The following is a 71,171-nucleotide window of genomic DNA, read 5'->3' as shown; positions in this document are numbered from 1 at the left end:
CTCATTATACCTTCCCACTTGCTGAAGAGGTCAAGGCCTTCTAGGCTGATCCATCTGCTTTTGTGGCTGCTGCCCATATGGCCACTGGCACCACTGCTGCTCCTGCTGCTGCCACAGCCCCAGCCAAGGCTGAAGTGAAGGAAGAGTCAGAGGAGTTGGACGAGGATATGGGATTTGGTCTCTGACTAATCACCAAAAAACAACCAGCTCAGCCAGCTTTATTTGTGAAACAAGAAAATTTTTAAAAAGTGAAAACATATGGTATAAAAAGTATAAACATATTAGTCTAATTGTGATTATTTCTGTGATTACAGGGTGGAAAAAGTTCAGGATGCTAAAAAAGGTATCATCTGTCTACATGAAAAAAAAACAAGAAAAGAAAAAGGATAATTGAGTGCTTTATACATGTCTTATCTTCCCAAAGTTATTCATAGTTTTAATGCAATAACAGATAAAATCGCTAATAAATATACCACTTAGTAATTTTAAAAGCAAATAATAGTTCACATGGTTCAACATTCATAACGTACAAAGGGTATGGGATGAAATCTCTCTCAATCTTCACGCAGAGGAATTGAGTGGTCCTTCAGCCACCCAAGTCCTCTGCCAGGAAGCAATTTCCCTAGAATTTGGTAACTCCTTCTAGTCACATTCTATGCATATACAAGCAAATATGTTTAGACGTATCGGTTTGGATTTCCTTCGACTGATCATTTAAAAACTTTTCACTTGTATGGATCCCCCAGGGAAGGGGCTACTTGGACAGAGGAATTGGCTTGATGGGAACAGCTGGTAAGGTGTTGGGAGGAAGGGAGGCTGTTGCAACATGAAGTTCCTTCCTATCATACAGGCTGGAGACCCAAGTCAAGGACCCCCAGGGAGTCCTTCCCCATCACTATCCCCACAGGCCTGTCAAAGCGACAGCTCCCATCAGCGCACCAGTCAGACACCGATACTTAGGTCTTCCGGTCACAACCAGGTCATGCGGCCCACTCGGTGGTTCACGGAACTCTGTTCAATGGCCCGCCCCGCAAACAGTCATAAATATTGATCCCCACACCCACCAGTGACTTCTCCAAGCTCCTATAATCCCCACACCCTAGTATTCCTCATCCTTGATTCCCACAACCTCCACGTTATAAATACCCCACAGAGTCTCTCGTGGCTGACCTTAAGGCTTCCGGTCAGTAACCCCACAGCCCTACCAGTGACCACACAGCCTTCCCGACCAGTGATTGCACGAGCCCTCAGCACTGATCCCCAGGCCTCTAGTTTTGAACCCACAAAGTCACCATGCCAGGGCTGACCCCACATGCCCTCCTCCATCGTTGACCTGATTCCAAATTAAATGTGAAATGTGAACCAGAAACTCCCATCTATTAACAACCCCGCCCTCCGACTTCCAGTAAATCCCGATTCCGGCCAAGACATCACGTTCGCTGACTCACACCCACCGCCCCAGTTCCTAATCACTGAGCCCCACAGCATCACCCACCCGACAGCAAACCCCGACAGCTGGAACCTCGGTCGTTACTGTCTTCATATTCTTCATCCACGAGGCGGATCACCAAAGCCAAACTCCGCATTAGCCAAACTGAGAGTCCCCAGAACGGCCCTTCTCTCACCTCACAGGCCCCCAGGCCACAGACCCGCGCAGGCGCCGACCCACCTGCTGCTGGGCTTCTCAAGACTCTGGGCAGCTGCCAAAGGCCCGTCTTCCAAACTGATCCTGCCCGCGGTGCCCTAACCCTCAAGTCCCCTCGCAGGCTGTCGCTAAGGACGCTTCAGAACGTTTGACGTTCTGGGCGTGGGCGTGGCTCTAGGACGTAACGTGACCACGCCCACTTCCCCAACGGAGTCCCAGATGGCCTACAGGGCCTGGGCCTTTCAGGGCAGCCAACAGAAATCGAAATCACCTTTGGGACACGTGGCAGTCTCCTCCTTGGTCAACAATATTATGCTAAGTTTTCAGAGGCCGGAGCCTATCCAAGGCCAAGGTGGAGCAGCTCGTGTTCTTTTTAGGCTCTGGGGAAACGGAAAGATGGCGGCGCCTGAGGGCTCTGTCTGCAGGAGCCCCAATGGAAGCAGCCATCTTACCGGAAGTGAGTCATGGCAACTGAGAAACCCAGGGAGCTGAGGTCTTGAGGAGCCTGTGAACAAACAGTGGAGTTATTTGGGGGGAACTGCGATGTAAGAGGCAGCGGTGAGACTGAAGAGAAAATACTAGACGACTTGAAGCCCTGTTGAGTTTGGGAATGGAGTGCAGCGGGGTTGGGATTGAGAAAGGCAGATCTGGATGAGATTTATCAGACGCCTGTTTGGAGGGGCGCAGATCAAATGGTAAGTGCAGGTCTTTGAAAATCGAGGCCCTCTGGCTTCACGGGACAAGTGATAACTTAAGATGATGAAGATGACCCAGAAGATGGGAGGGAAGAGGGATGCCGCCCTCGTTAGGACCAATAATGATAGTTTAATTAATTGCCTGTTTGGCAGGCACTGTTTCAACTACATCTACTTTTCCCTACAAACCTGAGACAAATGTTTTAAAGAACCAATGAGACATAGGCAAGTTGAATAACTCACTCAGAGACACACAGCTTAGGGTTCAAATCAAGCAGTGTGATTTCAGAGCACACTCCTAAGCACTATTCAAGGTGAACGGTGGACTTTATTGGTCCCATAAGGATCCTGGGTGTGGTAGCAGGTTTAGGTGTGCACTAGGCTGCTTTCACCTGGGGGTCATTGAAAAGTGAGCTCAGCATGGGGAAACTCAGCATTCAGGTCAGTCAGGCGGGTTCTGGGGCCCTGACTGTACAGTTCCATGAGTGAACCGACCTGACTTTCCCATGGCTGAATCTGGAGACTGACAGGACCAGAATTGGTGGTCAGGTTGGTGGAGCACTCATGAGAGGTCTTTGCTGGAGAGACCACCCTGAATCCATCCCATTACAAGGTATACTGTGATGCCACCCTCACAGTAAAGTCATGGGGATGGTAATACACAATTTAGGTCAAAGATGTTAACAATAATGTGTGTACGCAGACTCTTGCCTAGACTCCCGCCTCAGAGGTTCTCATTTAAGTGTAAAGTAAAACTCAAGAATTTGCTCCTTTTTTTTTTTTTAGGTTTCTCAGAGAATCTGTGGCCTATGATAGATTATTCTAACACTCCTGAAATGTTCTCTGATCACAAATATTATGATGGGTGCTGACTCCCCTTTGTACTTTAGTAGTGTCCCAAATTATACCCTGAAAAGCCTTCCCTTCGGGAAGGGGGAGTCTTCCCCATGATAATCTATTACTAGACTTAATTTTTCTTCACATGAGTTATTACTTCCCAACATTATAGAATTCACTTACTGTCTCTCTTTTTCAGTACATTGTAAAGTCCACAGGGGCTGAGGTAGAAATTGTTGTTTCTCAGACCCTCATTCTGGAGAATTGTGTTAGAGCAGGCTGAGCAGACTGTGATACGCTCAGGCTATGTCCCCAGGTCAGTCTGCTCCTGCTAAGTGATACAAGCTATTTGTGTAGGGCTGTCATCATCCATCCTCACTGCCAAGATGTCAAAAATGAAAAGGGTATAAATTTTACCCTTGTTGATAACCAAATGTTGACACTATATTAAATTTAATAGAATAAGTCCTTTAAAAATGAAACATTTAAAACTTAAATACATTGACTGTGTTTTTAAGGGGTATGCCAAGAAGTAAAATTAAATACATTTAATGTAATTTTAACAATTAGGCAGAGGGAAGGGAGGGTGAGGACTGGGTGGAGGTGGGCAGAGCCGCAGGGTGTGGGGGGGAATGGGGATATTTATAATAGTGCCAACAATAAAAAATAAAGAAAATAAAAGAGGAAAAAGACTAAAATAAATACAGATATCTGTATTCATAATTTCTTTTAACGATTTTATTTATTTTTAGAGAGAAGGGAAGGGAGGGACAAAGAGAGGGAGAGAAACATCATCAATGTGTAAGAGAAATATCAATTGCCTTTCACACAACCCCAACTGGGAACCTGGTCCACAACCCTGGCATGTGCCCTGACCAGGAATTGAACTAGCAACCTCTTGGTACCCAGGCTGGCACTCAATCCACTGAGCCACACTAGCCAGGGCTGTATTCATAATTTTTAAAAAAACCTACAATAGCAATAAACACATCAGGTAACAAACACTTTAATATTTGTTATAATTAGTACAATTCTAAATTATTCTTAGTATAAACTTTCCAATATATTGACTGACTTGAAATGTATATATACATAAATACAGACATACATACAGTCCAAATGCAGATATACCCACACACAGACCATAGGCCAACACACACACACACACACACACACATATATATATATATACACTAACCACACAAACATAAGTATGTGTACATACAATTGTACATATATATGTCTATATATCTTTTTTCCTCTTATTCCATTGTGATGTAATTTGGAATAAATATTGAAGGGTCTCCTATCAGCTGAAAATATACTTTGCCCACAAAATGTCCCCCCCCCCAGTCTGCCACGTATGAAAGTGAAACTACCAAGACAGGATCTGCTTGGGGAGGAGAGGTGGCCAATCTCTCAGAGGAGAAAGGCCAAGAGCCCCTTCCTCTATGGGCTTTTATTGGGTTCATTTTGCACAAGAATACAGGTAAGGATCAAACAATAGATAGCATTCAAAGAACTATCCTCATAGTTCTTATTCTCAGTCAGGGTCAGATAGCTAAAGAGCCATAAAACTTTGAGGAACAAACTTCTTGCTTGGACCCATATCATTTAAATGAGAGCATTTTAAACAAAGCAGGTTTCACAGGATTTTACGTATTCTTTCTTAGGCCTGATCACCCCGGATCCTGCTCTAGCCAGTAAAGGGCTGCACCACCTTCCCCATCATAGGTTTTTAGGCTTAAGTGGATTAGAGCCAGGAAGCGCTTCTTCCAGATGGGACTCGGACTGTGTCAGAATAGTGTGTGTGGGGGGGTGTCCATCACTCCCTCTTTGTTGCAGCCCCTGGCCCCAGTCCTTCCATGATGGCCTCCCAAGTGATCGTGTCTGGCTTAGGTTGCCCCCACTCAGAGGGGTCTTACCCGTCTCTCACTAGCCAACCAAGCATTGGGGGCAGGGGAAGCAGCAGAAGCAGTGAGAGACAAACTTTGTCTCCTTGGTGGCTCGCATTCCAGAGGTCGCACACTCAGCCTTAGCCATGGGGGGAAGTTACAACTCCTGAAACCAGGCAGAGCAGTTCCTAACAAATATGGATTTTTATTGTGGTCCAAGGTTCAATATATTAGGTCAAAATAATTCCTTTCTTTTTCAAATTGCTGATCAATACTTTGTGTCAGCTCTGTGTTTGAATGTAAATACAGAGAAAACTATACAAAAACATCTAAAACTAAGGGAACACTCACTTGGCTCTTTGCCATTTGTTCTGGCTCTTTGCAGAACAATGGAACACAAACTCCACATACACAGAAGCATTTCTGCCTGCCTTTCAAATGCCCCTCACTGCACTGCGCAGATTTAATGGAATTTCCCATCATGAATTAATATCATCACGTTAGAGACAAGAGACAATTGCACCTTCTTACCAACATGCCAAATCCTTTTCACAAAAGGGAAATATCTGTCTCCTGTAAGTCCCAATTCAGTGCAATTCACGTCTTTTCAAAATTGTCACATTCCCATGATGTAGCTTAAACATGAGCTAAAATGTAACTTAACTTTATGCTCCCCTATGCCCCACTCCAGCTAAATCTGGCCATTTTTACTTGAAAATGTGTCGAACATGCTCATCTCCTTCAAAATAGCATTATTTGAAATAAACCGACCACTGCCTCTCCAGGGTGTCGTGTACAAAATCGTAACAGGCTGCCACGAGCTCTCCTTATGGACTGAATTTCCCTCCAGCACTGCTGTCTTCATCTTCAGCAGGGACCAGCCAAGAGTAATCCTCATTCATTTAACTTTTCTTAGACTTCCATGTCTTGCTCATTTCTGCAGAATTTAGTGTGATACACTAAATTTGCATACTGCTTAATGGACTAACAGTTTAAGGTACATTAAATTAAAATACATACACTTTACATATGTCTCATAAGATTAGGAGATTTTACATTCCTTATCCAGGCAAAGGAGAAACTTGAGACAGTGGAGTCCTGGGTCATGATCAAGAAGGGAATGAAAGTTGGGAAACACAGAACAATTAATACATTGATGTCAGGGAAAAACAAGCTGGTATTGTTAAAAATACCCACAGTAATAAGAAAGATGGAGGGAAGTGTGTTTAAAAAGACAAAGGTGCTCACCAGGAGAAGGATGTTTTTGGTAGCTCTGGACTCGGGGGAGGATCGGGAGGAGATAGGACTTATGTGAATGTGTTGGACCCTCTGCTTGTGTCTGTGCAGGATGAAGACCATGGAGCCACTGGCCCAGACCATGAGCACGAAACACACAACATCAGGGGATGTTAACAACAGTATATATAATGGGTCTGTGGTTTTATCACCATAAAGACTGGAACAGAATCCCCAACTTTTCCTCTTTGTTATGTTTTTGTTGCTCAAATTGCCAGACATAAATAAAGGAATAATCACATTTACCAGCATCTGCAGGATCCACCACAATAAAATCAAAGGGACAATGTACTTGGGAGCTTTTCGTTTAAGCCCTGCCAACCTGGAGTTTGTGGGGCTGATGATGATGGCCTGGAAGACACTCAGGAGACAGGTGGTGCCAATGGACACACCCCTGCCAACGCCACGTAGATAGGGGAAAAATCTACATCCCAAATCACTGACATGGTGGTACCACCCAAAATATATCATTGTAAAGTGAATCCCGCTAGAGAACAGAACCAAGATATTGGCCACAAGCAGGTTGTTGACAATCAAATCTGTGGGCCTCAGCCTGTACCCAGTGAAGTAAATGAAGAGATTATGGTAAAGCAGAGAGAAATTCCCCAGGACTCCAATAGTCTGTATGGAAAAGGTCATTCCTATGGCCAAATATCTGGTGGCCATGCCTTGTGTTGTCAGGGACTGGTCTTTGTCTTCTGAACTAGAGGACCCTGCATGGGAACATGAGGCATAAGCCATATGTATGATGTCAGCTGAATCCCAATATTTTCCACTTATAAACAGTTCCCAATGAGATATCAAGTTTGTTTTTCTGCCATTTAGAAGCTTCCGAGAGTTAAATATGTAAGCATTAAAGCACACTGTCAAAAGATTAATCACTGCTACTGAGACCACACGTGAAATAACACTTCATCCCTCACAATTCAAGACAAAGACCCTATTGCATTTCTCATAAAGGTGAGGACCCCATCAACACACAGAAGATAAGAGTTTCATCTAAATTCACACACTAGTGAGAAGAAGATTGAGGACTTGATCCTGGCTGTGCTGCTAACGAAGTGCATTTAATCCATTATATACTAACATACTAGTTACTCGTGTTCTTCAAAAAAACCAATTGTTTTCCAGTTGTGTCCTTTCGATGTCTATTGGTGGTATTTTATTTTTAAAGTTTTGTAACATCAAATGTTGACTATTTTTATTATGCAGACTTACCCTGTAGGTAAATAAAAACTTTGAATAAAGCTTTAGAGAGCTTCATATAATGTAGATGCACTGGCCGCAGAATAAACTGTAGGTCCCTGCCCCTGACAGGTTGGGCGTAATGAATGCAAGTATGGTGCAATATTAAGAGGGCAACAGAAGATTCATTTTCTTTATTGCAGGAAAAAAAAAACTCAGTTACATGAGTCAAGGAAACTGTGGAAGAAGAAACACTGATATCTGACAAACAAATGATTAATAATTTCAGGTCATATACATACTTATTAATAACTGAGTGAAATAAGATTCTTAGCAGTAAGGCAAGATTTCTGTGAACTATATTAACATACAAGGCACATATGCAAAATGTAATGTTAAGGCAAAACACTTGTGTATTGTGTAAATGACATACATGTGTTGGATTGGTATTATAATATTTAAGAGCAACAGAATTATCAAAATGTATATTTGAACCTGAAAATACTGTTTCCAAATTTTAGAGTTATATTTTAAACGCTGCTTATTTAAGTAGTGAAAGTGTCTCCACGGGAAAAATATACACAATTATTGAATATGGTTTCCAAATTATATACCCAGAGTCAGAAGAAACATTTCTATTTCAGTAACTGCCCTGAAACACACTTTCTGCACTGGGTCTGATGATTCCTACAGATTAAAAAGCATCCAGATATTACAAGTGCACCTCTAGAAACCTAAACATTAGGTCTATGATTCCTGTAAAGTAGGCTGAATGGAGACTAACTCCAGAACTCCAGCCCGTAAGCACATTAAAAATCAGATTCATGATCGCTGGATTAAACAATCATGACTGTGAGTGAGGACCACACTGTATCACATCAGGAGCCATTGAGAACTGGTGCAGCTCTAGAACCCATCTCTCTTTACCAGCTCAGCTCAAGAGTCAGGAATTTTTTCCCTGTCTTTGTGCCTTTGGAGCAGGACCGGTTTCATTCACACAAGATCCCTTTGTCCAGTATGTCCACTTACCTGGACTCCTGATACAGTGCCTTCCCTTACAGTCTCTACCTCTCGGATTGATAAAGAGAAATCCCACCGACTTCTTCCTGATGCCTGCACGCTAGCTGATGGTGAAGTCAGCACTGTCGGTACATGTAACAGGGAGGCAGCCAGACTCTTGAGATATAAGTTGTGAATCGGTGACCTCACCTCCCCTCAGTTCTGCAATTATCACTTCACCTGTAGCAGCATTGACATTGACAGGCTTGGGAGCTGAGAATATTTTTGAAAAACTTCACTCCAATTACCAGTTATGGGAAACAATTACAAGTATTTACTGAGTATCTACCAAGAGGCTGACGACATTAGGAGACGCACTTTGTTTTCCATGATGGCTGGAGGCAAAAAGAGTCTTGGATGACAGAGCAGGAAATGCTGGTGTTCTGCCCATGAGGGACTGGCAGTGTAGCATGTTTGCCTTGCTGACTAGTTCCCTGAGATGTTTTTCTACCCAAAATCTAATTCTTTATTAATCTTCAGACTCCTGAGCTGCCCCATATTTCATGTTATATGCAGAGAAATGGACTCACTCAAAGGGACTCAGTGGGATTTTCAATTTAGTAACAGTAACGGAAAGAACATGATGTCAATCACTGATTATTGAAATCACCGGAAAAATTTGCATAAACCCAAAGCAAACTTAGAAAATCCTGACAGTATGAAAGTTTTCCAGGAAAATATACTTTACTAATATTGACCCCAATGGAGATAGGAAGTCTAAACAGAAAAATATCTACAGAAGGAAGAGAGAAGTTTATATAAATGTCCTATACAATTCAAAGCACCAATATGGAGCTGGCTTAACAGAAAAATTCTATCACTATTTTAAATATTGGATAAAGCCCTGGCTGGTATAGCTCAGTGGATTGAGCGTGGGCCTGAGAACCAAAGGATCGCGGTTCGATTCCCAGTCAGGGCACATGCCTGGGTTGCAGGCCAGTTCCCCGCAGGGGACACATGAGAGGCAACCATACATTGATATTTCCCTCCTTCCCTCCCCCCTAAAGATAAATAAATAAAATCTTTATAAATAAATAAATAAATATTGGAGAAAGCCATGCTACCTGCCCTACTGAAAAAAATTGAAAAGTAAGTAAAACCTCCAAATGACATTAAATTGAACACAGACACTGAAATCTTCAGAACTGTACCGAATAGAATACAAGAGAAAACCTCACCTCTCCCTATAGATGCAAAGATATAAAATGAATACTAGCAAGTATATTGCAACAGCCCATTAAAAAATTTAAAAATGATGACCAAGGGCAGTTTATTTTTAGAACTCAAGACTGACTGTAGTGATGTAGTTCATCATATTTCTCAATATGAGAATCTTATGACAATGTTCATAAAAGTGAAGACCTCTATTTGGCAGAATTCAACATGTACTCATGTTAAATGGAAACCTGTAAAAATTAGAAGCTTATGGATCCTTTGTAACCTAAGAAAACAGAGTCTTCATCCTGCTCATGGGGAGGCACTAGAGAAAGTTCTACTAAGGTCAGAAACAACACCAAGTAGCACATGATTGCCTGTTACATTTAATTAACATTGTACTGGAAGTATAGCCAAGGCAATTTCAAATGCCATAAGAATTGGAAACAGGTGTTAAGACTCTGTGTATAGATGACAAAATTATGTACCTGGAAACACAGAAGAATTGAGGGAAACAGATACTACCACAAAATTAATAGACTATGACATTAGCATAGAGATGACAGCTCTTCATAAGGACAATCAACATATGCTGGTTATGATGGAACATAGGCTACAACTGCCAAGAGATAAAACAAAAATGAAAAATCTACAAATATGTTGTGGACCACTCTGCCTGGTTTCAGGAATTGTAACCCTAACCCCCTGCCCCACCCCCCAACCCCCGTGGCTGTGACCTCAGAATTCAAGCCACAGGAGACAAAGCTTGTCTCTGGTAGCAAATGCTGCCTCAGTTTCCTCCCTGCCCCCAAAGCATGGTCAGAAGTCCATGACAGGTAAGTCTCCTCACAGTGGGGAGCAACCTAAGCAAGACCCAACCACTTGGGAGGCCTTCATGGAAGGACTGGGCTGCAACAAAGAGGGAGCAATGGATTCATGCCTGCAGGCTATGTGACATAGCCCGAGTCCCCATGTCCTCTGGGAGAAGTGCTTCCTGGCTCTGATCCCCTTAAGCCTGCATTACCTGATGGGGAGAGGTGCAGCTCCTTGCCTGGCTAGAGCATGTCCTGGGAAAAATCTGGCATCACAAAGACTTCCTGATAAACCTGTGAAATCTGCTCTGATAAGAGTGCTTTCATTCATATGATAAGGGTCTGAGCAGAAAATGAGTATGTCTCCCAAAGTTTCTGCAAAAGTCTTTTCCTGACAGACACTGACTCAAACTAAGCCCTCAGATTTCTTTAAAATGTTATCGACTGTTTGATCCTTGCTGCCCTGTATTCCTGTGTATTACAACCCAATAAAAGCCCCTGGAGGAGGGGGCTGGACGCCTTTTTTCCCCTGAGAAACTGGCCACTGCTCAAGGCCTTTTTCCTATGGGAAACTGGCCACCTATCCTCCCCAAGCAGATCATGTCTCAGTCTTGTTTAACTTTCATCTGTGGGGGACGAAGGGACTTGAGGGAAAAGTCATCCCCACACAAATAAATTCAACAAGATTGACCAGGGGGTGGTTCTCCTGGGGTACTGAAGGGGATGCATAAACATACCCTTTATAGTCTCTGTTAGGAGACAATACTGGAGCTGAGACAAGACAAATGAACCAGAGTCAGCCACTGGCAAGAGAAGTAGCTGGTCATTCCAAACATAAGTCAGAGCTATGCAAAGCCCCTGCCAGGAAGAAGGACAAAGGTGTGATAGAACAGAAATATATTGTGTGAGCCAGGAGTATATATGCATAGAAAGGAAATGTATGGGGAGAAAACTGGCAGGTGGTCATGGACCAGATTACAGAAAGCTGCTTCAGTAACACACCTGGATTTCAAACTAAGAGCGATCAGAGACCATGGGTTGGGGTGGGGGGAACTAAGCAGGAAGGTGGCAATATGAAGTTTGTGTTTGTAAAAGGCTCTCTATGACTGCCAAGTGAAGTGAAGCTTGCAGAAGAAAGAGATCCATTAGGAAGCTACTGGAATAAATTAGAAAAAAAATATTAGGAAGTTTTGACAAGATACATAAAAGGATATCCAAAGTGTTTTCTGTGACTTGGATAAATGGCTGAGAGAAATAAAAGTGCCGAAAATGATGAGTTCTATTTTTATTGATTTTAGAGAGAGGACGGGAGAGAAAGAGAGAGATAAGGAGAGAGAAACATTAACTTGTTCCACTCACTTACAGATCCATTGGTTCCTGTATGTGCCCTGACCACAGATCACACTTGCAACCTTGGTGTATGGCAACAATGCTCTAACCCACTGAGCTACCCAGAGTCATGAGTTTTGGATTAAATGAGCAGCTATCAAGTTGTCTGAAAGATGGCATCTGAAAGGAAGAAAAAACACCAAATCACCAAGCCTGCAGCTTTTGGAAAGAATCTAGCTTCCTTCTTCCTAAGTTTTTTTGGGAATACTAAATGGTCACTCTTGGGTGTGAAGGACAAAGTCATGAGAAACTAAATTTGGACAGGCCTCAAACTGCCCCCCCCCACACACACAGAGAAACCTCTCCTCTGTCCCCACGCCCTCTCCCTCAGAAGGGGTTAACCCACACCATAGAAGGAGGTAATCCCTGCATTTTTTAAAGATTTTATCTATTTATCTTTAGAGGGGAAGGGAAGGAGAGAGGGAGAGAAACATCAATATGGTTGCCTTTCATGTGTCCCCTGCTGGGAACTGGCCTGCAGGAAATCGGCCTGCAACCCAGACACGTGCCCTGACTGGGAATTGAACCGTGATCGTGTGGTTCGCAGGCCCATGCTCAATCTACTGAGCTACACCAGCCAGGGCTTGCAGATGCCCTCTTATATGGAAGCAGGAAGATAGGCACTCTCACCCTAGCACTCAGGAGTTCCCCATTTTCTGGATTATCTAGAGCTCCTGATGTAGGCATACACAACCTGATAGAACAGGCTTTCACATTTCTCTGTGGACAATATATGGTCTCAGACTGAGAGGGGTGTCCTGTGTCTTCCTGTGCACCACCAGTTACACTTAAGTGATTTCCACAAGAAACAAGCTTAGTCCTTAACTGAATCTTCTTTAAGGCAGCCTAAGTGCTATTTCTCAAATAGGAGTTTAAAAAATGACCAGAGATTCTGATGGAATCACTCTATGTGGTCGGCATCAGCATTTTTGAAATGCACCACCCCAGATGACCACACCAAAAGTCCTACTGACTTCCAGATGAAAAAGGACAAGAACCATATAATTTCACTCATATGTGGGATATGAAAGAGAAAGCAATGAGAACGAACAAAACAAAGGCACAGACACAGACAACAGTATAGTGGTTACCAGAGAAAGTGAGGTGGGGGGAAGCACGAACAGGGTTAAGGGGTCAAATATATGGTGACAGAAAAAGACTAAACTCTGGGTGGTGAACATACAGTGGAGTATACAGAAATGTATGCTTGAGGGACTTCCGCCAAGATGGAGGCATAGGTGGAGACGCTATGCCATCTCACGCAACCAAGTTTAGAGACAATAAAATTTGAGCAACAGAAAACACAGCCAAAACACAGAAAATTGAACTTTTCGGAAGTCTGATAACGAATTCTTCAGCTAGACCAGTAAGGGGGGCGAAGCCAGCAGCTGGCGGAGCGGGTTGCACAGGAAAACTTGGTTGAACAGACGCAGGCGCGTGGGTCCCAGGCGCGGGGTTGCAAAGGGCCAACCCAATGAGCAATGGGTGGACACAGTGAGCAACAGGCGGACCCAGCGAGGGAGCAGGGTGGCAGGCTGACCGCGGTCACACATTCATGAGCAGATAGACCTGCGAAGGAGTGAGCAGTGAGATGGGCCGAGCAGGCCCCAGTGGTGGGAAGCAGCAGAGGGGGCCCCTATTGCCCCGCTCTGGCCCTGCCCCCACGTACAGCCTCACAACCTAGCGACTTGGGTGGCCCTGCACTGGTGAATACCTAAGGTTCTGCTCCTCATACTTAATGGGCAAGAACAGACTAAAAATGGCTCAAGAAGATCTCAAAGCCCCAGAGCCCATAACTCTAAGCGACGAAGAAATAGCCAAACTTTCATATGCACAGTTCAAAACACTGGTGATCAGGATGCTCACAGAACTGGTTGATTTTAGTCACAAATTAGAGGAACAAATGAAGGCTAAACTAAGTGAAATGAAGGGAAATGCACAGGAAACCAATAGTGATGGAAAGTAAACTGGGACTCAAATCAAGGGAGTGGACCAGAAGGAAGAAAAAAATGACCAAACAGAAAAGAAAGAAGAAACAAGAATTCAAAAAAATGAAGAGAGGCTTAGGAACCTCCAGGACATCTTTAAACGTTCCAACATCCGAATTATAGGGGTACCAGAAGGGGAAGAGGAACAGCCACCAGTGGAAAACTTATTTGAACAAATAATAAAGGAGAACTTCCCCAATCTGGTAAAGGAAATAGACTTCCAGGAAGTCCAGGAACCTCGGACAATCCTAAAGAAGTTGGACCCAAGAAGGAACACACCAAGGCACATCATAATTACATTAGCCAAGATTAAAATGAAGAAGAGGATCCTAGAAGCAGCAAGAGCTAAGGGGACAGTCACCTACAAAGGAGTTCCCATCAGAGTGTCAGCTGATTTCTCAAAAGAGACCTTACAGGCAAGAAAGGGCTGGAAAGTATTCCAAGTCATGAAATCCAAAGACCTACATCCAAGATTGATCTATCCAGCAAAGCTTTCATTTAGAATGGAAGGGCAGATAAAGTGCTTCTCTCAGATAAAGTCAAATTCAAGGAGTTCATCATCACCAAGTCCTTATTACATGAAATGTTAAAGGGACTTATCTAAGAAAAAGAAGATAAAAAAGATGAACAGTGAAAGGACAGCAAACTCACAGTTATTAACAACCACACTTAAAACAAAAGCAAACTAAGAGGACAGCTAGATCAGGAGCAGAACCATAGAAATGGAGATCACATGGAGGGTTAGCAACAGGGGAGTGGGAGGAGGAGGAGAAGGGGAAAGAAGGTACAGAGAATAAGTAGCATAAACAGTAGGTAGAAAATAGATAGGGGAAAGGGCAAGAATAGTATGGGAAACATAGAATCTAAAGAACGTGTGACACATGGACATAAACTAAAGGGGAAGAATGGTGGGGGAGGAGGGTGCAGGGTGGAGGAGAATGAAGGGGGAGAATGGGACAACTGTAATGGCATAATCAATAAAATATTTTTTAAATATTTTATTTATTTATTTTTAGAGAGAGGGAACTTACCCCACACCCTCACCCCAAAGATTTTGGAGGCACAAGCCTTTTAGGGGGCGTGGCAAGATGCCTCCTGAGGGCGGTGCTTCCAGCCCGGGGGGCACCTGCGAGGTGAATTGCATTCCCAGAAGTCTGTGCGCAAAAATTCTTTAGGGCCTTGTAGACTTGCAGGCTGGGCAAGTGAGCCGCCAGTCCCAGTCCGAATTTCCGGATTCTGGACTACATTTCCCAGAGGCCTCTGAGGCACGGCTTCCTTAGGAGCGCTCTCAGTTGCATGCTGGGAGATGCGCTTCCAGCGCGCAGTGTTTTTTTTTTTTTTAGGCTTTGAGTTAACCTCAACCTTGCGCCCCCTCGTGACGCCCTGTTGGTTGTTGAGCTGCAAGCGGTAAGTTGTCAGCGTCCTAGGTGGAAACCGCCGCGGGATGCGGTGGAGGATGGCGGGGAGCGAGACACCCTGAGCGAGGAGGCCTGAAGCGGAGCCTCGGCCTGCGGCTGCAGGGGAGGCGGCAGAGAGGGATGTGTGTGTGCGCGCGCGCTCGTGCGAGTGTGTGACAGTGTCAGGGATCAGGCCAGGTCCCCAGGACCGATGTGAGTGCGAGCGTCGGTGAGGATGACAGACCCTATCCCCATCTCTGTGACGCACTGGTGCGTGATTACGTGTGGGGGGCGAGGGGAACACGGCCGCGCCGTGACTTAGTGACGCTGCTCTGTCTGAGTTACCTGCGTGTGGACTCTGCGGGGGTGGCAGGGCCCAGATGCGTCTTCGTGGCCGAGAGATATGCCTTTGCCTTTCTGTGGGGTGGTCAGGGCGGGCACCGTGACTCTGACGTGGGTGTCGGTGGGTGTGACAGGACCAAGGTGTGTCTCCTAACGGTGCGATTGGGTGCGATTGCTCGGCTGTGACCAGTGCAGGATTGTGCTGGGATAGTTGGGTGTGTGGCCACGATTGAGTGGGCACCGATGTGTGCGACAGTGTAACCCGTACCTGTGATGTCGTTGTGGCTCTCTGCCTTCGTTTCCCAGCCAGGTGTCACCTTCTAGATGCAGGAGGCCCAGAGGGAAGTCAGAGCCCTGTAATGAAAATGACCAAGAAGAGGGGCGCCTAATCCTGAGACAGCAATTTTAGAGCTAAAAGTGCGCTTCATACAGGCTTGAATGACAGGATGGAAAGGCCTCAGGAATAAGATTTCTGTTTTCCAGGGGAGAGGTCCCTGACTTGGCAGGTGAGGGAAGGGAACAGCTACATATTTCAAAAGCCATCGCTAGAGCCTAGTCCCCAGGAATCTTTGAAATACTCAGATCCGAGTTCCCCCTTGCTTCTGGTTGGTTTTTGATATGACATTTGGACAGGCGTGGCCTTGGAGATGTGTTCTTGGAGTCTGTGCTCCAGAAAGGTCCTGATGTCTCATTCTATCCTTTTCTCCAGGCCAGCCATCCTTCAGAAAAAGTGTCCCCAGGAGGGAGAAGAATCCTTACACATCTTAAGTTCAGTTCTTGTTGTTGTTGTTGTTGTTCAGTAAATGATTTGTTTATAGGGCTTAAGAATATTTGCTTTACTTGACTCAAAATGCTCTCTCTAATAGTGACCTATCACAGTAATTCCTTCCAGAGAGGTGTTAACACCCGTCTGTGCAGGTGCAGCCCTCAGTGTACTCCCCACTGACCCACCTTCTCCAGTGAGCACTCACCTCTTGGCCATTTGTTCACACACCCCTGTATGTTCCTCTTTTCTAAGAATCTGATGGTATCGAAATACCACTGGGAGGTTAGTGTTTGTGCTCTATTTTAGAGTGTGATTTGGTAAAGAGTATATTTGTTTTTAGGTGGAACCAAACACTAGACATCTTTGGTCTTTGCACAGGCCTGGCGTTGAGAGCATAATATAAAAGAAGAAGGTTTGAAGACGAAATAAAATGCTTCATGAGGCTTTTGAGAGTGAGTTCGAGCAAACATCTTTGTCATTTCTTTCAGTAGTCAATAAATAGAAATGCATTGTATTGAGCCAGGTCTCATTTGAGGTCTGATTGTTTATTTTAGCTGCATGTTTTATGAACTGTGAGAAGCAATTGATATTGGTTATGGGTTCTGGACCTAGAGCCCAGGTTGGTCAACTTTTTCTGGAAAGGGTCACATATTAAATATTTTGTGGTTTTGGTACAGAGAATTCCCAGGTACCCTGCACCCCATTTCCCCCATTGTTACCAACTTACATTAGTATAGGGCATTAGTTTTAGTGAATGGGCTGATTTCGATACATTATTGTTAACTAGAGCCCATGCTTTAGTCTTCATTTGCTTAGTTTTCATATAAGCTTCTTCATCTGTTCCAGGATCCCATCCAGGAGACCACGTTATAGTTTGTTGTCATGTCTCCTTGGGCTCCTCTTGGCTGTGACAGTTTCTCAGACTTCCCTTGTTTCGTATTACCTTGACAGTTTTAAGAGGTACTGGTCAGATATTTTGCAGGATGCTCCTCCACTGGAATCCGATGTTTCTCCCACAGTTAGACTGGGTTTGTGGGTTCTAGGGTACAAGATCACAGACAGAAGGTACACACTGTCAACAGGATTTATGATTGTTGAGGTTGCCCTTGACCATCTGGCTGAGGCAGTGTTTTGTTCGTTTTCTCCCCTGGAAAGTTACCCCTTTTTTCCCTCTTTTCATATCATACTCTTTGGAAGGAAGTCCCTATGTGCAGCTCACACTTAAGGTGTAGAGAATTGTGCCCCCTCCTCCTTTATTTTTTTATAGTTTGCTTTTGTTTTTACAACGCTTTAAAATTGTAAAACCCACTCTTAGCATTTGGCCCTACAAAAACAAGCTTCGGGACTGTCATCTGCCAAGGCTGATCAAGAGTATCGGGGTTCCAGTCCTGTCTCTACCTCTTCTTAGCATTTTGGGGTTTATAAAGGAAGGGTTGTGAGGAGGATGAGCTAACATAGGTGAAGCCCCTTGGAGCAGCCCCCAGAGTCTAAGTGTTCAGCAAATCCTGTTTTTGCTCTGTGTTAAGTCTGGTTGTTCTATAGGTCAGGAGCAAAATACATATGAAGTTTATTGTGATAAGTACTTGTAAGTTCTCAAAATGAACCAGAGCACAGAATGGGAATCCTTAGCCTAAGGTTCTTCCTTTAATTTCATTTCCCATTTTCCAAGGAAAATTGTAGACGGACTTATTGCATATGTTTATAGGTATGTTTGTCATCCTGGAAAAAAGTCCATAACTTCATGACATTCACAAGTGTGGACATGTCCCCCCAAATTAGACCAAAGGGTCTAACCCACAACCCTTTGGTTCACAATCTGGTGCTCAATCAACTTAGCTACACCAACCAGGGCTAATGTTTTTATCTACTGATTTGAGAAAGAGTGGAAGGGAAGGAGGGATCGAGAGAGAGAGAGAAAAGGAGAGAAACATCAATTTGTTGTTCCACTTAGTTATGCATTCATTGGTTTATTTGTGTATGTGCCCTGACTGGGAATCGAACCTGCAATCTTGGTGTATCAGGATGATGCTCTAACCAATTAAGCTAGCTGGCCAGGGCTCAACATGACATTTTGGTTGATTATTCGGTAAAAAAGGAAGGGAGTGGGGCCACTTTTATCGAACACCATCCCTGTACCAAACACTCTTCTGTCTGCTGTGTGTACTTTCCCTAATCAGTCTGTGGACTCACTTAGCTACACTCTTGTGCTCAGCATTTGATGGTATTGCTGAGACACACTGAAAGGATGTTCAAGATCAGGGAGGCAATTGGTTTGTCAGCTGTTTTTTCAACACTGGTCCTTGTCCCACTTTCCTTTTACTAGTGTAACATACTGCCTCAGATTTAGTGACTTGAAACAGCACTGATTTGTTATCTTACAGTCCTAGATGTCAGAAGGCCTAAATGGGTCTCACCTGGCTAAAACCAAGGTGTTGGTAAGGTTGCTTTCCTTTTGTGAGGCTCTAGGGGGCACTCTTTCCCTGCCTTTCCCAGTTTCCCAAGGCTGCCCAAGTTCTTGGAATTGCAGCCCATTTCTCAGTCTTCAAAGGTCTTCTAAGCCAGCAAGGACAAGTCAAGACTTCTCAGGCCATGTCACTCTGAACTTGCCTCTTTCTCTTCTCTGATACTCTTCATCTACTTTTACGGACTCTTGCAATTACATTGGACTCACTTGGATAATTCTAGGTACTCTTCCGATCTTAAGGTCAACTGATTAGTGACTTTAAGTCTGTCCGTGACCTTACTCTCCTTTGCTATGTAAAGTAACATATTCATGGTTCCTAGAAATAGGACATGGACATCTTGGGACACAGTTATTCTGTCTAACACAGGCCTATTCATTTAACTTTCCCTTAATGACTGCAATATACTACACCCCCCATAACTGTGGGGATTTTTTCTTTGTTAATTTTCTTTTAAATTTGGGACTGTCTTAAATTATATGTCTTGTAATGGGATTACTGCAGACCTGCTGCAAAAAAAATATTTCAATTCCCTAAGGAGCTCATAAAGAAGAAACTTGAAATTACCCATGACCATATATCGTCCAGAGAAAATGACTTTTGATAATATGGTATGTATGTTTCCAGACCTCCACTTGTGCTCTAAGCAGAAGCATGTGTATGGTTTTGTTTCAAGAGCACTGAATTCTGCTAATTGATCATGTAAATGAGCCAAAGACTCTCAAGATCTCAGTCTGTAAAAGGAATCCACTTCAGCCATGGGTCACATTATACCTGTATGAGCGTGTGGGGAGGGGAGAGGTGCGCCAGCAATCCCCTTCTTGCTTTGAAAACATCTCCCAAGCCCTGGCTGGTGTGGCTCAGTGGATTGAGTGCCTGTGAATCAAAGAGCGCCGGTTCAATTCCTAGTCAGGGCACATGCCTGGGTTGCAGGCCAGTTCCCCAGTGGGGGGCATGTGAGAGGCAACTACACATTGACATTTCTCTCTCTCTCTTTCTCCTTCCCTTCTCCTCTCTCTAAAATATGTATAAATAAAGTATTTTAAATGTTCACATAAATCTTCCATATCACATAGAAGGCAAGATTTAGGCACTCAGTGATGTTCTCATTTTGGCATCTAATGGTCTCAGTTTGGCATTGTTTCAGTTTAGATTCTTTCAGCTGAATTTTTGATACACGGTCATAGTTCTCCCTCTTTACTGATAGGGAGGGAACATTTCCTTTTTGTGTATCTCAGAATTTTTTCTTTTTTGCTAATATTGTTAATTTTTTTTTAATATTTTTTAATTTATTTTTAGAGAGAGGGGAAGGGAAGAAGTAAGAGTGGAAGAGAAACATCAATATGTGGTTGACTCTCATGTGTCCCCTACTGGGACCAGGCATGAGAATGGGAATCGAACCAGCGACCCTTTGCTTCACAGGCCCGTGCTCAATCCACTGAGCTACACCAGCCAGGGTTGCTAATATTGTTAATTTAAAAGAATTTCACTCTTAAGAGTCTCTGAAAGTGTTTAGTTAGCATCAATTATAACATATTTTTTGGACACAGCAGGCTTGAATTTCATAAAAATGGGTTGAGGGGTGTTGACATTATTGATCTTCAATAATAATAGCTCGCTTGTATTGCATGATTATTACATATTATTCTGTTTTATAAGATTCTGTTCTTAATAGTTGAGACAGTCGCACCCGGTAGCTACAATTTTCACCCCAATCTTACCTGTAGGGGACAGATACTCTGAGGTCACTTACTGTCAGGACTAAGATTCACATTCTGAAAGTCAGCCCACAAAACCTGTGTTCTTAATTTCACCGAGACCTCTCCTCCCACATTACACATACCTTTTCAAACCTGCCTTCTTCGCTTGGTGATTCATCTTAGATTCCTCTCTCAATTAATAAAAGTCAATGTCACTATTAATAAATACCTGCCGTTATAGCAGACCATATTTACTCTATCCTTTACTGTGAGATATTTGTATTTTCACCTTTTCATTTCTTAAAAATAACTGGAAAATCTGAATAAAATTGATGGAATGTATCAATCTCAACATGCTGGTTGTTATACTGTAATTTTGCTACATAGTACCATTGGGGTGAACTGGGCAAAGGGTACACAGGATCCCTTTGTATTATTTCTTATAACTGAATGTGCATCTGCAGTTACCTCAATTTTTTAAAAAACTGCCCCATAAAAAAATTCTCTAAAATATTCATGTGCATCTACGTGTGTATTATTATAGCTTCTTCCTTGGGATACATTCCAAAAAGTGGAATTTTGAGTCAAAAATTATACTTCTGTTAAGTGCCTGCAATATGTGTGACCCTGTGGTAATAGTATTTGGAATGACTGGAACGACAGACACGGTGGCAGGTCCATTGCTTGTCATCCAGCAAGGAAGGGAAACCGTGAATGGAAGGAGCACAAGGCAGCCGGTGGTCAAGGCCTGGAGCTCAACGTCAAAGGGTGTGTCCAGGGCCCCAAGGCCACCACCTGGTGCAGTGATTCTCTAGATGGACTCAGAATTCAACCCACAGCCATACTCACGGCCAAGATGCATTACAGTGAAAGGGTCCAAAGGATACACGGCGAAGACCCCAGAGGGAAAGGCACCCAGGAAACACTGGGACGACACCGGCCACAGGCTGGTTAATGCCTCCACCATCGAGTTCCGACAGTGCACAGATGCAGTGTCGTCTACGAGGAGCTCACAGTCTGGGAGCCCAGGGTTTATCTGGCATCAGTCACGTAGCCACCCTCGACCTGGCATCTACCAAAGTTCCAGAAGCAAGAGCCCCTGTTATCAGTTAGGGAGTGCTGGGGTCACTGGAGGTCCAGCCAAGGAGCAGTCCTGGGGGCAGGCTGAAGGAGAGCAGTTTCAGACCCGCCGTGTTACCTCTCTCGTGTATATAACTTTCTGGGATGTTTCCTTCCGTTCCTCTATTTCTCTTTTTATGTCTCTCTTTCCGTTGATGTCTTATGGTTGGTTTGTCAGTATCTGTGTGTTTGTCTCTGTGTGTGTATTTATATATCTTATATATAAACACATATTGTATATGCATGTATATATTTATATATAGGGGATACATTATATATAATGTATCATCTGGTATTGGTACCCTGATTTTCCTACTGACAATATATCTGAAACATTTTTCATGTCTGAGTATTTCTTCCAGCTTAGCAGTGAGCAATCACTAACATCAGTGTTTTGCATTGATAGTCTGCACGTGTTTACGCAGTCAGCTTTCCGGACGCAGAGCACTGATACTGCCCGGGCATTTCCTTCTCCCTGTCCACCTACCATGTCCTGACCCACATCACCCTATCTAGAGGCCAGAAAAGATTCAAGTTTGGATGATGCAGCCCCTTCCTGACCCTGGATGGTGTGACCAGGGGACACTAAGCACCCTGAACACACCCACTCAGGTCCACCTCACAACCCTCACTGCCCAGAGCTAGTCCTACTGGGAGGTGTGAGGGCGCAGCCTCTACCCAACACCACCCTCAGTTTTAACACCAAGTGTGGGTTTGGAAGTTTCCAGAAACCAGCCTCAGGGTCAGTAGTTTAGGGCTAGGAGGACTCCCAGAATTCATTGGAAGCTATTCTACTCAGGGGTATGGTTTACTACCCAGAAAGGATACAGAGTAGCATCAACCAAGGAAACAGGTGTATAAGGCGAGGCCCAGGGATGTTCACAACGTGAGCTTCCAGTACCTTCTCCCCAAGGAGTCAGGACTGGTTACTCTGATGGCATCCGCATATGACAACACATAGAGAGCATTGCCAACCAGCAACTCTCACCTAAGCACCAATGTCCAGGATTCACTGGGGCTTCACCATGTAGGCACAGTTGACTGATTGATTATATTGATGTATAAATATGATTGATTGATTTGTTGTTCAGATGTTAACTTCAATTTCCACTTCCAGGTTAACTGATACCCTATGACCCAAACCCCTATCCCGAATCACCTGGTTGGTCCTTCTGATATAACAAGATGCAACCTTCAGACTCTTGGGTATGGCCAGCCTTCCCCCAAGACTGTTAGGAATGGCCAGCCCCATCCTAAGATACAGTATGGCCAGTTGGTACCCAAAACAAAGACCTTCCTATTAAGTATGAGGTAAATTACCTCTCAGAAGCTGAGGACAAAGGCTGGACCTGCCTTTGGTCAAGGCCAAATTCTTAACACTTACCCCCCAGTAGGGAGCTGGCCTCCCTGGGTTTGACTTCAAGGCAAAAAATAAATAAATAAATAAATAAATAAATAAAAGCTCCTGTCTTCCATTCTATGCCGCTGGGTTTCCTGGAGTTTGAGAGTGCTTGTTGTTTTTTTTCCCAGAATCCCTTTAGTCTATTCCAGATGTGTTTATGTGTGGGTGTTGGGAAAGGAGCTGGGGGTTCTCTGGAAGCAAAGGTGGAGGAGCACAAAGGCTGTGGTCAGTCATTTTGGGAACTAAGGTGCACTTACTTCGGTGCCTCTCTCTCCTCATCTAGCTCTGGCTTCTCTGGATTCCCCGGATGCTGTGCCTTCGGTAAAGGAAACCCCTAGACAACCGATCAGTTCTTGATTCTAAAACTATGGCCCACGTGAGTGTGTGTTTCTCTTTCCTTCTTGAAATGTGATGTTCAAGTTCTGTGGCTGTTTTTACGAATTATCCGGAAGCCCCCTGCCCAAGCAAGTCCCATCCCAGTGCCCACTTCCCGGTTTGTCCTGTTCCAGGGAAAAGTGGTGCCATGTTGCCCTGTGCCCACCTGCGTGGCTAATGTTCACACAGCGTGGAGCTGGTTACTCTGAATCTCCCTTGTGCTCAATTTTTTGTCAAGAGGAATAGTGGAGCAATGGGGGAAGAAAGTCTTTTGAAAGAAAGATTGGAACCAGATCTATGGTTTGATTAGTTAGAGATGCTGGACCCATTTGCCCACAGGAGAAAAGAAAAAGTCTGCACGTATCTTTTTTCCAGGCAGATAAGAGGGAATATTCCTCTTCACTGGTCTGGGGCTTAGCGCGTGGTGGCCACCCAAGCTTTATAAGGCTTTAGACTCAGATAGAGCTGTGATTGTGCCAGTGGTGGGCTCAGCGATCACAGTCTTGCCAGGGAACCTGAGAGGTCAGTGTTGTTGTTGAACCAAACTGCCAGACCTCTGTACGCCTCGGCATTATCTGATACCAGTGTCTTCTAAATCAGGAGCCAAGGAGGGGCAGGGGCGGCGGCGGTGGTAACAGGTAATCATCCAGGACAGAGAAAGAGATGATCGTACGCTTCCAGAATTGGGGAAAACCTTAGTCCTCTGTCCAACCTAAGTGTATAACTAAAATAGCTAGAGTCTAATCCATTCTTATGATGAAGTAAAAAAACGTCTTTGTCATCACAGAGGAAGACTGCTTAAAAGATAACCTGGCCAATGATGAACTCAATGCTTGAAAACATTCAAACAAGCAAACCCCATTTTCGAAGATAAAAGATTTTATATGGCATTTCTGAAACAAAACCATAGGAATTATCTTCTTTCCCCTTAAAAGGCAAAGGATGCCACAGGAATCCTCCCCGGCTGAGAATGTGTGGGAATGTGAGGCAGGCACGTGGCAGGGTCTGTGCTTGTGAGTGGGGGGGGGGGGGGGGGGTCTGGGATTGTTTCATCCATGCTCTGGCAGGGTGGGATGCGTGGGAATCTCCTCAGTGACACGGAGGGATTCTGCTCGTCTCAGTCCTTCCTTACTGTCCCCTATCCATATCCCAGACTCTCGGTCCACGCACTGTATCCACTCTACCCAGAGCGTAAGCCTTCCTCTCCTCTCCTTCCTCTTGAAACCGTGCCCTTGCATTTCACCACTGTGTTTTCAGCGTCTGGTGACATTCTCAGATGTGGCCATAGACTTCTCTCAGGAGGAGTGGGCCTGCCTGGACTCGACGCAGAGGGACCTGTACTGGGACGTGATGTTGGAGAACTACAGTAACTTGGTCTCCCTGGGTAAGTTGCCTGCGTCATGTAACGTAGACTCTGCCCCCTGGAATGTCAGCTCTCTCCATTGTGAACTTTAGGACCGTCTTTCAAGAAACCGGTTGGATCTTCTTCCTGTTCCTGGGAATGCTTTGAGCTTTGTCAAGTTGAAAGTGGGTATACACACCTTTCCCTTGTCAGCCATCAGTGATCTTCCCACCTTCGTTGGGCCCTTCCCGCAATTACCACTCTCTTCATGAACAAAGGGTGACTTAGAATTATGGAATATTTCTTTCACAACCATCTCCAAAGACACCAAGCTTCGTACTGTGATACTCTGTTAATGCCCAAATGACCTGTGGTTCTTCGTGGTGACTTGATTTGCTCTAGTAAAGCAGCCTCTATGTCTGTTGTGGAAGCGGATTGAGCAAACAGTTCATGTAAAAGCAAAGTGAGCATATTTCATTTCTGACACATCGTACCTGAAGTGAGGTTGAAGGTTACGAGTCTGTGAACTCTGAGTTAAACATTGGCTGATAATATTTTGTTGTCTCAGAAAAATTTCTTGGCCCTGGCTGGTGTAGCTCAGTGGATTGAGTGCCAGCCTGTGAACCTAAGGGTGGCCGGTTTGATTCCCAGTCAGGGCACATGCCTGGGTTGCAGACCAGGTCCCCAGTGGGGGCCACGTGAGAGGCAACCACACATTGATGTTTTCTCTCCCTCTCTTTCTCCCTCCCTACCTCTTTCTCTAAAAATAAATAAATAAAGTCTTATTTTAAAAAAAAGAAGAAAATTTCTTACTTTTCTGTTAGTAAAATAACAGCCATGATGTTTATGGCTAATATTGTGCTTACTCCGTACCAGGCATCGTTCTAGGCACTGTGTGTATGTGTGTGTGCAAACACATTTCATTTCATCCTCACAAGTTTATGAGATAAACACTATGATTAAGTCTGATTTGTAGGTGGTTATGCTGGGGCACCCAGTGACATGGTCAGACAGAGGCAGAAGCAAGATGAATGTAAGAATTCAGGCCCTGTCCTGGCTGGCGTGGCTCAGTGGATTGAGCAGTGGCCTGCCAAGTCTAAAGGTCACCAGTTTGATTCCCAGTCAGGGCACATGCCTGGGTTGCTGGCCAGGCCCTGGGTGGGGGCTTGAGAGAGGCAGCCGATCACTGTTTCTCTCCCTCTTTTTCTCCCTCTCTCTTCACCTCTAAAAATAAGTAGATAAACTCTTTGAAAGAAAAAGAATTCCAGTCCAGAATCCATACCATCAACTACTGTGTTCCATTTGCCTCCAGGTAGCGCTTTAAAATAAGACCTTTTCCTTATCTGTCTGCTTCACCTGTTTGTTCCCTGCCCCTTTCTCTTTTTTCAAGTCTCTGATTGTGCCTTTTAGGCGGTTATAAAATTCCATTTTCCTGGGTTTTCCGTGTATGTCATCACAACGTCTACAAATTGTGCTCTTTTTCATCTCTGTTTTGGAGATTTCCTCCTCTAATGTGTTTTGCTTAGTTGTGTCAGCTGATACGAAACAGTGGGGCCAGTGGTCAGTCTTTTCTTCAGTAAACATTGTGGTGTCAGGCATGGACTCTACATTTTAACAAAGGTCTAGTGGATTCATGTTTATTCTACTAGAGAAGTTTTTGGTTTGTAGCTAGGTCTCTCTGTTTGTTTTGTTTTCCTTAAAAGGAGAGAAAAATATGTTTTTTTCCCCCAGATTTGGAGTCACCGTATGAGACGAGGAATTTACCTGCAGAAAAGGGCACTTACGAGATACGTTTTTCCAGATGGAACCCGGACGGGAAAAGTAAATCCCTGGGCCTTGACTGGATGTGTGAAGATGGGTTGGAAGGAGCACAGGGCCCTCAGGAGGGATATTTCAACCAAATGAAAACCAGCTGTGCAAAGAAGCCCTCTGAGAGAGAAAATCCCTCTAGGAGACCACACCAGAGACTTCATAATAGGGAGAATTCCTATGAATGTAAGGAATGTGGGAAGGCCTTTAGTCGTGGCTATCAACTTACTCAACATCAGAAAATTCACACGGGCGAGAAACCCTATGAGTGTAAAGAATGTAAAAAGGCCTTCCGTTGGGGTAACCAACTGACTCAGCATCAGAAAATTCACACTGGTGAGAAACCCTATGAGTGTAAGGACTGCGGGAAGGCCTTTCGATGGGGCTCGAGCCTCGTTATTCACAAACGAATTCATACGGGCGAGAAGCCCTATGAGTGTCGAGACTGTGGGAAGGCCTTCAGACGTGGCGATGAACTCACTCAACACCAGAGGTTTCACACTGGCGAGAAAGACTATGAGTGCAAAGACTGTGGGAAGACCTTCAGCCGCGTGTATAAACTAATTCAGCACAAGAGAATCCACAGCGGTGATAAGCCCTACGAATGTCAAGACTGTGGAAAGGCCTTCATCTGTGGTTCGAGCCTCGCTCAACATAAAAGAATTCATACGGGTGAAAAGCCCTACGAGTGTCAAGAATGTGGGAAGGCCTTCACGCGCGTCAATTACCTTACTCAGCATCAGAAAATCCACACTGGTGAGAAGCCTCATGAATGTAAGGAGTGCGGGAAGGCCTTTCGTTGGGGTTCAAGCCTTGTTAAGCATGAGAGAATCCATACGGGTGAGAAGCCATATAAATGCACAGAATGTGGGAAAGGCTTTAACTGTGGCTACCACCTTACTCAGCACGAGAGAATTCACACTGGTGAAACGCCTTATAAGTGTAAGGAGTGTGGAAAGGCCTTTATTTACGGATCAAGCCTTGTTAAACACGAGAGAATTCATACGGGGGAGAAACCCTACGAGTGTAAAGAGTGTGGCAAGGCCTTTAGTCACGGCCATCAACTTACACAGCATCAGAAAGTCCACAGCAGTGAGAAACCCCATGAGTGTAAGGAAGTTGGAAAGGCCTGTAACCCTGTAAATCATTTCAGAGCACAGCAGAGAATTCACACTGTCAGCAAACCTTTTGAATACAAAGAATGTCCGTAGGCCTCTAAGGAGCATTCATTCCACAACATGAGGGAGATTTGTGATATGATTTAACATCAGAAAGTCTTCCTTGGTCTCTCTTCTGCTTATAGAATATCGGGGTAGCCATGCTAGAAGCCGATTCTGAGACTGGAGAGAAATTACTTTTCCTTCATGATCAGAACACACTCAGCATAGGCAACTTTTTTTGTTTTTTTACTGGATGGGTTTAATGGAGGCATAGAAACTTTCCAGTACCTTTCAGTCTCATTTCGGATTCATTCTGGGGAACAACATACACACAAAAGCCTTTCATCACAGTACGTACCCTGCCTACCAGTTGTCATGACCATCCCGCCTCTTGACTCCCTGTGAGACACTGGGAAAATCGGCTGTTACCCCTCCCTGAGCACTGTTTGTGAAATGGGGGTCATCACATTTACCCAATCCTGCTGTTGTGACTGAATGAGCTTAGTACGTGTAAACTCCTTGAAAGTGTATCTGGAATATTGTGTAAGCTCAATAAATACTAGCTGTTGTTATTCTTACCATCGGTGTTGCTATTAATGAATTATTACAAGACCACCTCTAGGGATGGCAAGTTTAGAAAAGACTATCAGACTTCCAGAAGAAAATATAGTTTTCACAGCCTTGGGGCCGAGGGTGTTTCTTAGGACACAAAAGACACTAAATGTAAAATAAGGTTAACAAATTGAGCTTTATCAAAAGGACAAAGTTATGTTCATCAGTGACATCATGAATGAAGTGAAAAGGAAAGAAGAAGACTGGGAGATGATATTTGCATTATACCCCACAAAAGACTCACATAGACAATATAAAGCCTTTGCCAGGTAGCTCAGTTGGTTAGAACATCATCCCGGTGTGCCAAGTTTAAAGGTTTGATCCCTAGTCAGGGCACGTATAAGACTCAACCAGTAAATGAATAAGTGGAGCAACAAATTAATGTTTCTCTTTCTCTAAGATCAAAAATATATATTTAAAGAATGCTTCCAGTCAATAATAGATCAAAGAATGGGGGGAGGACTTGCATATGGAACAAGATCACCAAGTGGCCAGTAAGTAAGTGAAATTGTGTTTTCAGCATCATTTCCCATCAAGGAAATGCCAAGCAAACCACCATGTGAGGTCACTAGATGCTGACAGAATGACTGAAATTGAAATTGTATGTGAGCCAGTTCATTGGACATTCAGACGTGACCTGTTTAGGAAGAAAGTGAGCCAGCACACAGTACCCCTGCCACATGCTGGAGGCCTCCCAACCAGGACAGGAAGGTGATGCTGGAGGGAAGGGAGCAGACTTGTCCTGAGGAAGCTGCCAAGCCCTGGGGCGGAATCTGGGAGTTGAGGGAGCAGTTCCACGTGGGAGGGACCTGAGCCATCGTGGACAGTCAGCCCTAGAGTGAAGGGTTACACGGGGGAAAACCAGAGCCATGATGGGAATCGGAATACTCATGGGAGTGAGTTTGAAAAGCTGGGGAAGGAGCAGAGAGGCAGAGGGCATAGGAGAGACAGATCCTGGGAGATGAAGGAAAGGTGTCTCTAGGAGGCACCTTGCAGAGCTGGAGGAGGGCTTGCGTGCCTGTGAGTGGAGCCTGGGAAATCCAGGGTGGGTGCTGAAGCTGGTCGGGGGATGGTGGTGTGGTCACGGCCCGGAGGAGTGTGGTATGAAGGCTGACCTATGCCCGAAACTAACAATGTTGAGTTTCAACTGTAATTGAAAAAAGTTAAATGATCCCTGCTTGGTGTGGGTCAGTGGATTGAGTGCTGGCCTGCAAACCAAAAAGGTTCCCAGTTCGATCCCCAGTCAGGGCACAGGCCTGGGTTGCGGGCCAGATCCCCATCTGGGGGTGTGTGAAAGGCAACTGATTGATAGTTCTCTCACACATTGATTTTTCTCTCCCTCTCTTTCTCTCCTGCTTCCCCTCTCTCTAAAAGTAAATTAAAATCTTTAAAGAAAAAAGAAGAAAACTCTTTAACAATAAACTAACTCCACACCTTGAGAAACTAGAAAAAGAGCAAACTAAACCAAACCAAAAGTGAGGAGAAAGAAGAAAATAACAGGGGTTAGAGTGGTGAAAAGTTAATGGAACCAAAAGTTGGTTCTTTAAGCCCTAGCTAGTATAGCTCAGTGGATTGAGCACAGGCAAAGCAAAGGGTCGCCCGTTCAATTCCCATTGACACGTCTTGAGTTGCAGGCCAGGTCCCCAGTAGGGGGCGCATGAGAGGCAACCACACACTGATGTTTCTCTCCCACTTTCTCCTTCCCTTCCCCTCTAAAAGATAGATAGATAAATAAATAAATATTTATGCAAGTAAAATATTCCTTTTACGTGCAACTTATCTATGTCTAATATTTAAATATTCTTTGTGCATCTCTTAACACAAAGAATGTTACAATAACGTGGATGGACCTAAAGGGTACTATGCCCAGTGAAATTAAGGCAGTCAGAGAAAGACATAGACCATATGGTTTCACATATAAGTGTGATTTAATGAACAAACTAAAAGAAAATAGAAACAGATCCATAGATACAGAAAACAAACTGATGGTCACCAGATAAGAGGGTGGTTAGGGGACTGGGTGAAAAGGGTAAAGGGATTAAGAAGTACACATTGGTAGTTACAGAATAGTCGCAGGCAGGAACCTAATCAACAGAACAAACAAGCAAAATATAACCAAAGACACTGAAATTGAGAGCAGGGTGATGGTGACCAGAGGGGAGAAGGGAGGGAATTTTAAGGGGAAAGGGGAAGGGTTTACAGGAGCAGTTATAGAGGATACATGGACATAACAGCGGGGGTGGAAATGGGAGGGGGGTTGGGCTGGGGTGGGGGGAAAACGCAGAAAACTGTACTTGAACAATTTTTAAAAATGTGACAAAGCTCCTAACAGGCTCATCTTCACCAACCACCAGTAAGTTTATAGATTTACCAACAGTTCGTTGTGGGAAGGGAGTTAGGAAGGTCAAAATCCAAAAAAAAAAAAACCAAAAAACTTACTCCCCTGGCTGGTGTAGCTCGGTGGATTGAGCACAGGCCTGTGAACCAAAGGATCACTGTTCAATTCCCAGTCAGGGCACATGCCTGGGTTGCAGGCCAGTTCCCAGTGGGGGACACATGAGAGGCAACCATACATTGATGTTTCTTTCCCTCTCTCCTTCCCCTCTAAAGATAAAAAATAACTTATCAGCAGAAATAAATACTTAAAGACAGAAAAGAAATAGTCACAGGGATGTAAAGTACAGCAGAGGGAATATAGCCAATAATGTTGTAACAGTTATATATGTACGGTGTCAGGGGGATCACTTCATAAGTTATATAAATGTCTAACCACTATGCTGTACACCTGAAACTAATGTAATATTGAATGTTCAGTGTAATTGTGAAAAATAGAAAAAAAACTTTATTAAATAAATTGCAACTCCTGACACAACACAGTTGAAACATGTCTTTTCTTCCCTCGTGGCAGTGTTTTCCCTGGAAGTAGGCACAAGAGGGCATTTGTCTTTTTTAAAAATATATTTTAAACATTATTCATGTATTTATTGATTTTTATGGGAAGGGAAGGAGAAAGAGGGAGAGAAATGTGTGGTTGCCTCCCAAGCACCCCCCACACTGGGGACCTGGCCCACAACCCAGGCATGTGCCCTGACTGGGAATCGAACCACGATCCTTTGCTTCACAGGCCCGTGCTCAATCCACTGAGCTCCACCAGGCAGGGCTAAAGTATACAATCTTATAATGCATCCTCTGTATATTGTATTGTGTGTTCATCACCCCAGGTAAGAGTACTTCTTTTTTTTTTTTTTTAAGATTTTATTTATTTATCTTTAGAGAGGAAGGGAATGAGAGAAGGAGAGGAGAGAAACATCAATGTGTAGTTGCCTCTCATGAGTCCCCCGCCGGGAACTGGCCCGCAACCCAGGCACGTGCCCTGACTGGGAATCGAATCGCAATCGTGTGGTTCGCAGGCCCGTGCTCAATCCACTGAGCTACGCCAGCCTGGGCGTAAGAGTACTTCTTATGTGCAGGTAACATTTTATTTCTTCTTCTTGTTGCTGGTTGGTCACCTGTTGTGCTTTCTTTGTGAAAGGTCTTCCTTCTCCACACCTAAAAAGTATGCACCTTTCCTGTATGTAAATTATGCTTTCAAAAGTTGACTTTGAAATGATATCCCATTAAAGACATTTTTCCGGCAATAAGTCCAGAGCTCTAACTGCATTTAAATGCATCCCACCTTCAACTCCGTGGAGGCTCAAAGCCTCCACTGAACAAGAAGATGCCTGCAGTGTATGGAGGATCCACACACCTGTTTCCTCTGGTTACACTAATTCCCACTGGGGATATTGGGAGCTTGAGGCCGGTGGCTATTGATCACTGGTCTTCTCCAAGCTGTGTCGGATCCCATATCCAAAGTATATGGCAAAGCCTGGTATGGAAATGAGACAATGAGAAGGGAAAGCAGGCACGCTCCCCACCTATTACGGCTTCTGAGACAGTTTGGGGGTTGGGGGGGAAAGGTCATAGAAAGAAGGTTGGGTTTGGTCACCCAAGAGGCCTCTCTTCCCCAGAAAACCACTTACCAATCACCATCCAGATGCCAAACTGGGCCCAGGTCGTAGGGGTCATCTGCATCATCAAGTAGATATTCACAAAGATGCTGAGGAGTGGGAGGACAGGCAAGGCAGGGACCTGGGGGCAAAGTCAGTATATCCATGAACAAACTACAGGTGCTGGAAGGGGAGACCCTCTGCCCCACTGGGTGGGAGGGAAGGCTTTGGTCCTGTCTGGGCAGTGCGTTCAGTGCCTCCTCATACAGGGCATCCCGATGGATGTTCCCGAGTAGAGTGTGGCTGGAGGTGGCCCACTGGTTTTAGCGACTCCCCTTGTCTTCCCCGGTCCAGAAAAGTATGCAGAGTTCATTCTCTCAACGTGGAGAGTTTGGGGGCATAAAGTCACCTACTTTGAAGTGAAGAGGAGCTGGGTTCTGGGGCTGTCTCCAAATGATGAACGTGATCCCCAGAATGAGCACAAGCAGCAGCCCGGTCACTGTTGTGAACCCTGGGTCTCCGGCCACCAGACGGCTGGGCCACTGGGCCAGTATCAGGCACAGGATGGTCAGCAGGAGAGCTGCGAGGGTCAGGTTGGAGGAGAACAGATGCAACTCCAGAAGCTGAATGTGTCAAGGCCTTGGCTCACATCCCAACCCCAAACTGCCCACATCAAAAAGAGCCATTGTATCTCTAAGATTCCAAAGGCACACCCTCCCACCTCACCCTGTCAACTTCAGAGCACCACCGAAGAGGCAGCCCACTGCTCACCCAGCAGCAAGGCACATCCGTAGACCACCTGGCCAGATTTCCGCGTGGGGCTGGTGTTCACAGCGATACACAGGCTTTTGAGAGTCTTTGAGGTGCCTGCCTCCAGGACAGATTCTAAAGAACTTGTTTCAAATTCAGGCTTTGTCTCCGTGATTTCCAACTTCGTTTTCCTGTCTGGCTGGTACCTGAAGTAGAAGTATGAATGCAATATTCACTCCCTGGCCAGGTAGCTCAATTGGTTAGAGCATTGTCTCAATACACCAAGGTTGTAGGTTCCATCCTCGGGCACAAACAAGAATCAACCAATGATCCTAAATGGTGTGGCTCAGTTGGTTGGGTGTCATCCCGCAAAGCGAAAGTTCTCTGGTTCGACACTGGTCAGGGCACGTGTCTGGTTTGCAGGTTCAGTCACGTTTGGGGGACATGTGAGAGGCAACTGATCCATGTTTCTCTCTCACATCAGTGTTTCTCTCCCTCTCTTTCTCCCTCCCTCCCTTCCCCTCTCTCTAAAAATAAATTTTAAAAATAAAATCTTTTTAAAAAGCTAAGCAACCAACGAATGCATACATGAGTGGAACAACAAAATTGTTACCTCTCTCTCAAAGCAACTTTGTATAAAGAGGGAGGGGAGTCTCACCTGAGGACAAGCACAGAGAAGGCCACCAGGGAGTACGCAAGCAGAGTCCCAATCGACATGAGGTCCACAAGGTCACTGAGCTCGAAGAGAAAGGCCATGAGCGCTGCAAGGAGGGCGCACACGAAGTGGGGAGAGAGGGATGAGAACCCAGTGCAAACAGCCGTGCTGGGGAAACTGATCAGCAATGGGGTGAGTTCTCTTTATGCACCTGCAAGAGTTCCAGAAACGACGGTGGCTATGATGGGGGTGTGGGTGCGGGGGTGGATCCGGGCGAGTCCCTGGAAAAGGAGCCCATCCTCCGCCATCGCAAAGATCACACGAGGCATGGGGAACATAGAACCCAGGAGGCTGGAGGAGAAATGGAAATGCGTGTGAGGATACAAAGAGCAGGCCAGACCGGGGCTTCTGCTCCCTGGCCTGCACTGAGCAAGCCGTCTCTCCCTCTCACCTCTCCATCCAAGGCTGGACCACATTGAGAACTGGAGGAAATGAGAGAGAAATTTGCTTTGGTGTGCAACCCAGGACGGCTCTGAACATAGCCCAACACAAAATCATAAATTTACTGAAGACCATTTTTGGTTTGCTCATCAGTTTTTGTGAGTGTCTGCACATGAAATGTGTGGCCTGAGACAACTCCTCCTCTTCCAGTGTGGCCCAGAGACGCCAGAGGGTTGGACACCCTTTAGACCCTGACCTGGATGAAAGAGCGCTGAGAGTCCCGGCTGCCACGATGTATCTGGCAGGTGCCCATCCAATGTAGAGAAAAGCCTGCGGCAAGGGGCTGTCGGAATGAATCTGGTAGTAGGGCACCATGAGAGTGAGCGCCGCGGAGACCCCGAAATACGCCAGGAAGCAGATGAAGAGCGAGATCACGGTGCCCAGAGGGATGGAGCGCTGAGGGTTGCGGGCTTCTTCCCCTGTGGGCCGGGTGGAAGAGCTGGCTCAGGGACATAGGCCCAGGTGAAGAGGATGCAAGGTGCTCCTTCAAGAGCCGGCCAGCATTCTATCAACCCTGTGCCCAAGGGCAGACCAAACGGTGCCTAAATCCAAGCGGGGGAGAATGGCTGTGTTACCTGCAGTGGCGATGCAGTCAAAACCGACAAACGCGTAAAAACAAGTGGCTGCTCCGCGGAGGATCCCATCAAAGCCAAAAGGCACAAACCCTCCAGAGCCCAGAGGGCCCAAGCTAGGGAGAGAAAAGGTAAGAGGAAGAACATGGGTGAGGTAGCCATCTCTACCGGAGCGCAGTCAACACCACAGTCTTGCCCTGGTAGCTCAGTTGGTTACAGCATCATCCCCAAACGTGAAGGTTGTGGGTTCCATCCCAGTCAGGGCATAGAAGAATCAACCAATGAATGGATAAATAAGTGGAACAATGGATAGAGCTCTCTCTCCCTCTCTGTCTTGAATCAATTAAAAGATAACTAAATAAATAGCCACAGTCCTGGACTCCATCCCATGTCCCCAGCTCTCTGTCCCCAAGCTCTGCACTCCACACACGGGACTGTGCTGAGAGTGCCCTCCTGACCAAGAAGTGTCGTTCGATCCATTCTTGGCCAATTCATAGTCCTGTTCCGTGAGCTGCCAGTGATGCACATCTCCCTTAATGAAGCCACAGAGGATGACGAAGCTGAGAACCAAAAGGTTCAGGCCCGTGAACACCTTGGTAACCAGGGCCGACTCCCTAGCTCCGAGAACCAGTAGACCTGTGGGGAAGATGGAAGAGGAAACACCCAATATCATTGAATCCAGCCCTGGCTGGGGAGCTCAGTTGGTTAGAGTACCCTCCCCATATGCCAAGACCGAGGGTTTGATCACCGGTCAAGGCGCATACAAGAATCAACCAATGAAAATGCATCAATAAATGGAACAACAAGTCCATGTTACTCCCTCTCTCAGAAAAATCACTGAATCCATACAGACAGAAAGCAAACTAAATAAAATTGAAATAAAATAAAATGGTTGATCTCTTATTGTGGTAACCATCTCCCCATGTACATAAATATCAAATCACCCCCTTACACTTACAGGATGTTACATGTCTATTATACTTCAGTAAAGCTGGGGATAATGATAAAAATAAATGGCTGCCCTGGCTGGTGTAGCTCAGTGGATTGAGCGCGGGCCTGCGAACCAGACAATTGCGGTTCCATTCCCAGTCAGGGCACGTGCCTGGATTGCAGGCCAGTTCCCTGCAGGGGACGCACGAAAGGCAGCCATACATTGATGTTTCTCTCCCTCTCTCCTTCCCTTCCCCTCTAAAGATAAATAAATAAAATCTTTTAAAAAAAATAAAAAATAAATGGCTACTCTGACATGTAAATTTTACCTCAGTTTTCTTAATTAAACAATTATTTGTTCAAACCTTGGTCTCAGTACAGAGGAAGCAATTTTGTCTACATTAATAGGTCTCAGCTGGAGGTGACTCTGTTGCTCAAGGGACTTTGGGGGTGGGTGCCACTAGCAACTAGTGACTAAGTCGTGGGGAGAATCCCTCAACGTCCTACGATGATCACCTCACGCCAAAGAATGGTCTGGCTCAAAATGTCAAGCGTTCCAAGTGTAGGAAACAATGGTCTATGTCTTGCCTTGTCCTGTCTCTCGCACCGACCACAAACTCTCCTTTCTGATCTCTCATCTCCCCACCCCTTCGCCACCTCTCAGCCTTTCCCCTTCCAGCTCCCCCTCCATGTCCCACTCTTCCCATCCAGCCTCGGACCCCTGCCTCACCGGTGAGCAGCAGCACCAGGCCCAGCGAGAAAAAGTCTAGGTACTTGGCCAGGTGGGGCACCTGCGGAGAGAAGCTTCCCTGCAGCACCTGAGAGATGCGGTTCCCGGCCAGGCTGTCCACGGCGGAGCTCCAGGCCCTGGCCACACTGGCGCTCCCTGCAGGACACAAGACCTTCATTTGCAAACACTCTGCGCCGCTGCTAGGCACCATGGGATATATTTTGGGGAGAAAATAACAAAAGAACATACCAAATACCTAATCTCAAAAAAGTTCTTCTTTTCATGGGTAAAGAGAGCAGACACAGGTGTTTCATAAAACAGTCAGACCATTTCATATGTTAGAAGGAGAACAGCGTTATACAAGAAAAGAGGGGCCCTGGCGGGTGTGGCTCAGTGGATTGAGTGCTGGCCTGCAAATCAAAGCGTGGCTGCTTCAATTCCCAGGCAGGGCACATGCTTGAATTGCAAGCCAGGTCCCCAGGTGGGGTGTGGAGAGGCAACCACACACTGATGTTTCTCTCCCTCTCTTTCTCCTTCCTTTCCCCTCTGTCTAAAAATAAGTAAGTAAAATCTTAAAAAAAAAAGAGGGAAGTGGATGGTCAGGGGACATTAATAGCTGAGCAAAGATGTTGCTATGATGAGGGAAGGATCCTTGGAGACCAAGTGTCTCCCCCACAGGAATTCTTCCCCTGTTGCTACAGTTCCCATTTCTTCCTGGTTCTTGGTTCAGCCATTAAAGGAAAGCAGGATAGAGTTGAGTAGCATGAAGTTTGGGGGTTTTCCTGACATTGTCACCCACTTCCCCTCATAAGGCAGATAACAAAGTGTTTGGAATGAGGATGGAGACCCCACTCCCCGCTCCTGTTTTCCCGATCTAAGTCGCTTGTTTCCCTCACACGGGCCAGGTCCTCTCACCGATGACGTAGGAGAGGATGAGGGTCCACCCAGTCGTGAAGGCACACAGTTGTCCCACCGTGACGTAGCTGTACAGATACGCAGAACCGGAGCACGGCACCCGGGCCCCAAACTCCGCGTAGCAGAGCCCAGACAACATGGAAGTCAGGGCAGCCACCAAGAAGCAGAGGATGATCGCCGGTCCGGCTTTGTCCTTGGCCACTTCACCAGCCAGGACGTACACGCCTGCCCCCAGAGTACTGCCCACACCGAAGGCCACCAGGTCTAGGGTGCTCAGACAACGGGTCAGGCGGCTGTCGGACCCATCCCTTGGCTCCAGGGGCAGCCTGCGGACTAGCTTCTGACCGAACTGGCGAACACGTTGGCACAGCATCGTAGGTGGAGTTGAGGAGGAGGCTTAGCTCTGCAGAGAAAACAAGACCAAAAGCTGTCAAGAGCAGCCCTGGCTGGTGTGGCTCAGTGGTTGAGCGTGGGCCTGCGAACCAGACAACCGCAGTTTGATTCCCAGTCAGGGCACATGCCTGGGTTGCAGGCCATTCCCAGCAGGGGATGCACGAGAGGCAACCACACGTGGATATTTCTCTCCTTCCTTCCCTTCCTCTCCAAAAATAAGCAAATAAAATCTTTTAAAAAAAGCAAAAGAGGCATTCTGTAAAAAAAAAAAAAAAAAGAACTGAAAGAGAAATGACCTCTTTTTCATTCTCATGATAATATTAAAAGCTTAACTTAAAAAAACATGATAATATTAAATGTTTAACTTAAAAAAGAAAAAGAACATTCCCGCTTCCACTTCCCGAAAGCAACCAGAGGTGGCCTCTGAAAATGGTTCGTTATTCACTGGACCCAGAAAACCCCACAAAATCATGGAAATCATGAGGTTCAGATCTTCATGTTTACTTTAAGAACATTCATGAAACTGCCTAGGCCATCAGGGGTGTGCATGTTCAGAAGGCCACCAAGGATCTGAAGGATGTCACTTTGTAGAAGCAGTGTGTGCATTCTGTTAACGACGGTGAAGTCAGTAGGTGACCCCAGGCCAAACAGTGGGGCCAGCACAGGTTCAGCGGCCCAAAAAGAATGCTGAGTTTTTGCTGCGCATGCTTAAAAATGCAGAAAGTGCTGCTGAACTTAAGAGTTTAGATGTAGACTCTGGTCACTGAGCATGTCCAGGCGAACTAAGCTCTCAAGGTGCAGAGTTTACAGAGCTCGTCCGTGGACTGACGCACACACGAGCTCTCCCTGCAACACTGAGATGACCCTCCCTGAAAAAGACCTGACTGTTCCTAAAGCAACCAGAAGAGGAGACTGAACAGAAGCAAAGGATATCCCAGAAGAAACTGAACAAACAAAAACTTGCCCTGGCTGGTGTAGCTCAGTGGATTGAGCGTGGGCCTGCGAACCAGAGGATCACAGTTTGATTCCCAGTCAAGGCTCATGCCTGGGTTGCGGGCCAGTTCCCAGCAAGGGACGCACGAGAGGCAACCACACATTGATATTTCTCTCCTTTCCTTACCCTCTAAAGATAAATAAATAAAATCTTTAAAAAAAAAGAAACAAAAACTTATGGCCTGGTCCTGGCTGGTGTGATTCAGTGGATTGAATTCCGGCCTGAGAACTGAAGAGTCGCCTGGGTTGCAGGCCAGGTCCCCAGTAGGGGGCACATGAGAGGCAACCACACACTGATGTTTCTCTCCCTCTCTTTCTCCTTCCCTTCCCCTCTCTCTAAAAATAAATACATAAAATCTTTCAAAATCACACAAACTTATGGCCCGGGAGTAAACTCAGCACAAAATAAACACTAATACAAGTAAAATAAAAAGAGTACCCCTCCATCCTTGGCCCCAGGATGGATGGCGGCAACGTTCCACAGAGTAACGGTAAAAAGACACATTGGGTAAGTCATCCATGTCTGAGCCTTGGTTTCTTTAAACATAAAGAAGACTGTTAGTACGTGTCCCCACTACTAAAAGGGTTGGTTGAAGAGAGAATCAAGCAAAAGCTTCCAGTACAGAGCACAGAGCAGATGAACGGAGTAGATAAGAGGACTGATTTTTAAGGCCACCTCACTCAGGTTCCAATCCAGCTCTGCCGCCGAACAACTGTCTGATTCTGCATGAGCTACAGACCACGCCTTGTCCTCCCTCAGTAAAACAGAGGAAAATATTATCATTATTTCCTCCCGTCTGTGGTAAGTGACTTTCGGGCTTGGCGATAAGAACTCCCAGGTACCACATTTCTCTGCCGAGGGCCCAGAAACAAGATTGCTTCCCGGGTTTTCCTGTTTGTTTGTTTTTGGAGTGAAATGGCGATGTGGAATTTGGAGCTGGAGGGAAAAGAGTTGGGATTTGTAGGGACGGAGAAGTTCTAGCCCACCCAGCTCGGGGGAAACATGGACCCAGAATGGCCTGCCAACGACCCCGAGGGCTATAGGACTCTTCTTTACCCCAAGTCAGAAATGACAGGATGCTGTCTCCTACCTCTTTGAGACCTCGTATGTCTCCTCACTATACCTCTCTTCGGGGGTTTGGGAGAAGCCTTTAAAAGGAAGGAAACCCAGTCACATGCTACGGCATTGATGAACCCCGAGGACGTTATACTCAGTAAAATAAGCTGATCCCAAAAAGACAATACTGTATGATCCCACTTCTGTGAATTAATTATGCCGAGTAGTCAAATTTATAGAAACAAAAAGGAGAATGGTGGAGGGCTGGGAGAAAAAAAAGATTAAGAAGGTACAAAGCAGTAGTTACAGAACAGTCATGGGTTTGCAAAGTACAGTATAAAGAATACAGTCAAGGGGTTCCTGGCTGGTGTGGTTTAGTGGATTGAGTGGCAGTCTGTGAACGGAAAGGTTGCAAGTTCAATTCCCGGTCAGGGCACATGCCTGGGTAGCGGGCCAGGTCCCGCCCTGGAGCATGTGAGAGGCAACCAACTGATGTTTCTCTCACACATCAACATTTCTCTCCTCTTTCTCACTCCCTTACCTCCTCTTTAAAAATAAATAAAACCTTTTTTTAAAAAAATAGTGAAGGTGGTGAATTTTACATTTCGTGTATTCTACAGCAATTTCTTTAAGTGTTGCCGATAATAATAGCATTGATGGTTAAGAAGGTAAATTTTGCCCTGGCTGGTGTGGCTCAGTGGACTGAGTGCAGGCCGCAAACCAAGGGGTCACTGGTTCGATTGCCGGTCGGGGCACATGCCTGGGTTTCGGGCCATCTCCTCACTGTGGGGCATGCGTGAGGCAGCCACACATTGATGTTTCTCTCCCTCTCTCTTCCTCCCTTCCCCTCTTTCTAAAAATAAATAAATAAAACCTTTAAAAAAAGAAGGCAAATTTTATGTCACGATTTTTTTTTTCAATGTATGGTTGCCTTTCATGCGTCCCCTGCTGGGAACTGGCCTGCAACCCCAATATGTGCCCTGACTGGGAATCGAACCACGATTATCTGGTTCGCAGGCCCGCACTCAATCCACTGAGCTACACCAGCCAGGGCTGTCACGATTTTTTTTTAATGTTTGTGCTGATGGTAATAAAAGAGCCAGCTTCATGGAGTGGTTTGGTGTAATAAATCAGCATACACAACAGCCTGATATCAGTGGCTCACCCACCCTAAGTCCGGAATAACTTTAATCATTAATATTGTTTGCACATGAAATCAAAACGACCAGCCTTCTCGCCCTGGCCAGGTAGCTCAGCTGGTTAGAGCGCGGTGGGGATACCTAAAGGTTCGGGCTGGATCCCACGTCACAGTCCACATACAAGAAACAAGCACTGAATGCATCAATAAATGGAACAACAGATCTATGTCTCTCTCTGTCTCTCTCTCTCAAATCAATACAATTCTAAAAAGAAAATGAAAAAAACAACCCCCAGCCCCAGAGCCTACAAGCACTCAGGCCACCTCCCCCATCAGCTCCCACCCCTTCTCCGCTCACAGCTGTTTCTTTCGTCTGAAAAATGGGTCTTTCCCGCCCTTCGAACGGAGCCAGGCTGAGCAACTAAGTGCCCGCTGTGATGGATGGCCCAGGTCTCCAGAACATCAGAACACGCGCACCCTGTCTGGGACAGAAGAGGGGTTACCCGGACTTGACTTACCGGACTGCGGGAGCAGATCCCGGATCACTGGGTCGGAGTCAGAGAGTTTGAGCTCAGCCAGGTCGACTCCAGCTGATAATATCTTTAAAGCCGCAGCTGGAAACACATAAAAGAACAGCTAGTTCTCCCCGCTGAGTAGGCAGGGCGGGGCCAGGAGCCTCTGTGGGGATGCAGTCAAACACAGAAGCTTCTCTCTCTCTCTCTCTCTCTCTTTCTCTCTCTCTCTGGCTCTAAGAGTTTTTTTTTTTTAATGGTAGTAAAGTACGCACGACATAAAATTCTCCATCTGAGCCATTTTACAGTGTCGTGCTTGGTACTATTAAGTGTAGGCCCGCTGCTGTGCCCTCACACTCTAGAATTCTCGTCTTGCAAAACTGATACCCTGTTCCCACCCCCGTTTAACACTCACCACCCCCCACCCTCTGGCACCTGCCTGTCTACTTTCTGTCTCTGAGGATCTGACCACTCTGGATGCTTCACAGAAATGGAGTCATTACGGTATTTGTTCTTTTGGGGTCAAGCTTCTACCGCTGAGTAAATTTCCTCGAAGTCTCCTTCATGCTGTAGCCTGTGTGTGAATGTCTTTCCTTTTCAAGGCTGAATAACATTCCTTGGTATGGATGTACCTTGTGTTTACCCATTGCTCCCTCAATGGACCCTTGGGTGGCCTCCACTTTCTGACTTGTGAATAGACTGCTATAAAGATGGGTGCGCTTGTACCTCTCCGAGGCCCTGCTTTCAATTCTTTGGGGTATATACCCAGGAGTATTATTGCTGGGTGACATAATTCTAAGGTGTTTTTTTTTAATGCATGAATCCATTTCATCGAGGATCCCAGAAGTAGGGGCTCTATAACCTGGGACCCCACTTGTAGGGGTGACCTCTCTCTCTCTCGAGTCTCCCCGGTGCCACAGACACGCGTGAATGAGTAAATATGGCCGAGACAAGATGAGATCTGTTTGGGGGAGAGGAGTGAGCTGTGGCCAGTTTCTCCAAGGAGAAAAAGGTCCCGAGCGCCTTTCTCCATAGCCTTTTATTGGGTTAATACACAGAAATACAGGGCAGCAAGGATCAAACAGTAGATAACATTTCAAAGAGATCTGAGGGCTTCATACTGAGTGAGTGTCTGTCAGGAAGAGAGTTGCAGAAACTTTGGGAGACATACTCATTTCCTCTTGGACTCTTATCATATGAATGAAAGCACTCTTAGCAGAGCAGATTTCACAGGTTTATCAGCAAGTCTTTGTGATGTCAGATTTTTTCCCCAGGACACATTCTAGCAAGGCAAGGAGCTGCACCTCTCCCCAACAGGTATTCAGGCTTAAGGGGATTAAAGCCAGGAAGCGCTTCTCCCAGAGAATTTGGGGACTTGGGCTTTGACAAAGCCGAGGAGTGAGAGTCCATTGCTCTCTGTTGCAGCCCCCTGAGTCCTTCCATGAAGGCCTCCCAGGTGATCGAGTCTGGCTTAGGTTGCCCCCCACTGTGAGGGGTCTTACCTATCACTGACTTCTGACCAAGCTTTGGGGGCAGGGAGAGGAACTGAGGCAGCAGTGTTTGCTACCAGAGACAGGCTTTGTCTCCTGCGGCTGGCATTCCAAAGGTCGTCTCTCGCCCTTAGCCACAAGGGGTAGAGATACAATTCCTAAAATCAGGCAGGGCGGTCTACAACAAGCACTCACAATCCTGCTTCTGTCCATCTATTTACATTTGTCAGGGATGGGGACACTTAGGCAGAGCTGTCTACAACAAGCACTCACAATCCTGCTTCTGTCCATCTATTTATACTTGTCAGGGATGGGAACACTTTCCCCCGTTTTTCTCTTAGTTCTTCTGGTTGGTTGAGTAATTACAATGACAGGAAGCTCAGCCCTGGCCAGGTACCTGGGTTGGTTAGAGCGTCATCCCGATATGTCAGGGTTTCAGGTTCCATCCCGATCCTAGGTCAGGATACAAACAAGAATCAAGCAATAATGTGCAGAATTAAGTGGAACAACAAACCAATCTCTCTCTCTCTCTCCCCACCCCCTTTCTGTCTAAAATCTAATAGATAAAAAATAAATAATAACTAGTAAAATGACACAAGACAGATTAACAGGAGAAAATCAAGTTTGAATACATGTACACAGGGAATTCACATAAGTGTGAAAATTCCAAAAGCAGGAAGGCACGGTAAGGTATATATATGTCATTCTGGACCAAGAACGGGGAGGCAGGGATCTGGGTTTTCAAAGGGAGGGGAGACCATTTAAAGCAGATGAAAAGAGTTTGTGTTTAGTGAACTGTTTGCTGCGTCCTCTTAAAACAATGGGACACAAGGAGCAAGCACTGTGACCAAGGGCCTTGCCGCGTTCCTTCCTATCAAGCACTCATTTATAATAAACTACTGTATCTATGGTGATCCCTCCCTTCCTGGAACAGGTCCTCTATCTTAAATTCTTTTATGCAATAAGTGGGAAAGGGCAAAGGTTCTTCCTGAGCCTTCTGGGTCTTCAAGATGTTCAGCTCAAAATATTCTGCATACCACAGGGGCATGGCTGAGGGTGACTCATTCAGAAGGGCCAAATGCTTCCCAGCTTCCCCACAGTGAACATATGGCCTGAGGCACTCACAAGTCAAGGATGCTCCAAGCTGAGCCCACTGGGAACCGAAAGGGACATAACCAAGCAACCCACATGCAGAAACATGGGGCACCAATGACCCAAACTGGATTAAATCTTTATTGATTTTTTAAAAGATTTTACTTAATTATTTTTAGAGAGAGGGGAAGGGAAGGAGAAAGAGTAGGAGAGAACCATCAATGTGTGGTTGCCTTTCATGTGCCCCTTGCTGGGGACCTGGCCTGCAACTCAGGCAAATGCCGTGACTGGTGATGGAACTGCGATCCATTTGTTCGAAGGCCCGTGTTCAATCTACTGAGCTGCACCAGCCAGGGCTGGATTAAATCTTTAATAAGCCAATCACACAGGGAATAGGGGGAGTAACTTGGCTTAAGCTGTGGTGAAGACTGTTAGTTGGTTGTGTGGAGCTCCAGAGCTGGGATGATACTTTATGATTTTTTTATTTAAAAATATCTCAGTTTTAATTTCTGAATTACCAATTTTTGTTATAATGTTCGTTTTTTATTTAATCTTTATTGTACTTTTTCCCATTATCATTTAGTCCCCTTATACCTCTCTCCCCCCGGCATTCATCACACTGTTGTCCATGAGTCCTTTTTCCTTTTTGCTCAACCCTCCCCCCCCAACACTAGCTGTTATGTATCTGCTCTCCATCTATGAGTCTGTCTCTGTTTTGTTAGTTCAGCTTGTCTGCTAGATTCCACATCAGAGGGAAATCATATAGTATTTCTCTTTCTCTGACTGGTTTATTTCACTTAGCATAATGTTCTCCAGGTCCATCTACACTCTTGCAAAGGGTAAAATTTTCTTTTTTATGACTGACTAGAATTCCAATGTGTAAATGTCCCATAGTTGTTTTATCCACTCATCTACTGATGGACACATGGGCTGCTTCCATATCTTGGCGATTGTTAAGTTAATGCTGCGATGAACATAGGGATGGTTATGTTCTTTCAGACTCATGTTTTGGGTTCCTTTGGATATATTCCCAGTAGTGAGATCACAGAGTCAAAAGGCAGACCCATGTTTGATTTTTTGAGGTGTCTCCATATTGCTTTTCCACAGTGGCTGCACCAGTCTGCATTCTCACCAACGGTGCAAAAGAGTTCCCCTTTCTCCGCATCCTCACCAGCACTTGCTGCTTGTGAAAATTATTCTAAACAGAAGACATCTGTGAGTCATCAAGATACAGAAAGAGCCTTCTCGGAGTTTCCCTTATCTATCTAAAAGTAGAAAATTCTGGGAAATAAGACTGCCATAAATTCCTTCTTCACAGAGGGGTTACTCCCAAGAGGAGGAAGGAGTACAAACCTATTACTCTAACTCCCCCTCCTCCGGGCAAAAGGTGGAAAGATCATTCACACCTGCACAAACAAATATCAGGAAGTTTCTCATCTCCCCTTTGGTCTCCTAAAGTGCCAGCTCTGCCTATTCAGAGCGGGTGAATGGAGGTTCATCCTTGGCTTTTCTTCTGTGGCTGGGCTGAGGGGAGGGGGACATCTGGTTAGTCACCCCACCTGCAGGCTCTCTTCACCTGTGTTCTGGACTCCATCTCTGGGTATTGACTCAAGAACTCAGTCTGTTCCCGCTACAACGTTCTCCCTCTTTCCTTATTACCCCAATGGTTCACTCTGGCATGGATCACACCTTAATTTCAAAAGATCGGAATGAGTCAAAGTGGATAGTGCTGCAAAGATCATTTGCAAGTTCCTAGTCACCCCATCTCCCAGTCTCCCTTTGCAAGGGTGAGAAACGCTACTTTTCCTACAAAAGTGACTCTAGCCCTGGCTGGTGTAGCTCAGTGGATTGAGCACGGGCCTGCAAAACACACGATTGCAGTTTGATTCCCAGTCAGGGAACATGCCTGGGTTTCAGGCCAGTTCCCAGCCAAGGACTCACAACAGGCAACCATATATTGATATTTCTCTCCTTTTCTCCTTCCCTTCCTCTCTAAAGATAAATAAATAAAATCTTTTAAAAAATTATTTTAAAAAAAGTGACTCTAGCTACATAAAATGATTTCTTTCTTCAATATTTAGTAGGACTAAATATTGGTGTCATTTGGGCCTGGAATTAATTAATTAATTAGTTAATTAATTAATTAGTTTTACAGGCAAGAGTACTCCATTCAGCCCTGGTTGGTGTGGCTCAGTGGACTGAGCGTTGGCCTATGAACCAAGGTGTCACCAGTTCGATTCCCAGTTAGGCCACATGCCTGGGTTGTGGGCTGGGTCCCCTGTGGCAGGTTCGTGAGAGGCAACCAAACACTGATGTTTCTCTCCCTCTGTTTCTCCCTTCCTTCCGCTCTGTCTGAAAATAAATAAATAAAAACCTTTAAAAAAAAGAAAAGAAAGGAGTACTACTTTCAGCAAAATGTAATCTCCCTGGCCAAATACCACAATGGTGTGACAATGAAGATGTGTTTGCTCCTTGTGGTTGTAGACATTCCAGGAAAGTTTAAAAAGCACAGCAAAGTGACAGAAAATCCAATGTCTCCATCCACGAGATCTTGTGGACCTTGAGGCAGCCTAAGAAGAAATTTCCCAATCTTCCTTAGATCAGTCCTGCTCCTGGGTCATGAGTTTTCCTCAAAACTGAGACAAAAAAACAAACAAGCCAAACCCAGAGACGTAAGAGGGGGCGTGTTTTTCTGCCAAGACGATTTTGAGATTTTTAGTCTGACCAAGCTTTCCAGCGTCAAGAGAATTCTCGCTATGGGGTTAACTCATGAATCAGGGTCTGCAACCTTTCAGATTCTGCATGGAGTTTACACAGCAGTCAGGTCACCAAAAAAATGGTGACATTTTTTTTAGAAAAAATTTTAAAGATCAGATCAAACCTGATCTTTAAAAAAAAAAAAAAAAATCTGGTGCTGGCTGGTTGGCTCATTGGATTGAGTGCCGGCCTGAAAACAGAAAGGTCACCACTTGTATTCCCAGTCAGGGCACATGCCTGGGCTGCAGGCCAGGTCCCCAGCTGGGGGTGTGTGAGAGGCAACCAATAGATGTTTCTCACACATCGATGTTTCTCTTTCAGCCTCCCTCCACTCTCTCTAAAAGTAAATAAAAAATAAAATACTCTTTAAAACAATTAAATAAAAATAAGTAAATAAAATCTGAAAGAAAGAAAGAGTAATAACAGAATAAAGTCAGGTTTTAGCCAGGTAGCTCTGTTGGTTACAGCATTGTCCAGATATGCCAAAGTTGAGGGTTCTATCCCTGGCCAGGGCATATACAAGAATCAACCAATTAATACATAAGTAAGTGGAACAATAAATGAATGTTTCTCTCTCTCTCTTTCTCCCTTCCTCTCTAAAATCAATCTTTTTTTTAAAAAATTGAGAAACAGCCCTGGCTGGTGTGGCTCAGTGGACTGAGCATCGGCCTGTGAACCAAAGGGTTGCTGGTTCGATTACCAGTCAGGGCACAAACCTGGGTTGCGGGCCAGGTCCCCAGTAGGGGAGAGGTAACCAGACAAAGAAGGTAAAAGAGGTCAAATACATGGTGATAGAAGTTTTGGGATGGTGGGCACACAATGTGATATACAAATGATGCATTATACAATTATACATAGAAAACCCATATAAATTTATTAACCAGTCACCTCAATAAATTTAATTTAAAAACCAATCAGCCATGGCTGGTGTAGCTCAGTGGATTGAGTGTGGGCCTGCAAACCAAAAGGTTTCCAGTTTGATTCCCAGTCAAGGCACACGCCTGGGTTGCAGGCTAGTTCCCAGCAGGGGCCACATAAGAAGCTACCATAGATTGATATTTCTCTCCCTCTCTCCTTCCCTTCCCCTCTAAAGATAAATAAATAAAGTCTTTTAAAAAATAAAATAAAATAAAAACCAATCAAATGGACTAAACACTTTTTAAATTTTTTTATTTACTTCTCTTAGACAGAGGGGAAGGGAAGGAGAAAGAGAGGGAGAGAAACATCAGTGTGTGGTTGCCTCTCATGTGTCCCCTACTGGGGACCCAGCCCACAACCCAGGCATGTGCCCTGACTGGGAATTGAATCGCCATCCTTTGGTTCACAAGCCGGTGTTCAATCCACTGGGCCACACTGGCCAGGGCTAAATACTCTTTTTTTTTTTTTAGATCCACCCTGGCTGGTGTGGCTCAATGGATTGAGTGTTGCCTACAACCCAAAAGGTTGCCAGTTTGATTCCCAGTCAAGGCACACGCCTGGGTTGTGGGCTAGGTCCCCAGTTGTGGGTGTCCAGGAGGCAACCAATTGATGTATCTCTCTCACACTGATGTTTCTCTTCCTCCTTTCCCTGCTCTCTAAAACTAAACAAAAAATAAAATAAATACTCAAATAAATACAATGAAGCATGATAATCAGTTACTCCACTAACTAAGACAGATGGCTTCCTTTGACCCATAAAGGCTCAGGTAGGCAGAAAGGATTGCAAAATTAGACCAGATTGTTACAGAACAGAAAGAGTTCGCTCACCAGGACCTATCAGAGCCAACCAAGAATTAATATGGAGAAAGATTGGCTATTTTATTATAAATGATGCCACCCAGGGGACAGGAAGCTAGCGCTCAAAAGCCCAGACTTCACAGTGGTGTGGGGTAAAATTCTACAGGGCAAAATCACAAGACACTGCGGGTTAGGGGTTTGGGATTGTGCCAGGAGCTGATCAGTCAGACGTGAGGTCAGAACGATGAACCTTTTGTTCAGGTCTTGAGGGCAGCTCTGAGGTCCCTTCTAGCATCCCTCTGGTCTCATGGGAAAGTAGCCAGGGGCTCATTCTACCTTGGAGCACAGGAGCTGACACATAAGTCTACGTGTTATCCTTAGCCTGCTGGAGGTTCAGACCATGTGACCATTAGTCAGGCCTGGACAACCGTCTTCCGCTGCCTTGAGGGTTGCTGATTATCTGGGTGAAAGGGTAGGTCTCTCAGGGAGAGAGACCGTGAGGGAGGAGAGAGGGAGAGAGGTGATTTCTAGAGCTAGAACGTAAAACTAAATTTACTCAGAATCATAAGGACCCTTCAGAACTGAACCAGGGACTAATTATATATGTTCTCCCATCATCCCAACTGTTAACAAAATTCAGCAGTGTATCAATGTAGAAACCAATGGATAGCAGAATGTGGTGTGACCAGGTATGGCTGTCCGAAGGCTAGTTTTGAACATCCATGCCGTCAACTTTATTCTCACTTCCAAGTGGCTCCCAAATTGAGAGCATCAGAGTTGGATTGAAGAGCTTATCCTGGTAGAGCAAATCAAAATCAAGCATCCTCACCTGAAGTTAAGAGGCTTGCCCAGCATTGCCATCCACTCTGGGGTTAACTAGAATAACCCCTAGTTACTCTTCTGACATTATTTATAGAATAAAGTTTTCATTCACTCTTTCAGAAAATAGACGGGTGTGGAGAGGTTGGAGCTTTTGGGCTTTTATTGGATTATAATTGGATTTTAAAAGCCTGGGGCTTTGCTCTTGTGTGGCCCCTGGGATGTTGGGGGCATTGTAACTCCGGGCCGCAGTTTGTTCCAATGTTATCTTCCACCTGTGGCTGTAGGGAACTGTTAGTTCTGTTCTTGCTTCCAGTGATTTCCAGTCCTGGGACAAATGATCGCTGGCCGTGAAGATGGGTTTGGAGGAGCCTGTCTGCAGAGTCTGGAGAGAAGAAGAAAGAGTAGAGTCCTCTCTCTGAACCACATAGAAACGGGGTTAGGGAGTTAGCCTGGGACGAGCTTCCATTGCCCACTGCTCCCCTAGTTGCCAGTCTCAAGAGACCAAAGGACAGGGAAAAATAGAGACTGTCCCCATACGAGCCACCAGAATGTTAGGGTGGTCGGTGACGCAGGCTGTGAAAGAATTCACAGAGAGAAAAACATCTAGAGAGTAAAGTTTTTAATTCAAGAAAGGAGAAAGGAGAGGGGCATAGTGGGGAGAGATATCCAGTCTATTTATTATTGACTTGAGAGAGAGGGAGACACATCACTTTGTTGTTCCACTTAATGATGCATTCATTGGTTGACTCTTGCATGTGCCCTGACCGGGGATCAAACTCACAAACTTGGTGTATCAGGATGATGCTCTAACCAGCTGAGCTACCCGGCCAGGGTCCATCATCCATCTGATCTGCGTATGCCTGGAAACCTACAATGCACACAATGTTCTAATAGCAGGTCATAGTGCCCGACAGCATGGCCTAAATCCAAAGCCAGCCCTTGAGCAGGGTAGATATATCCCACCTCAGAGTGTACCCCGGGAACCCAGATAACTTCAAACATGGCCAAGAGGAAGACCCAGGCCGAGCAGGATAAGAACACCCAGTTATGCCCGTGGAAAATAGTCGGATTAATTTTTTAAAAATTACAGTTGACATTGGGAGCATTTGAGATCTTGGTCCCTGGCATATGTGGTCAGTTTGGCTCAAATAAACTCTTATAAAAAGTCAGCCCTGGCTGATGTATCTCAGTGGATTGGGTGCTGGCCTTTGATTCCTAGTCGGGGCACCTGTCGGGGATATGGGCCAGGTCTCCAATAGGGGGCAGTCAAGAGGCAACCACACATTGATGTGTTTCTCCCTCTCCCCTTCCCTTCTCTAAAAAGAAATAAAAATTTTTTTAAATCAAATTAAAAAATTTAAGGTGTACCATTACAGTTGACATTCAGTATTATTTTACATTCCTTTCAGGTAGATCAATATTTGACCTTGGGAGAACAAAACAAATTTAAGAACATTAGCCCTGAGCTGATGATGAGTCAGTGGCCTCTACTCCAGCTGGGCTGAGGTAGAGAGACTCCAAAGTCTTCCAGGGCCCGTGCCCCTGATTGTGACATCACACCCGTTGCCTCGGTGATGGAGCTTGTCACTGGGAAGCTAGGCTCAGTCAGAGAATAACCAACGGGGCGGTCACTGGGAGCCTCTGTCTCCTGAGTGGCCCTAGGTGGGGAGCCTTGCGAAAAGGAAATCTCCCCACCAATACCTGGGAGAATGGGACATGGGTACCTGCTTCCGGGGGCGTGTTAACCAAGATGTTACCTGTTGTATTGGCTGTGGAGTCTCAGAGGAGCCAGATTTTGGCAAAGCCTGCAGTGACCAGGGCTTCTCTCCGTGGGCCTAGCACAGTGATGATGGCCTATTTGCTCCTGGTACCTGGGATCATGGGCAACACGTTATCAAACCTTTAGATGCCTGTGACTACGCTGTTGTCAAATGCTCCCCGGTGGACAGTGCCTGTCCTGCCTGGATGGGGATGGCCCGTGACAACCAGCATATGGGTGAGGACATGGTGAAGCAACCGAGGCTTCTTGTGATATGTATATTTTTTGTTGTTGTGATATTTGCACATGGTGCGGAAGAGAAATAGATCTCAATGGGCAGCTAGGAAGACACAGAAATCAGAAAATCTCACCGGAGGGTCACTGGGCCCTGAGTCCTCACCACACACATCTCCCCGCTCCTCCAGCACAGAAGGGCCTGGGAACATTTTGCTCAACTTATCAGGTGGGAAACCCAGATTCCCTCCTTTTGCCTTATTCCTTCCCTGAATATGCCTGTAATTTTCCAGTTCCATTGGGACAGTCCCCACCTTTCTATTTACCTTCCTGCCTCGGGTCCCTGATTTCCGGATATGATCAGAAAGCACGAAGCTATTCATTTTCTCTACAGGATCGGTGTGGAGTGAGGGAATCTTTCATTGTTCCAACACCAGGGAGTCTGAGCGAGCAGGCCTGTTGACACTAAACACAATGTAGAAGCAGCTCTGAGGAGCAGACATCCTGAAGAAATGGTAAGGACGGAACCAAAACCCTAAAAATAATGAGCCCGATAACTGGCCCTAAGGGGAAGGCTAGACCTCTGGGCCCTGCAACACCCCGGGAGCCCACGGTCCAGGAGGCAGCTCCCGCTGGGCCTGCAGGTGTGCAGCTTGGGATGTCGAAAACTTTCAGATGAGCCCTTTCTCCTCACACTTTCTCTTAAGTGGGGAATGACAAGAGTGGGGGTAGGAGGTTAGTCTCTTGGGGTCAATCAACTCAGCAAAAAGCAGTTCTCTTCCCCCCAACCCATGTGGCCCAGTGGGGTTGGGCATTATCCTACAAAGAGAAAAGTCATGGATTCGATTCCCAGTCAGGGCACATGCCTGGGTGGTGGGCCATGTCCCTGGTTGGGGGAGTGTGAGGGGCAACTGACTGATGTTTAAAAAATAACAGTAGCCCTGGCTGGTGTGGTTCAGTGGATTGAGCGCCAGCCTGCGAACCAAAGGGTCACAGGTTCAATTCCCTGGGTTGCAAGCCAGATCCCCAGTCGGGGGTACATGAGAGACAACCACATACTGATATTTCTCTCCTTCTCTTTCTCCCTCCCTTTCCCTCTGTCTAAAAACAAATAAAATAAGATCCTTAAAAGTAATAAAATTTTAAAGAAATAATTTTTAAAAATAATAAATTTTAAAGAATAATTTTAAAGAAATTTTAAAGCAAAAGCTCCCTGGCTTTTGCTGAAAGCGGGCCACTATTTTTTTGTGGTACAGACCAGGATAGATTGGCCTCTCTCCAGCCCTGTGATTGTAACTAGTTATTTTGATCATTTCCTTTGGCCATTGTTGTTTGTTTATACTTCATTCCCTTCCTCCCACTATTGTTTTTAGAACGGCCTGGTTATGTACAGCTACCCCACTGTTTCAGTCCAGGCACATTATAGGCAATTTAATGTACTTACTCTTTTTTAAAGAAAGGAAAAAAGCAAAAAAAATAAATAAATCAACAAAAAGAAAAACAAAAAACAAACCTGGCATGGGGAGGTTCATTCAGGTGAGTGGTCTGCATTTTTCTATGTATAAGTGTCTTCATTGAGGACATCACAATGAAGTCTACCAGTCCAAATTCAGGCAGCAAACCAGGGCATGTCATCTCAAAGATGGATGGTTAGATTTGGAAATGCACCCCACACTACGAAGTCACGGAGGTTCTGCCCTCAGACAGCCCCAGGACCAGATTGAAACTGGGCACTTCAGCATCCCTCCCACTTCCTGCGGTGAGGTCAGCACACCAACACGTTGCATTACCAAGGATACCCTGCAGGGGGCTCTCCTGATTCCTGTCTGAGCTAAAGTTTCTGTTACGCATTTTTTTTTTAAATTTATTTTTAGAGAGGGGAAAGAAGAGAGAGGGAGAGAAATATCAATGTGTGGTTGCCTCTTGCCCATCCCCAGCTGGGGACCTGGCCCACAACCCAAGCATGTGCCCTGACCCAGGAAGTGAACCAACGGCCCTTTGTTTTGCAGGTGGACACTCAGTTCACTGAGCCACACCAGCCAGGGCTCTGTTTTGCATTCTGACAATCCTATACTGCAAACCTGGCATATTGAGAAGATGCTCTAACCAACTGAGCTACCTGGCCGTGGCACACAAGAATCAACCCATGAATGCATAAATAAGTGGAAAACAAATCATTGTTTCTCTCTTCTCTCTCCCTCCCTCTCTCTGTAAAATCAATAAATTAAAAAAAATGAATACATTTTAGATAAACTACAGATTGTGCTTTCATATACTATGTCCCCTACCGATTGCCTACTTGAGACCCCCTTATCGAAAAATGATTTGTTGTCGAGGTGTGGAAATTATTCATAGCTTGAGCCTATAAAATGTGAGACTTATTTCTTTGAGAAAAAAGATGATTCCTTATTTATTTGAAATTCAAATTCAAATGCATGGCCTGTATTTTTTTAAAGAAGATTTTATTTATTCATATTTAGACAGAAGGAAAGGGAGGAAGAAAGAGAGGAAGAGAAACATTGATCAGTTGTTTCTCACACTGGGGACCTGGCCCGCACACCAGGCATGTGCCCTTGAAGTTCACAGGATGACGCCCAGTCCACTGAGCTGCACCAGCCAGGGTTGCATAGCCTACATTTTATCCGGCTACCTCTTTCCACTGCCCAGTGACACACACATTCCACTGTCTGTGAGTGTCCCTGTCTGGCAGAATCAGCTCCCTGGCCAGAGGGTTCTCGGTCTCACAGAAAGACTCATCAGTCACTCTTAAGTGAACTAATTGAGAAAAATGTTTTTGAGCAATAGTCTTTGTCAATCACTGTCCTACTGATTGGATGGGGAACTCAGGAAGAACATGTCTTGCCCTGGCCAGGTGGCTCAGTTGGTTAGAGTGTGTCCTGATCCTCCAAGATTGCGAGTTGAATCCCTGGTCAGGGCACATATAAGAAGCAACCAATGAATGCATAAATAAGTAGTGCAACAAATCTATGTTTCTCTTTCTCCCTTCCTCTCTCTCTCTCTTACCTTCTAAAATCAATAAATAAAAACTAAAAGAATAACGTGTCTCCAAGGGGCTTATGGACCCAGTAGGACACAGAATTACATCACGATATATATAGAGGCTGATGAACATGCAGTCAAGAAGTCATACAGAAATAATAGTTCCTTCTTTTCTGATGCTTCTCCATCTCCCCAGACTCTTCTGAATATTATATAGCTTTTGTTATAATCCATGTTGTAGAACCCGAGCTGTTGGACCACTAACAGTCTCCCACATACTGGATTTTGCTGGGTACACATTCTTGGTACAGGTGCTATTTTTCTGCCAGTTGATGGTAACACCAAAGATCGGTTCAGACTCAGTATACCCTGTATGTTCTTGGCCATTTTGTGACATTTAATTCCCACTAAAAAAAAAAAAAAAAAAAGCACACCCTGGCTGGCCTAGCTCAGTGGATTAAGCACGGGCTTGTGAAGCACAGGGTCACCAGTTCGATTCCCAGCCAGGGCACATGCCTGGGTTGCAGGCCAGTTCCCAGTAGGGGACACATGAGAGTCAACCACACATTGATGTTTCTCTCCCACTTTCTCCTTCCCTTCCCCTCTCTCTAAAAATAAATAAATAAAATATTTTTTAAAAAGCACAGCTGTATGTAATAGACACTTCTGAGCATTTAAGAAATTGTGATCTGATTTAAAAATGTGGTCTGTTGTACCAGAGACTGGGGAACTTAGTATTCTAGAAACATTTTTTTTCTCCCTGAGGGAATCCCATGTGAGTTTGAAAGGATTCACAGAGGTTGGCCTGGTGATTAGCTAACAAAAAGCTTTAGAAAAATCATATGTTGACAGCCCTCGGTCAGAAAAGAAATGAAAGCCAGCGTGAAATCTATTGAGGGAGAGAGAAAGAGAATGGGAGGGGGAGAGAGAAATTACAATGAAAAACTAACAGGGACAAGATTATTAACGTCCCTGAAAGCGCTGGAAAGAATTCCCCTAGAGTGGCTCAGTGGATTGAGTACTGGCCTATGAACCGAAGGGTCGCCCCTTGGATTCCCAATCAGGGCACATGCCTGGGTTGTGGAACAGGTCCCCAGCAGGGGGCGTGTGAGAGGCAACCACACATAGACGTTTCTCTCCCTCTCTCCTTCCCTCCCCCTCTCTCTAAAAATAAATAAATTTAAAAAAAAATCAAAGACACTGGGGGCGATTAAGGTATTTTTTTAGCTGGGTTTATGTCAGGATAATTACTTGCTGCATTTTGAAAAGAACACTTTGGTTTAACTCCAGAAAATATCCCAGGACGGCCCGAGTGAGTGGAGGACCAGCGCATTAGGGCGTTGATTTTTCACCAAAGTGAGACATCATAGCTGGGGGGTGGGCAGTGGGGTGTAGGGAAGTGTTTGGCGGGTGAAAATTTTGTAAGGTGCAGTCTCACGGACCGTGACTTCCAATTGACTTGAGATGGTAGGAAAGATGGAATGGTTTACTAGCAGGGAAAGTGCATACAAAAGATTTTATGGCTGTGTGAATAGATCAGTAAACCAAATTTGACCTCAGACCAAAATGATTTCACAAATACAAAAATGGCAGTAACCAGAGATGAGCTTTTCCATATCTACCACGAGGGGGAGCTCCAAGCGAGGCCATCTCAGGCACCACTGAAAAGCTGTCCCCGCGTGTGTTTCCATTTCTGGAGAAAGATGAACCGGCAAGGGAAAAGGCTGTGTCTGCTGGCAGAGAAAGCTTTTAGTGCCAGGGGACTGGTTTCAAAACCTAATGCCACCACTTGGCCAGTTACAGTAATCCTTTAATAATATTCTAAAAAATGAGCCAAGTCACCTGGCTGGTGTGCCTCAGTGGATTGAGCGCTGGCCTGCAAACTGAAAGGTCACTGGTTCAATTCCCAGGCAGGACACATGCCTGGGTTGTGGGCCAGGTCCCCATTGGGGGGACATGCGACAGGCGATCGATGGATGTTTTTCCGCACATCGATATTTCTCTCCTTCTTTTTCTCCCTTCCCTTTTCTCTAAAAGGCAAATAAGTAAAATCTTTTAAAACATAAAATATAATGAGCCAAATCAAACAGTGGTTAAGTTTTGAGTAAATACGAGTGCTTTGTTATTAAAACGCCGTTCTCCTTGCCCCTAGGTGAATCAAATAACCTGTGCTAACCGCTTTTCCCAAAACCTATCTCCCCAGGCTGATGGCTATAAGATGTGGAATAGATAGAAAAACTGAGAGGATGACAACCACCAAAGTATTTCTAAAAACCATGTAGAGAATGAAGTCATACAGGTTTGACTTCTTCCTTCTCCTCGGAAAACGTGGTAGATGCTGCAAGAATTTTCAAGGAGAATGTATGTTGTTCCACTTATGGATGCACTCACTGGTTGTTTTTTTTCTTTCTTTTTTTAAAGGTTGTACTTACTTATTGTCGAGAGAGAGGAGAAGGGAAGGAGAAAGAGGGAGAGAGACATCAATGTGTGGTTGCCTCTCGCCACCCCCTGGCCTACAACCCAGGCATGTGCCCTAACTAGGAATTGAACCAGTGATCCTTTGGTTCGCAGGCTGGTGCTCCATCCACTGAGCCATGCCAGCCAGGACTCACTGATTGTTTCTTGTATGCGCCCTAACAAGGTATAGAACCCACAACCTTGGCGTATTGGAACAATGTTCTAACCAACTGCTACCCAGCTAGGGCCTTTAACATGAGGTTTTAACCCTGGCTAGTGTGGCTCAGTGGATTGAGTGCCGGCCTGCAAACCCAGAGGTCACGGGTTTGATTCCCAGTCAGGGCACATGCCTGGTTTGCCAGCCAGGTCCCCAGCTGGGGGCATGCAAGAGAAGCCAATTGATGTATCTCTCACACACCCACACGCCCGCACTGCTGTTTCTCTCCCTCCCTTCCCATCTCTCTAGACAAATCAACTCTTTTTTAAAAATAAGGTTTTAAAGATAAAAATTGACAGCTCCCCACACCCAGTGATGTTTGCTCACCACCCATGCACATGAAGGCCCTACAGTTACCACAATTAGTGTCTTTCCTGTGTTACTTGATTTTTTTTTTTTTAAGAGTAACGTTTTTATTCACACTCCAAGAAAGGAGAGAGGAAGGGTGTGGAGAGAAACACCAGCACTGAGGGGTGGGGACTTAGGAGTTTTTAGTGGATTGCAATGAAATTAAAAATGGGTGGGAGGGGGTTGATGTTGTGTAGTCCCTGGCCCGGGGGCGTTGTAATTTGAGGCTGTGGTTTGTTCCAACGCAATCTTCCGCCCGTGGCTACAGGGAATGGTTGGCTGTAGTCGTGCTTTCCAGTAATTTTCCAGTCAAATTGTTGTAGGAAAAAAACAAGTTTCCTCATATCGATCACTGGACTGGAAGGTGGGTGAGGAGGAGGCTGTCTGCAGAGTCCAGAGAGAGGGGGTTTGAAGGATCCTCTCTCCAAACCTCACAGAAACAGGGTTAGAGGTTAGCTTAGGTCCAGCCTCCCACTGTTTTCCTGGTCGCAAGTCTTAGGAGGCCTGAGGAGATGGAGAAAGAATGTCCCCAAATAGGCCACCAAAATGTTAGGGTGGTCGGTGACGCACGCTGTGAAGAAACTCACAAAAAGAAAGGGTAGAAAATAAAGTTTTTATTCACCCTCCAAGAAAGGAGCAGAGTGTGGAGGGAGACACAAGCCATCACTTGAATTTTTTTTTAATTAGTGTCTCTCTTGGGAGGTTGGGGGACTGGATGAGAAAGGGCGAACAGATGAAAGTACAAATTGGCAGTTGTAAAAAACAGCCACAGGGATGTAAAGTACAGCACAGGGAATACAGTCAATAATATTATAATAACTATGGATGGTGTCAGGTGGGTACTAGACTTATTACGGGGAATTACTTAAGTTACATAATTGCCTAATCACGATGCCATACACCTGAAAGTAATACCATAGCCTTGCATGTCAAGTGTAATTAAAAAATAAAAAAAGAACAGGAGCTCCCCTCCCAGGAGCACTCAAGCGACTTTCCCTCCCTCTTCCTTTTGCCCCACAGGAGTGCATCTCCTAAACTAGAAGGGTCCCCACCCATGAGACATGCAACCACGGGAGCTCAGGGGAGCAGTGGGCAGCTGCAGCCCTGTCCCAGGCTAACCCCCGATCCTGTCTTCAAGGTCCCCCTCCTCTCTGACTCTCCAGTGAGCTGACAGCAGCCCCCCCCTCAGGTCACTTCTTTCCGGTAATATTTCTAAGGAGCCAAAGCAGTCCCACCCAGTCTCTCTCCGGCTGCTTGTCCTGTCTTAGAGCCCTTTCCTTGTTTCACTGACTCCAGCTTTACTCAACCAAGTATACTCTCACAATAAAAAAAATAGTAATAATGAAATTAAATCATTTTCTCTCCTACTACATGCATTCTCCTGCACCTTTTCTCTTTTTCTTTTCAATGGACTTTACTGGGGTGACATTGGTTATTAAAATTATATAGATTTCAGGTCCAGTTCTATAATACACCCTCTGTATGTTGTATTGTGTCTTCACTCACTGCCTCAAGTACCTTTTGGTTTTTGATCAATAGTGTATCCTGGAGATTTTTCCCAATAAGTGGAAGCTTGCTCACGTTTATGCACAGCTGCATGCCATTCCGTTGTACACCTGTGGGTCACAATTGTTTAGTCCCTTATCGAGGGATTGTTTCCAGTAGTTTGTGGTTACACAGGATGCTACAATTAATAGCCTGGAACTTGTTGAATTCGGTACACGTGCAATGACCTCTGTGGAATAAAATTAACAAGAAATAGTAAAAAGGCCCTGAATTGTGTGCTACAGCCTTAATATCTGAGCAACGGTGTATCTCCACTGGGTTTCCAGCAGAGGGCGTGTATCTTCCTGAAATGATTTGTTCATATTTTTTACCCACTTGGCAATCCAGGTTTCCAAAGACACTCGACCATCCATGTTGGGGGGTGTGTATTTATCCCCATTACCCATGATCACAGCCCATAGGTTGGAGTCACCTGGATCTTAGGGGACTCTAATTCTCCTCACTGTAACACCGTGGAATCAGGATTTGTGACTACCTCCATTTAAGAGATGAACAGAATAAAGCTGGGCCTGGGGGAGTATCACCTACTGAAAGTGATTGAGCCCTGACGGATGGGGCTCAGTTGGTTGGGGGTCATCCCACAAAGCAGCGGGGTCGCCGGTTTGATTCCCAGTCAGGGCACACTCCTGGGTTGCTGGCCAGGCTCCCCCATTTGCAGGGTGTAGAAGGCAAGTCATTTATGTATCTTTCACATACTGCTTCTCTCCCTCTCTTTCCCCCTCCCTTCCCCTATCTCTAAATAAATGAAATCTTTTTTTTTTTTCTTTTTTAAAGGAATCAAAGTCTAGGATAGGGTGTAAGGGGATTACTTGAAATCCACTGGTGATAGGGGGATAGAAAAAAGCAAAGCAAAGGGAAATCTCTGAGACTGATAACAGGAAAACAAAAAGACACATACCTGTCTTACATTAGTGGGTAGTTCATTAGTGGGTAGAATAGTTAACTATGGATACTCACAGCACGTGGTATTGAGGACCAAGATAATTATCTGGGGCCTGGGCTCTGGTGGGAGATTGTGAAAAGGAGATGACTCTGACCTTTCAAAGGTATGTTATCTTTCTTTTTTTTTTAAGGTCAGATGGGTTTCGTGCCAGAAGTCATCACAAGCTTTGACAGTAAACACCCAATCATCTATTTATAAACTAACTACAAAATGGTCCCAGGGGCAGGTTATCTTAGATGCACAAAGACAATGCACAGGCTCAGTTAAGGTCAAGGCTGTCCTTTGTCTAGGAAGCTACAGGCCTAGACCATGAGCACACCAGGACTGTATTCTAGTTAGAAATTTTCATGGTTACTTTTGTTCTGCAAATTTGTAGGGTCTGCCGTGCACGTCTCTCCCCCCTGAGATTGTCAGGTTTAGTATGTGGCCCCTTTTTTCTCCCACAGTAAAGTATTACTACTACTACGGTCACTATTAGTACTTAAAACAGGGATGAGTAATATTGTTACACATAAGTACTGCCATTTTTCTAGCAATAAGTATTACGCTTATCCCTATCATTAATTAGAATAATAAAAGCTACTATCATTTGCCTTTGCAGGCTGTGATCTAACCGCTCTCCTACCCTACCTGCCTTCTCCCTTCTCCCACTGAAGGAGACCTTCCAGCAGACGCGCCATAGCCCTGGGCTAAATAACACTGACTCGGACGGCCTGAGGAGGGATCCTGGTTTGTCCTAGCTCAGTGACCTTGAGCAAAGGGCTTAGGTCTCTGGGTTCTCAAACAGGGAAAGAACCATTGCACTTCCCCATTCCCGGGATAAATCCATGAAAGAATGCTACTCAGCATAGCACCCTAGGGTGCTGCTGAGCAAACTACCAGTGCTCAGTAAATGGACTAGGATTTAGATCCTGCTAGTGTTCTCCCTAGGGTCCAAGGTTCTTCCCCCAAATCTGCCTACAGGGCTGACTCATCCATCCATCCATCTATCTAATTCTTCATCTGTCCATGTGTCTATTCATCCATCCATCCAATCCTTCATCTATCCAACTATCCATTCATCTAGTCGTTTATCCATGCAAACAATCAGCCAGCCAGCCAGTGAGCTTTCTGAAGGTCACCTAAGCTAAAAGATCCCAGAGATGTGTCTGATTCACACTTTGCCCTTGAGACACTCCCAGTATGACTGGAGGTGGCTGCTGCCCAGGGTTGCCCAAGCACCGGAGTTTACGTGGTGAGTCACCCATCTCAAGGCTAAATTCCAAGGCTTCTGTCTGGACGTGTGATTCACGTCTGGGTGCCTGCAGACGTTTGTCTTTCTAGGGATTTGTACCTCTTCCTCGATGTTTATGTCTAGTCTACTGAGCCCCTCTTCCTCTCTTGTCTACACTCACCCGAAATGTTTCCCTGACCATTTAGGGGTGGTGACAGCTGGGATGGCGGACCCTTCCCAGAGCTCAGGGTGCCCACCTGTGAAATGGGGGTGATGTTTTATTGACTTCCCATCACTCACGGTAAAAATCAAAGCAGACAACTTTCATAACCGACTCATCAAGTATTGACCACAGAAGCCAGTTCCCTGGAAGGACGCCATTAATTTCGACCTCTTCTGTCCTCTCAAGGAACTGAGAGCTGAGCGATCAGACTCTTGACTCTGGGGAAGTTTCAACCCTCCTCTCAAGCCACCAGATTCCAGTTCCAGCTCCATGAAGGTCTTCCCACAAAAACATTCAAGGGCCTTTCAGGTCAAGTCCCTTATCCTGCTAATTCCAGGTCCCCCACACACACCCCAACACCTGTGAGGTCTGTCACTTGGGGACCATTCTACCATTCCTCACTTGGGGACCCATGAGGACCTCAGAGTTGGGGTCTAGACAAGAGTTGAGCTTGTCTGCCAGTGATATGAGTCATAATAAGAGGTACATTCTTTGTTTCTCTTCTACATAGGCCAACCGTTTATGATTTCTGAACATGTGTGAGTTAATCGTTTTAAAAAGAGATTATTTTGTTGTCCTTATCCCGAAAACATTTGGACTGCAGGAGATGCAGAAAGAAATCTTAGCGCCCTCTCCCACCCCGCCCCCCCCCAAGAAGACCTGCTTAAATTTTTCCGCCTTTCCTTTCCTGAACTCCAAGGGTTCTTCTTTCGTCTCTATAACTTGTTTCCTGGGTCCATTTCTCCTATGGCTCACTTGTACTACCTCTGTATCTTTCTAAATAAATCTTCTCTTATAATTTGGGAAAAAGACAAAATTTTTACTTGCACTTGCCTCATTTTTGAACCCCTAACAGAGTCTCTCAACCCCCCACCGAGCTAGTTTCCTGGAAAGTCAGCGGCCGAAGAGGACTGCTCATTGTTTTTAGCATAAGAAAGCCCAAGGAAACGTCCTGTCTGCCACAGGGAAGCCCTAATACCCCTCCCTTTGTTACGTATATGGCTCTAAACCTTTCTTCAGGCTGCTCCTCCAGGTTCGCATTTTCTGGGAGGTCCCTCAAGGAAGTGTAAATAAACTTCATCTTTTCTCCTGTAAATCTGTGTATTGTCAGTTAATTTTGAGGACCAGACCCAAGCTGGAAGTGGAGGGCATTTTTTCTCCCAAAGCTTTGTTTTAGAATTCCTTTCGTAAAACTTACCAAACGGTGGGGAGTTACCCCTGACCTGGCTCCCCCTCCACCGCCCCTGCCACTTGCAAGGGCCACAGGTTTTCATCATTTTAAATTCTGAGCGCTTGACGACCATCCCCACGTGTGAGAAATTGTGGCTGAATTAGAACTTGGAAAAGAGTGGGTTTCAACCAACAGTTGTTGAACCAGGAAATCGGAAGATTGTCTGGAAACACAGAAACAATCCTTTTTGCCTATAAATCCTCAACGGAATATTTCTTAGAAGAGACCCCCACAAATAAAGAGATTCTTAGGAAAGGAACCTGGGAGGTGGGCTTGGCTGGGGTGGGGGTGGGATGGTGGGTGATAAATGCAGACAACTGTAATTGAACGACGACAAAATAATTTTTTTAAAAAAGAAAAGGAACCTAACAGGATTTTTTTTACAATATTCTTTTTTTTTTTTTACTTTTTTTTATTATGCCATTACATTTGTTCTATTCCCCCCTCCGTTCCCCTCCGCCCTGCACACCCCTCCCCCACCATCCCCCCTTTAGTTCATGAACACGTGTCTCAAATTCTTTAGATTCTATATTCCCCCTATCTATTTTCTATCTACTGTCTTTGCTACTTATTTTCTGTACCTTCTCCCCCCTTCTAGGATTTTTAAAAAATACTTTATATTTTATTTTTCCCGATTACCATTTCTACCCCTTATATCCTCTTTCAATATCACCCACCCCTCCCAACAGGATTCTTGCTGAAGGCAGGATGAGGATTCAGACAGTAAGTGCAGAATGAGGAACTTGATCAGATATTAAGAGGATTCTTGGTAGAACTGGGCTAGGCAGGCCAGAGGTAGGTCAAGGGCCAAGGTCATGGTCTCCTGAAGAGGCTCAGGGAAGCCTGGTTCAAGTTTGGTCAAGGAGAGGGTCTTGGTCAGTAGAAACCCTTGAAGGGTGAACAAAATGACATTTATGTGTATGGTATTTTCCCCCAAAATCAGTGACCCCAGATGAATCAGGACAAAAAACATCAGACAAATCCCAGTGGAGTCCTGGCGGGTAGCTCCGTTGGTTAGAGCATCGACCCAATACACCAAGGCTGTACGTTCTATCCCTGGTCAGGGCTCATACAAGACAGTGAATAATACATCAGTAAATGGATCAACAAATCAATGTTTCTCTTTCTCCCTCCCTCTTCCTCTAAAATCAATATGTTTAAAAGAAGAAAATCTCAGGGGAAGCACATTCTACAAAATACCTGAGCAGAATGCCCCCATACTGTAAAGGTCATTACAAAGAAGGAAAGTCTGAAAAACCCTCACCAAGGGAGGAAGCCTAAGGACAATGACAATGGAAGGTGCCCTCCTGGGTGGACAGAAAAAGGATGTTAGAAACAAACAACAAGGAACTATAAAGAATGGACTGTAGCTAACAATAATTACACTGGTTCGTTAATTGTAACAAATACACCATCTTAATGTAAGAAAAAATTAGGGGAATCTGGGGACAAGTATAATGGGAAATCTCTAGTATCTCGTTTTCCTGTAAATCTAAAGTTTTTCAAAAATTAAGTGTATTTTTCTCTTTTTTGTGTATTTTTTTTCCCTAAATGCTTATGCCTTGGTAAATTCTAAGAAATGTGCCAAAGGGAGTCTGTCCCATTTCCCCACCCCCAACCCTAGCCTTCCATAGTCAATAGCAGTTGAATTTGCCATTATTAACAGGTATAGGCCTGCTCTTTGTGTTCCCTAAGAGTCTCCATATTCTCTAAACAGCTCGTCAAGCCTCATTCTTTGCCCTGAATGAGGCTCTAAATGTCTTTCCTGAATCCTGTGGAGGGAGGGATGCTTGCCTCAAAATCCCCATTTCCCGTTCAAATGAGCCCCACCCCCGCCCTCCCAGTAGCCGTCTCGGAAGCCCCCCGGGCCCACAATTTGAATTCCTAATTGAAGAAATACTTTGTAAATGAAGAAACCTCCGCTTCCGACTTGCCTCTGGGCTGCCCAGCCTGGTCTTACCAAATCATTCCCTCTACCGTTTAATATCTGGTCAACCCAGATTCCTAATCAAATTCCTCATCCTCCACCTTTTTATTAAGTCCGTGACCTGCCTTCAGCAAGAATCCGGTAAGGTCAGTTTAGTAAGAAAGGTCTACCCAAGCCATCTCTTAGTAATTCTCTGTCCACTGGCCGTGCTCCCTCATTTCTGCTCATTATGTCCAAGAGTTGGGCTTCATTGGCCTCCTGCGCAAACTCAATCTTGACCCTAAGCAACTAGGGACATGCCACCCCAAACTGCCACTCTGGAAACACAGCAAATACAAGAAAAATACTGACTTTCTATTCCTTAAAAGCAGGGGATTTAATTCCCCTATGAAAGATACCCCTCCGGCCTGGCTGGATTGCTCAGTTGGTTGGAGTGCGGTCCCCGTAAACACTCCAACCCCTTATGGGTCCCTTGCCTGGTCAGGGCACATACAAGAATCAACCAGTGAATGGAGGAATACATGGAACAAGTTGATGTTTCTCTCTATTTCTCTCCCCTTCCCTCTCTAAGATTAATTTTTAAAATGCTTTTAAAAAGATATCCTTCCTCAGGAGGAAAGCCACATTTTTATCAAAGACTGGAAGCTAAGAAAAAAAATGGTATGCTTTCATCCTGTTGATCTGTCTTATAAGAATTCAATTTTCAGACCCAGCAAAAAAATCAAAATAAAAACACAGACCTAAGCACACGTCCCCATGCAAGACTTGAATACAGTCTTTTTTCTTTCTCTTTTTCAAACTATAAGAGAAAATTTATGCAGAAAGTCACAGAGGTAGAAGTGAGCAGTAGAAGACAGGGCTCAGGAAATGAGTTACAGAGGCAAAGGGGGCCTTTAGAGCTTAGGAATTAGGTAAAGGTAACTCACCTGGGGGAGAAGAGGTAGGGGTGGGGGCAGGGGTGGGGGACGACAGGAAAGCCAAGGATAAGTCAGAGTAATTTCTCTCCCACAAGCCACATTGTCTTAATATATATTTGTAAATTATATAGAGCCCAGTGGCTAAAAACACGGCCTTTTGAGAAAGATGTCTGCGTCAACTTTAGTCCAATGACGGTCGGTCTAATACAGAGGCTGGCCAGCATTTTCTGCCAAAGGGGCCCACAGAAGGAATAGTTCAGGTTTGGGGGCCACAAGAGTCTCTGTCACAATTAGCCAGAGCTGCATTGGTCACAAGGGGGCAACCAGATGACATAGAAACGAACCCATGTGGCAGTGCTCCAATAAAACATTATTTACGAACACTGAAATCGGAATTTCATGTCATGTTCATGAGCCAGGAAATGTTCATTCTTCGTTTGGAATTTTTCCCCCCAATCCCTTTAAAAGGCAAAATTCTCAGCTGTATGAAAATAGGCCATCAGGCTGATGGGCCAAAGTATTTCAGGCGGTTCCACTGCCTCAGGACAGTGGAAAAATGGGGAAAGACTCAGAACAATTTAGTTTTATTATTCCTGGAAGCAAGGGAGGCACAACCTGGGGAACCGGGAGGCCCACCTCAAGGGCTTGGTATTCAAGCTTCACTTGGGTTCTGTAGGGAGGGGGGCAACAGGAGATCTGAATAAGTTGGGGGGCAACGGGGCTGCTGTAGACCAGATTCCCCCACAAAGCAGAAGCAATTCTAATGTGGCCTAATGGTGGACAACACACGACTCACTGTACCTTTGTGCTTCAACATTATAACGCGGCCTTGTTCCTCATGTAAATGCCACTGGGGTGAGGGTTTTTTGTTTCTTGTGGGTTTTTTTTTTTTGTCTTTTTCATTTATCATCTTGTTCCCAGCACTTTAGACTGAAGATTGCAAACAGCAGACAGCACGTTCAGGGCTCGAGGTCTAGTCATTGATGTGGATTGCGTTACGAGGTGGCAGACGTCAGTAAACAAAAGAGGTCCCCGAGACCCCCCAGGTTCCCTGGAGAAGCCCCTCATGTAGTCTGGAAAGGACACTTCCCCCACTTTTTCCCCCCCTTAATCTCACTTACAGGTAGTCACTTTAGATAAAATGGGTGAATTCCTCTAACCTCTGAAAAATAAGGTTACCACCCACGGCCCCCAGGGTGTAGGTAAGTGTTCTGCAGACCCAGAGGCCTTGCATAAAAGAATTTCAAAATCGGGTGGGAGGGGGGCTTTACCAAGTAAGCTGGTCTTTTTGGTATGCAGACCAGTTAGATAATGCTAAGACCTGGGTGGGGAGGGCGGAGAGTCCCGGGGGATGGTATTGAGACAGCGAGAACTAGTGATTTGCAAATGCAGACCTTCCAGTTCCTGGAGGAAGATCCTGATGGAGACGATAAGTTCCTGGCGACTATCTTCATCCTCCCCCAACCACCTCAGGCCAGCAAATCTCCTCTCTCCTGGGTCTTTGGGATTTGACTCCTTCCGTCCCGAGTCAAAAAATAAAATACACTTCAAACACTGCTTTTCAAAAACATTAGATAAAATAGAATTTAAGGTTGCTCGTTATGGTGTAAAAGCATGAAGGCCTCATTAACTTGAGACTTCATGCTAAGCAATACTTAATAAGTTAATTTTACATAAGTAACACTGGGGGGGGCAAATGTTGGAAAATACCTCTAAGAAAGCTGTTAACTTGTGACTTAAGTATATGTATTAAATGCCCGAAAGGGTAAACTGTAGACCAAGTGAAAGCGTGAGGAACACATCATTTTACAATGTTGTGAATCATGGAAGAAATATTAAATTGGACCTTTTGCTTTCAGTTCACTTCAAATCATCCCTGAATATTGTCTTAGTTCAATGTCCCTTCCATTCAGTTGCATCCATAAAGTTTATCCTCCTTAAAAAAAAGATGCTTTTGGCTTCTTGCCTGTCCCAGGACTGACTTTGGGAAGCAAGGCACACAGGGGAAAGGAGAAAGACAAGGCATTGCTACCCCCCAAGCTAAGCATGTGAGACAAATAAAAAACTAATATTTGAGCATCAACCACTGAGCAAGAGATTAGGCAAACAATGCCAAGCACAGGGTGTTTGCAATGCAAAGGGGTACAGGATGTTAGAGGGAACACGCTAGTCTGGGGGGGGGGGGCTCCCCTTGTATCCAAGTTGCTCTCCAAAAAGTTTCTTGGAGCATTACCAACACATAACCCCAAGTGTATACAAAGAGAAAATGTCTAACAGGAAGTTAATGAAGTGATGGCAAAAGCATACTCAGCATTGCTATGCAACCATTTTCCCCCTATTACTTTGTTTATATATATTTTTGAAATTCATCCAACCATCCTCTGCAAACTGCCACGAACTTGAGTCACCAGACTAAGGCCTCAGACTTCAGACATACACATGCACGAAGTCGAACTATGCACATTTTAAAAAGATACTGAAAACATATCGAGAAATTGAGTTTTAATAGTTATGGTCGTCAAAACACTATTTAGATACTTTTTTTTAACAGACTATTGTATTTGAAGCACAGACGTTTGTTCTCTGTGTAAATGTTTATGTGAATATAAAATGACATATAATAAATACCATAAATCGGTATGTATGTGTGCTTGTGTGTTTTTGGACTTGGGGATTTAAAAAAATTTTTTTTAATTAAAAAAATTTTTTCAGGTACAGCTGACATTGAGTATTACTTTGCATTACTTTCAGGTGTACAGCATAGTGTTGTGACCAGGGGTGTGAAACTCATTTTCACCAGGGGCCACATCAGCCTCACAGTTGCCTTCAAGGGGCCAAAATAATTTTAGGACTGTATAAATGTAACTACTTCTTAACTATTAAGGAGTTGAGATTACGTTTGGCCCTTGGAAGGCAACTGCAAAGCTGATGAGGTTCCTGGCGAAAATGCGTTTCACACCCCTGGTTCAGACAATCCTATACTTTAAAAAGGGATCTCCCTGATATTTTCAGTACCCAAGTGGCACCATGTGATTAGTTATCACAATATTATTGATGATTTACTTTACTGTACAGATCTTTTATTTTTTTTCTGCTTATGACCCTATTGCAGGGATGGCCAGCTCTGGCCCTCCCCACATTTTAGGCTGGGGACAATACTTTACACCAAAGGGACTGTCCCACATTATAGGACAATTACCAGCAGCCTTGGATCCTGGCTACTCAATATAGGTATCCCATCACCCCACCAGTTCTGACACCAAAAAATGTCCCCCAACATTGGGGAGAAATATCTCCTGGGGAGAAAAATCACTCCCCATGGAAAACCACTGTTCTAGACTCTAAAACCAATGGCCTTCCTCACTCACCCCTTTCGCCAAAGGAATAAGGAAAACACCTGCTGGCGGGTCAATAAATAAAATGAGACATGTTATATTTACACATTTGTTCAACGCACGCCTTTCTCTGCATTTTCCAATTGTTCACAATTAATCTTTAACATGTTTCAACTTCATAAAGTTTAAAGATTACGTGAGGCTGTGTCTGATCAGGAGGAGTTCCAATCAAAGGGAGTAGGGTGGGTCTGGGCGGAGACTGGGGAGGGGATTGTTCTTGCCCCAGGTGGGGGTGGGGGCACTGAATGGGACTTGGGCTTATTTAAGAGCCCAACAGCTCTCACCTGCCAGTCCTTTGGACTGAAGACCTGTGGCTGCAAGGAGTACTTCGGTAAGTATCACCTGCCCCTTTTCCTCCCACTTATAAGCTTCCCATTCTTGCGCGCTATAGGGTTGAACCATGCGTCTTACGCTGCTTCCTTCATGCAGGTAAACTGACCCGTCCAACACATCTGCTCTTTTCCTGGCGGGCTTGGCCTGTTGGATCCTGAAGGTATGCGGGCCGAGGTTGTTTTGTTGTATTCCTTCAAAATCTCCAACTAAAATATGCGCGCCTTACACTTTCAATCTTTACTAGTAGAAGGCATATAACTGTAAACCTTTGTCTCCATGTTCTTGCAGCAAGTTCCATCCACAACAAACTACAAAAAAGGAGCCGTTTGGGGTAAAACCTGGGCCGCCAAACCGAAATTGCATTTGGTTTGGTGGCCAGGTTGGATACACTTAAGCAGTCGACCTTCATTTATAGTGGTAAGTAAAAACTCCCCAGTTTTGTTCTTTTGCATCTCCCGATGATGTTATAGGATTTACAAGTTACTTTTCAGGCCTCAGAGGTTAAACTCAGCGACTCCTCCAGGCCACGATGTGACGGCGGCGCCCTGGAAACGCCTCAACCTGTGGGACTCAAACTGTGGGGGCACTTTCGGTTCTGATGAGAAAGTGCCGCCATTTTTTGAGTTCTACCGATTGAGACCGTGCTTCCGACGAGCAGAAAAGGCCAATTATCTCCAGTCCCGGGTGGGAAACCGGAGCAGCATTTGGAGAGGAACTTGGGCGCCGTCTAGGGGGCGCGCGTCTACCTGGTCTCACAGGTTGCGTCTCGTGGGGCCAGAGACTGCTGGGTGTGATCACGGCAGCCAATGGGGCTCTCTAATCATCTACCATTCATATTGAAATTCTCACTTTCAGGTTCATTCTCCCTAACTGATCACCATGACTACGGTTTCCCTGCACCACGAGCGCCCCTTACAGGACTCAGACCGTGGTACTCAAAACGGGGGCACTTGCCGTGTTCGGACTGGAAAGTGCTCCCTTTTTGTGTGTCCCGGTTTGAGGAGAGCGCCCAAGAGGTCTTGGGGGGGACGGACACTTTGAGTAATAATCCCAGTTCTCAGACTCGCCCCACCAGCCTGCCCTCCCCTAGGTCCACCTCTTAGGCCGAGCCAGTCGGTGAGTACGGCGATCCACTCCAGATCGGCCCTCCTGCCATTTCTCCTGATTTTGAAGACTTAGGAAGCAAGTTCTAAACTTCAAAGGTCGCAACGATGACTGCCGTGTATCCGAGTCCCTAGTTGACTTCCCCTAAGTGTACACAAGCCCTAGTTCCTTCCGGCCCATTCCAATATAGGAGGGCCCTAGGAACGAGAATTAGGATTTACATGGCGATTTGAAATGCAATAAAGTTAAGTTTGTGCTGTATATTTGTGTGACTCGTACTTTCCCCCTGCCCCTTAAATTCCATGAAAGGTGCCTTACACCTCGTTCCAAAGCAGTTCAGGTGGGAGGCTGGTCGGTTAAGTTGGGTCTAAGGTTCACAAGATGGGGGGGGGGGAAACAATCACTAGTATTTTCACAGCGTCCAAAACGCTGTTCGGTTGACCTGGGGGAGGTAGGGTCATAGTAGGCTCAGCTGGTTTACATTTCCGTTTATAAACCCTGACTTCAGGAAAACACGTGCAAAATCCCAATCTACCCGAAGGCATATTTTGAATACCACTGGGGAAAAGACGAGGCGATGTGCAGGTGATCACTGCACAAGTGAAGCAATCAGCCAGAACTCGTTAAAGCGAGTTCTGGGCCAAGAGTGGACACCAAAAAATTAGTTGCTTAACTTCTGGGGGAAACCAGCTGGCGGCACCACAAAAACTTAGTTGCTTAACTTCTGGGGGAAACCAGCTGGCGGCACCACAAAAACTTGGTTGCTTAACTTCTGGGGGAAACCAGCTGGCGGCACCACACAAACTTGGTTGCTTCACTTCTGCTGGGGGAAACCAGCTGGCGGTTTAAG

General features: G+C 45.3%; 3 protein-coding genes across 6 annotated transcripts; 1 reads left to right on the top strand and 2 right to left on the bottom strand.

Annotated features, from left to right (window-relative positions):
• Positions 1–6,095: 6,095 nt before the first annotated feature.
• Positions 6,096–7,112, bottom strand: LOC119058913 (vomeronasal type-1 receptor 4-like). The gene has a single exon (XM_037158405.2). The coding sequence runs from the start codon at positions 7,107–7,109 to the stop codon at positions 6,096–6,098; it is 1,014 nt and encodes a 337-aa protein (XP_037014300.2). The 5' UTR covers positions 7,110–7,112.
• An 8,153-nt stretch (positions 7,113–15,265) lies between these two features.
• On the top strand, positions 15,266–28,408 carry ZNF331 (zinc finger protein 331). 4 transcript variants are annotated; one of them, XM_053662618.1, is made up of 5 exons: positions 15,266–15,363; positions 16,840–16,913; positions 23,428–23,520; positions 24,777–24,903; positions 26,593–28,408. In XM_053662618.1, exons 3-5 carry the CDS (start codon positions 23,512–23,514, stop codon positions 27,879–27,881), a joined length of 1,425 nt encoding a protein of 474 aa, XP_053518593.1. In that variant the 5' UTR covers positions 15,266–15,363; positions 16,840–16,913; positions 23,428–23,511; the 3' UTR covers positions 27,882–28,408. The 4 variants fall into 4 exon arrangements, with proteins under 4 accessions (XP_053518593.1, XP_053518592.1, XP_053518591.1 ...); XM_053662617.1 differs by having other exon boundaries at positions 16,802–16,913; XM_053662616.1 differs by lacking the exon at positions 16,840–16,913.
• A 3,840-nt stretch (positions 28,409–32,248) lies between these two features.
• On the bottom strand, positions 32,249–37,857 carry LOC119058916 (cationic amino acid transporter 3-like). The gene is made up of 11 exons (XM_037158409.2): positions 37,485–37,857; positions 36,570–36,725; positions 35,368–35,545; positions 34,913–35,025; positions 34,534–34,756; positions 34,048–34,187; positions 33,840–33,942; positions 33,203–33,387; positions 32,845–33,011; positions 32,465–32,573; positions 32,249–32,310 (listed from the first exon to the last, which is right to left on the bottom strand). The coding sequence occupies exons 1-11, from the start codon at positions 37,855–37,857 to the stop codon at positions 32,249–32,251; spliced, it is 1,809 nt and encodes a 602-aa protein (XP_037014304.2).
• Between the last annotated feature and the right edge of the window lie 33,314 nt (positions 37,858–71,171).

This window comes from Artibeus jamaicensis, unplaced genomic scaffold (assembly GCF_021234435.1).
Source record: "Artibeus jamaicensis isolate MK-2021 breed Jamaican fruit bat unplaced genomic scaffold, CSHL_Jam_final contig_2566, whole genome shotgun sequence".
NCBI lineage: Eukaryota > Metazoa > Chordata > Mammalia > Chiroptera > Phyllostomidae > Artibeus > Artibeus jamaicensis.
The sequence above is the reverse complement of the archived record's forward strand: the minus strand, read 5'-3'. Positions and strand labels throughout refer to the sequence as shown.

Bases quoted from the DNA above. Each gene is read 5' to 3' on its own strand.
- LOC119058913 (XM_037158405.2), bottom strand. From the start codon at position 7,109: ATGGCTTATGCCTCATGTTCCCATGCAGGGTCCTCTAGTTCAGAAGAC.
- ZNF331 (XM_053662616.1), top strand. The intron at 24,904-26,592 runs GTAAGTTGCCTG...TTTTTCCCCCAG, and splicing joins CAGTAACTTGGTCTCCCTGG to ATTTGGAGTCACCGTATGAG.
- LOC119058916 (XM_037158409.2), bottom strand. From the start codon at position 37,857: ATGCTGTGCCAACGTGTTCGCCAGTTCGGTCAGAAGCTAGTCCGCAGG. The intron at 34,757-34,912 runs GTAACACAGCCA...CCCGGCCCACAG, and splicing joins TGACTGCATCGCCACTGCAG to GGGAAGAAGCCCGCAACCCT. The intron at 33,943-34,047 runs GTGCATAAAGAG...CCCTCCTTGCAG, and splicing joins CGTTTCTGGAACTCTTGCAG to CGCTCATGGCCTTTCTCTTC.